The sequence below is a fragment of the Calliphora vicina genome, chromosome 1 (genome assembly GCF_958450345.1).
Source record: "Calliphora vicina chromosome 1, idCalVici1.1, whole genome shotgun sequence".
NCBI lineage: Eukaryota > Metazoa > Arthropoda > Insecta > Diptera > Calliphoridae > Calliphora > Calliphora vicina.
The window spans coordinates 98,340,356-98,404,952 of record NC_088780.1 but is presented as its reverse complement, the minus strand read 5'-3'; the positions used below and the strand labels follow the sequence as shown (position 1 = coordinate 98,404,952).

Genomic DNA, 64,597 nt, shown 5'->3' with positions numbered 1-64,597 from the left:
ATATTTAAGTTAGTAATAAGAATTTCAAAATTAAGTAGTTTGAAAAGGTTTCCCCTTTTTATCACTCCCTTTAATGCGTATTGTTTTTACAGACATTTTGTAAAATTTCTTGAAAAACTTTATTTAAGATTTTTATATTTATAGTTTGTAATTATTCTCGTAGTTCTTAGATTTTGCATTATTTCATTTCATATTTCCATATGGGCAATTCCATGTCATCGTACGTGACATTTGTATGCCTATAGAGTGGCTTTTGCAAAAACAACAGTAACTGAAAAATAATTTGGTCTTTATGTTCCATTCAGATGGTACAATATTTTAGAAAAACAAGTAAGAGAGCTATATTCGGCTGTGCCGAATCTTCACCAAATTATGCTTCAAAATACAAATTTTAAATATTTTTAGGTAAACAAAATTTATTTTATTTTCCAAAGACCCCAGAAGATATCTGGGGTCTTCAGAAAATTGATTTCAACAGACAGACGGACAGACAGACGGACATGGCTTAATCGACTCCGCTATCTATAAGGATCCAGAATATATATACTTTATAGGGTTGGAAAATGATATTGTGGAAATTACAAACGGAATGACAAACTTATATATACCCTTCTCAGGAAGTTGAAGGATATAACAAGTAAGAGAGGCTGTGTCGAATCTTATATACCCTTCACCAAATTATACTACAAAATAAAAATTTTAAATATTTTTAGATAAACAAAATTTTTTTTTTCCAAAGTTGTTTTTTAATTTTTTGGAAAAAAAAATTTCGAATTGTTTTTTAAAATTTGTTTTTTTTTCTTTAAATTTAAATTTTTTTTTTTGTTTTTTCATTTTTTTAATATTTAGCGAAAAAAAACTTTTGGTGAAAAAAAAATCGGGTTAAAAAATATTTTTTCCGATTTTAACCCATTGTAGGTCCAACTTACTATGGTCTTATATACGTCGTTGCAAAGGTCTTTGAAATATCTATCATTAGATATCCATATTGTCTATTTAATGACAATATTGTTGTCCAAAATATTGATCGAAATAAGGGTATATCGAACGTGACATAAAACGGAAGTGATTTGGAGTTACATGAGGAGCCGCAGAACAAAGTTTCTTTTTTGCTCATTTAACATTTTTGAAAAATTGAGTTTTATTTATTTCGCCCCTTAAAAAACTGCATGAACCTGAAAACGGTAACAAGTTTCTTACTTATCAATAGATACATCTAACTGCCATAAGTGACCTCATTAAATGTTAAGGATGTTTGATATAAAACCACTTTTATTTTGAAAAAATAATCTTTTGTTAAAAAATAAAGAAAAAACAGTACGTTTTGTTAAAAACAAAACCTACATTTTATTCTGCGGCTCCTCACATGTAGAAATATGCGAAAATTTGCAAATTAAAAAATTAAATATAGTCAGTTTAAACTATTATTTTTTCAGATAGTGTTTTCTCCTATGAAATCAGTGTGTTTTCTCCTCTTCAAATCATCTTGAGAAAAAAGTCTCAAGGATTTTTGTTTTCAGTCGTGGTTGTCATTCTCGTGGAATTGCCCATATATTAATTTCAAAGAATTGTAATAATTTTGGTTCATTTTAGTAATAAATATTAAATTGACTTGTGGTTAATATTGTAATTCAGTTTAAAGGAAATTTACAAAATTTTGTCAAACCTGTACTTTACATATCTTGTATTAGAATTGAGATTTAAAACTTTCAACATGACTCACTTTTCTCTACAAGTCCCAAAAATACCAATAATATATGAATTATAAACCCTCCCTTTAAACAAAATTTGGTTTAAACATGTTGCCACACTTCCACCAAAGAAACCATGAAAAATTTTTACTTCATATGAAATCTCCAACCTTTAGAATTCATATTCTTAATTCTGAGAAATTACGAGGTTTTTGGATAAAAACTTATTTTATTTTTCAACATAATCCTTCCAAAAAATAAAATTTGTCGAGGTTATTTCATTGTTAGAGTCAAATCTCTTTCGTCCGAGACATTTCTTCAGGTTTGGAAACAAGAAATAGTCATTAGGGAGTCATGAGGGAGCAATTCGTAGCCTAATTCATGGATTTTCGATGCACATGTGTGCTAGATTGCTTTTGTGCTCGATTGTGAGCAAACACTGGCGGCACCGATCATGCGGAAAGCTTTCTCATACTCAAGTGATCATTCTAAATGTTAACCACTGAGCCATGTGAGATACCTATTGCATTCACAATCTCTCGCACTTTCAATCTGCGATCGGCCAACACCACGCTTTTGCATTAAGTTATCTTTCCGGATCATATAAAAATTCTATATAGTGCCGATTACATTTTTTTTGTTCAAAAGAAAAATTATATGGGCTTTTTTCCAACTTTGGATGCGTATAACTTTTTATAGGGAAGAGATAACTGTTAGCAAGTTTTTTTATTTTATTTAGAATTTTATCGCCAAAATAGCTGGTATTTTAAAAACAACATCAGTAGGCCCGCCATATCTAAAAAAACATAAAAAGATCGAGCAAAATTAAAAAAAAATAAATCAATAAACCTGAATATCTCTTCAACTAATAGAGATAACCTACACTTGTAAGCGTATTTTTGTAGATCTTCTCAAGGACTATCATTCGGATTAAAAATGGATATTTGGCGATTTTTTTAAAAAAATTGAGACCCGAGGTGACCAACTTTAAGGGGCTACGTACTGGCCCCGATTAGCGCTAGGAAGCTGAACAAACGTAAATCAACTCGAAAAGACCTCAGCTCAAACCATGTGAAATTTCGTAATAATATCTCCAATAGCCCAAGATACCGAATTATTTCCAAAAAAAAATTTCTAAACCACTGTGCGATGCTTGTTAAAATTTTGACAGAAGTCAACTGATACCTGTTGACAGGAGCAGTATTGCTCTTTCAGTTAGGAGGCAAGAAATTCAAAAAGTCACGGACTTCTTAAACCTCTTTCGTACAAAATATTGCAATATCATGATTAGGTCTTAAATGAAAACATCTAAGCTTTCTTTTGAGCAAAAAAAAAAATTAAAAACGGGCCCATTTTGAAAAAAAAGGTCAAAAATTTTATGTCTTGAGTTAAAAAATATTTATTTTGATAGATATCCCACTCGAATTCTACTAAGCAACCAAAAGGGTCTTCAAGGAAAATTCTGAGCTTTCTTTTGAGCAAAAAAAAAAAAATAAAAAAAATGCATTTTGAAAAAAAGTCAAAAAAGTTGTTGATTTCGGAAAAATGTTTTTGAGTTTGCAAAATAAGTCAATAATTGTATGTTTTGAGTTACAAAACATTTATTTTGATAGATATCCAACTCGCACCCCAATAAGCGACCAAATAGGTCTTCAACGAAAATATCTAAGCTTTCTTTTGAGCACATTTTGAAAAAAAAAAGTCAAACAAGTTTTTAATTGCGGAAAAAAATTTCAAACATTTTTTTATTTTTAAATTTTTTTTTTTTTCGAAAGATTAAATAATTAGCTTTCTAAACTATTTGGGCCACATTTTGCTAAGAACAATAGGTAATAAATTACATGGATGAGAAAAAACACGTGCTTGGCCAAAATGTCAAATTTTTACCATCCATTTTACCAGTCCATTGCAACGAAGTATATAAGGTTATAGTAAGTAGGACCTACAAGAGATCAATCGGGAAAGTATTTTTTAACACGGATTTTTTTTCATTAAAAAATTTCTTTTGTCATATATTCTTTTTACAAAAAAAAATATTTTTTAAAAATTAAAAAAAAAACTGAAAAAAACTTTTTTAAAAAATATAAAAAAAAATTGGAAAAAAAATTAAATTTTGTTTACCTAAAAATATTTTTTTTAAAGTATAACTTGGTGAAGGTTATATAAGATTCGGCAGAGCCGAATCACATTTGCACATTTTTCATTAAAAGAAAATAAGCACGATAAATGTAAAACCTTTGACATTCAGTAGCTCAACTAGTTTTCATAATATTGAATATGCCTTATCGAGATCACTGTTATTTTTTCAGTTCACAAGCTTTAATTTCGATCATAAACCCTCTGTTGACTGTAACAATCAAAAGTTACAAAAAATTATTTAAAAATTCAAGTAATTTTGAACATTTATGCATATTTTGACTTCCTTATAAAAAAAATTAAAAACCTAATTGTGTTAAAAAGTTCATAAAGTTGACTAACCTGAAAATACAACATTTTATTTAAATCAATAATAAACCTCAGTTTACACAACTTTCTTTCTAACCCGTTTATACAATGTCCTTTACCTTGCTCACTTTCATACCCCGAAATGCACTACATCATGCATAAATTACGAAAATATTATGAGCAGTAAATGTTTTTACAAAATTTAAAAAGTTTTAGTGAATAAACAGTAAAGAATCTTTAATTGAAATGTAAAGCAAACAAACATGTGTTTTATTTCGAAAATAATTGATTTAATTAAATTTAATATGAAGGCCGAAAACACATTTATATGGGCAAAAACACACACATAATTCACTTTCAAATACCAGGCAGAATGTTAAGCGGATACTTTTAATATAAATAATATATGAATGAGCGTGTAATTAGAAACTTTGTTGTCATTTGTTTAAGATCACATTTGTGTTGCGAATTTAAATGGTGCAGCAATATAGTTAATCGTATTTGAATGCAAGCTGGAATTGTAGGCAATAACTTATTTTTGGTTATTCGTCATTGGAACTAATCATTGTCTTTGAAATTGCTGGGTATTGAATGAAAGATGTGTGAAAAATAATGACTTCCTTGTAAATAGTTTAGTACTTAGATCAAACAGAGAGAACAACTCCCACTAGAACCCGTTGTGGTTTTTCCATGATAATTCCTTGTTTAATATAAATAAAATATTTGTTTAAAACTTTACTTTTTATTTTATTTCTTGTGTTTAAGTATTAAAAGTTTTTATGCATAATTATCCAGTTTCTATGCATATTTTGAATTAATTTAAATCTTTTATTGTAGTTTTATATCAACTGCACATGTGACTTTGACAAAAACTTAAAGCTGGTTTTTCACAATACAAATGTGACGTTTAAATTTTGTAATTTAAATATTTAAAATTTCTTTTGTTAAGTAAAACATACACGTTTTTTAGGAAAAAACAAAAATATAGCACATATTGAGTTATTCTTTTATTTATATAATTCCCACATTATTATGAATTATTGGGGTTTTCTCATAATTTAGTAGAAAAATCTGATATTTTAAGTCAACTTCTTTAAATCTGGTACATTAAATTAAAGATGTTACACTTATTTGTTGCAAATCCAAACAATTTATTTTGGGATTTTCCAATATTCTAATTTAAACACTAAAATCAATATTACCACAGTATTTAATCAATATTACCACAATAATAATTTACAGTTTCCTATAAACAATTTGCTTAAGACTTGCGGTTTTTAGTTGGACCTTCAACATTCTGTTGACATTTTAAAATAAATTAAATGTTCATCTTAAAGGTTCAAGTGCAAACATTGATATTTGGTTCTAATTCCAGTATGATTTTAATAATCAGAGTTATTCTCACTGTTAAAATTCTAATTCAAACATTGATATTTGGTTTTAATTCTTTTGATTTTACAAATCAGGGTTATTCTAGTTCTTGCATATTATGTTGTTGTTCATTCTTAAATATTTGTTAGGGAAATTAGTAGAAATTATGGGGAATGTATTATGCGTTAGAGCTAGGGATGCCATATTCAGATTCGCAAATAGCTGGACATTTGGTTTTAAAAAGCTGGACAAATCAAAAAAAAAAACTGGACATTAAAAAAATTACTGCTAAAAAGTTAATTTTGGTTTTGTATGAATAATTTTTTTCAAATATATTTTTAACTATTGTAATCAAAATATTATGTATGTATTACACTGTGCGACAGTGAAAAAAAAACTTGGAAAACGACCTAGCGTAAGTATAGGTCTTGTTGAGAAACAATCTCTAATTCAGAAGTTTTTCGAAAAAACCGTTTTCAGTGATGTTCGTCAACATAACGAACAGTAACTCTTAATGGGTTTAGAAAAAAACTGATTACACTTTAAAATTAATTTTATGCATACATTTTATGAAAGTTTAATTCTTTGCTTTTCCGTAAGTGTTTAAAATGTGTTCCAAAATAACTTAAAATTTTGAGGGCGTTTAAAAATCTATGAAAACGGTATTTGTATGTTCTCACTTGTTCGCTTTTCAATTTTAAGGTTTTATTACCTACTAAAAAAAATTATTTTTTGGATATGTCGTAGTGGAAATTTTTTTTCCTCATGCCAAAAACTATCGAAAAATCGATGGCACAATATCGATTGCAAAATCGAAAAAATTAATAGTAATAAATTAAATACTAAAAACCTTGCCACTTTATTTCGTTTTTGAGCTTACGGATTTGGCCAATTCCAAACCTTTAGAGTAAACAATTTTGAAAATCTGTACAAGATTCCTCTAAATTTGCTCGTATTAATATTATGCATACATTTTATGAAAGTTTAATTCTTTGCTTTTCCGTAAGTGTTTAAAATGTGTTCCAAAATAACTTAAAATTTTGAGGGCGTTTAAAAATCTATGAAAACGGTATTTGTATGTTCTCACTTGTTCGCTTTTCAATTTTAAGGTTTTATTACCTACTAAAAAAAATTATTTTTTGGATATGTCGTAGTGGAAATTTTTTTTCCTCATGCCAAAAACTATCGAAAAATCGATGGCACAATATCGATTGCAAAATCGAAAAAATTAATAGTAATAAATTAAATACTAAAAACCTTGCCACTTTATTTCGTTTTTGAGCTTACGGATTTGGCCAATTCCAAACCTTTAGAGTAAACAATTTTGAAAATCTGTACAAGATTCCTCTAAATTTGCTCGTATTAATATTTCAGCTCAAACCAGGTCCAATAACATTCGGTTTCTTTCTTTAGTATACAGGTCTGTCACACATGTTCGGAATGGTTTCAATTCCGTAGTTTTTATTCCGATCGATTTCGTTTTTGGTTCTTCAGATTCCGTGTAATTTATTAATTTCAAAAATTTTTAATATTGTATATTTCTGATTTTAATTTCATAGTAAGCAAAAGTGAAATTTTTGGTACTGAAACTGATTAAAAATTTTATAAAAACAAATAATTACAAAGAAATATCAATTCCACTTTGAGAACTGAGAGTGGTTTCATTCCGAAAGAAATTTTCGTTTTACTTTTTCCGAAGAAGCAAAATACGGAATTAAATCCACTTTCGATCGGAATGGAATTCTGTGACAGGCCTGATAATAATTGTTTAAAATAGGTAAAACTCTTTCACAAAAAGCGTTGCTTACTGGTATTGAAAATACGAAACATCGATTTGTGATCAATTCATAACCCCAAAATTGGGGGCTTAATTCATTATGAATTAAAAGCCGTAAGTTCTAAATGAAATAAATCCCCAACAAAAGGAACTAAACCCCCAAACCAAAATGAAAAAACAAGTAAGAAAGTATGGTCGGTCAAGCCCGACCATATAATACCCTACACTAAGTAAAAGAGCAAAAAAAATGTTTTTTTTTTAAATTTCAATAATTTATATTTTTGAGTGATTTTTGGAAGTGGGCCTTATATGGGGGCTATGACCAATTATGGACCGATCACCATGAAATTAGGTCGTGTGATTTATGTCTATATTAAAGTTAACTATGTTGAATTTTGTGTGTTTACCAACATTTTTAAGCTATTTATACACGTTAAAGTGATTTTCGGAAGCGGGTCTATATGGGAGCTATGATTAATTATGGACCGATCGTAACAAAATTTGGTGACATGATTTTTGTGTATATAAAACTTATTTGGAGCGGAATTTGTGGAGATAAATTAAACATTTATGACCGATAAAGTCCAATTTCGGGAGGACATTTGTATGGGGGTTAGGTGAAATAATGGACCGATTTCAGCCAGTTTCAATAGGCTTGGTCCTTGAGCCGAAAAAGTAATATGTACCGAATTTCATCGAAATATCTTCAAAGTTGCGATCAGTACTCTGCGCACAAGGTTTACATGGACAGCCAGCCAGCCGACCAGACGGAAGGACGGACATCGCTTAATCGACTCAGAAAGTGATTCTAAGTCGATCGGTATACTTTAAGGTTGGTGTTAGACTAATATTTTTGGGTGTTACAAACATCTGCATAAACGCATAATAGCCTCCCCACTATGGTGGTGTAGGGTATAAAAACCGGCTTCGCATACTAAAAACTCTTTGCCAGTTCTGATACACCACAGAGGAGAAAACCTTTGCGCCCGGCCATAGGCCGGTAATGCAGAAAAAAGAACTTTGCCCGGCCGAAGGCCGTCAATGCAAAACAACATTTCTGAGTGAAGCCAGTTTTTCCCTAAATATCGTTGTTTGTTTTTTCTATATAAAATTTTGGGGCCTTAATTCATTTGCGGTTTGGGGACTTTATTCATAGCGCCGTCTTCAAGCAGTGCTCTTCGACGTTAGTTCGTCCATTAGCTAACATTTTCAGCATTTCGTACCGTTCCGGCGTATTTGAGAAAGTTGCTAATGTCATGCCAATTTCTAAAAAGGGAAAGGCTAATAACCCTGAAAATTACTGTCCAATAACAAATAGCAGTGTCGTTTTATTAACCGTTTTGGCGAAAGTAAAGTGGTGGCTCCAGATATTTTCAAAGATTCTCTCGATTTATTTCGAGCTTTCTCAGAGATCGCACAATACGAGTTGTTAAAGATGAGATTTCATCAAATGAGTTCAAGATAAAATCAGGGGTACCGCAAGGCTCCGTTCTTTCTCCTACTCTATTCCTTAGTTTTCTAAATGACCCCTACCTGTTCTTTTGCAGATGACAGCAACATTTGCCATTAATATTCATTCAATTACAGACCAAGTCTGTCGGAGATTGGGACAATGAGGCAAAACATGAATGATTCCCTTAATCGGGACCTTCTGGCAAATCTTTGAATGGGGTCGTGCGAATAGGGTCGTTTTCAACGCTCGCAAGACTCAGTGTTGGCACAAAAATGAACGACAGACCATGTCGCTTCTTCTGTATTTATGGGTGGAATCAGATGCTCTGGGCATGAGAACACAATATGATGTCCGCTTGCTTAAATACATTTTTCAAGTGTCGAAAGAACCATTCAAGTGTCTCGGATTTCTCAAATGGTGTAGGAATTACTTCACTCCATCTGATCGCCCCACTATTTACACCACCTATATCCGACCGAAAATGGAATAAATCTCACATGTATGGGCCGGAGCTTTAGAGTCTATTTTGGAGCATTTATTCCGCGTACAAGAGAAGGCGAAGGTGACAGTAGGGTATTCAACACTATTGATTCGCTGGAGCACCGTCGCAGTGTGGGCTGCGTTTCACTGTTCTATTGGTACTACAATGAAATGTGTTCTTATGAAATTTGGGAACTTGTTCCTGATACCTTTGTGATCGATTGGCCAGTGGACCGCACAACACTCTACAGGGAAAATTCGTTCTTTAGCCGTACTGTACGTATGTAGAACAAACTTCCCGCAGAAGTGTTTCCTGTCATTTTCTATGAAGGAATGTTCTCCCTGCCATAACCTATTTTCCTAGTTCCAACACAATGATAGGTTTCATATTGAAATAAATCACACAGCCTAATCTTATGGCGATCGGTCAATAATTGCTCATAGCTCCCATATATAAAATAAGTTATTGAAATTTTAAAATAAAAATGTTCTGGCTTGATCGACTATTCTTTCTTACTTGTTTTAAGAATGTGTTAATCTTTTCTGGAATAAAGCTGAATTCTGATAAGATGAAACTTTTTAATGAAGTTTATCTACATACTTTCACACGATTCAATTAAAAATTATGCCAGCAGATATTTGTGTTATTGCCATTAACTTGTCAATACCTTTTTATGTTGAGTATAAAAAATATGTCTCTTTGCTGCCAAGTTTCAATTGCTCTTAAGTAGGAGTTGGGTGTGCTAGTGAAACGTTTCTAAGCCAGACAATAGACTTAAATATAAACCTGAACACGTGTTGTAAAAGAAAGACTTAATGCAACTGTCTATATTCTATATTAAGACGAGTTCAACAATATTAAATAATAAATAAATAATTAAATAACAACTACTACCGCTAATCTGGTTCTTTAACATAGTTACAAATTACAAACATATTTGTATCTACACAACAAGAAATGTTGGCAAAATACAACTTATTGCTGGAATGTGTTAAGATAATGTTAAAAATTCATTTAGTAACAAATTGTAAACCATTGAATGATTAATATCAGAGAACAGAGAATAAAGGTATTATATAAATAATTATGATATTTATTATTGCATTTTTATACAGATTGATATTATTCCAGTATATAAGACATTAATTTTTTGTTTCCCATTCCTATATTATGCTATCATAGGTAGGGATGCTAATCGGGACTGATTTTGGAATATCCCGGGGTCCGGAATTTGGTAAAGAATGATAAAAGAAATCCCTACCCGGGGTTTCGGGATTCTCGGGAAATCTAAAATCCCGAAAATTATAAGAAAGAAACGTGCATAATTATGTCTTTACAATTTATTTATTAATTTATTTTTTTATTTAGCAATTAATTTTTATTAGACACTAAAAAGCATAAAATACTTGCATGAGTACATTATATAAGAAGAAATAACAATAAAGTATGTAAAAAATGTGTTTATTTTAAATAGCTTCTTAAGAATACTAGTGCATCTATGGTTTCATCTGCCATTCTGGAACGAATTTTGTTTCCGACATATGCTGCTGCCGAAAAACACCTTTCACATTGGCAAACCCGTTTGCAAATACTTATAACAAATCTGCAAATATTTTCCTCTTGTTCCTTCAGAAATAAAATGATCTTTTGCAAGTTGCAAATCTACATTATAATTTGGTTTCGTTATTGTTATTTGGGTTTTTTACATTTATTAATAATATCTTTTAGCTATTGAAATAGTTTCATTTTGTTCGAGCTCCCCATCTGAGATAAAATCAATTTCATTTGAAGAGGATTTAAATAAAGTTTTGTTAGATAACTTACAAAAAAAGGTGAAGAATGAATTTTCTAGAGCCCGACTCAAGGAAAACCAAAAATACCGTTTTTCTTTATTAACTATATTGTAGCAGGAGTTGAGCTTAACAACTTTGCTGAACATCACTTTGCTATATTCGGGCATGTAGAATGTCAAATTCCATGAAAAATGCACACAAAAATGATAATTTCTCCTATTTATTTATGAAAAACGGGATTTGGAAAATCTCAAAAACCCCGGGATTTAAAATTAAAAAATCCCGGGCTTCGGGATTTAGGAAATCCCGAAATCCCCGGGATTTTCGGGAACGGGATTCCCCGTTTGGCATCTCTAATCATAGGCAATGAAAGTAATTTCGTCTGAAGCCCATCTTTGGTGCAATAATTTGAGATTGTTGAGTCCAGTGTAACAAAAATGATGTATCAAAAATAACTGCATAACATTACTGGGTCCAATAGCAAAAAATGTGGTAATAAATCTGAATATTCTAGCCACTGGTCATATTGCAAAATATATGAACGAAGCTAGATTGGTTTAAGTTCATAGAACGAGCGGCTAAAAATAGAAGAAGTTGTCGAAGGACAATGAAACTTGGCACATAGGCATTTTTTATTTGAATCAAGAAAAAATGGAAAAATCAAAATGATCCGCCCACTTTTATGCCCACCTCCCATACAAAGTGAAAATTAAATTTTGACCTACGGCATTGTTTTTTGGCACATAGTATTTTTAAACAATCAGAATCATTTGTGTGAAATTTGAAAAATATCCGCCCACTTCCCATACAGCTTGTATTGAAAAAGTGGCATAACTCCCTTGATTTTTAATGCATCAACTCAATTTTGACAAAAAATAAATATTATAATTGTAGAATTGGTTCCTAAAAATATATATCTGATCTGCCCACTTTGACGCCCATCTCCCATAGAAAAAACATGAATAAGTAATTTAGGCACAGTCTTTTAAAAAAAATTTAATATCATTATCGTACTCCAATTTTATTGATTTGCAGCTTTGAGCGAAATCTATTTATAAATGGGTCTGAAGACAATAAAAATTCTTTAAAAATGACCTTAGCTTAGCGCCTAAACAGAAAAAAATGCATTGCACCGGTATTTCATTATCAGAGAAAGTATAAAATACTCTGCATCATTTAAGCTGTGAGCATATTTAAAGGACAAAATTCTTTTTATCATTAATATTTCATTAATTAGATTGGTATTTGTTATTTTTCTTCCTCAGCATTATAACAGGACATACATATATATATCATTACATCTTTATATATATAATTCTTCTGTACGTGTGTTAATAACTGAACTCCTTCTTAACGGCTGGGCCGATATCGATGAAATTTGTTGTGTGTGTTTCAGTGGGTCACTGGATAGTTTAGATTCACAATTGACCTATGTAGGAACAATGGGCATGGCACCTCCCATACAAAGTAAAAAATTATTATTGCATATCTGGGGTACTATTATAGTGGGAGTCTTCAAACTTTGTGTGAGCTATGGCAGAACAACGTTTGCCGGGACAGCTAGTTTTATATAAAATTTGTTTGATAAATTTAATGAACATTCGACTAATTTTCGATTTTCTAAAATAATTTTACCTGCATCGAATAGTCACTGTATGTAAAAAATAAAAATGAAATCATTGAATAAGGGCCTTTATATAGAGACACTCCTATTGGCAGAATAGCTTCTGCTATAATTTATTAATTTAATTTTAATTTAATTAAAATTTAAAAAAATTTTAAATTAATTTCGGCCACTCTTCAACCAATGTGTGGAGTATATTTTGAACACGGTTTTTGTTTTCAATAACTTATATGTCATTTTGAAGGGTACATATCTTTCATTTATTTTGACTTCATTATTGGACAATTTAGTTTAAAAAACAAAGTTTTTTTTTGCTTCGAAAATATCGAATTCTGTACCAACGAATTGTCATATGTGGGAAGTCTTGCTTTACTTCTTTAAAGCCGCTGAAGTATACCAAAGCTTATGATGAATGTTTTCCATCGGTTTCTGAAGTGGTGATTTTGATGCGGAAGACAAGGATTGTCCATCCAGCCAAAAAATTTTTAATACCAAGAATTGGGAGTAGGGTCAGTTATGGACAGATCCTTAAAAAGTTTTCAGAAAGATTTAGGTTCATATCCAATTTTATCACAATAAAAATTATTATTAATGTTCAAGTCATTTTCTGCATTGCATCTTGTATGGGGACTAGGGACAAATTTTGCTCGTCATACAATACAGTAATTTTGACTTACCTGCACAATCAACTTTGCACGATATTTTGTTCAGGTAAGTTAAAAATGCAGTTAACCTCAATGCACTTACCTGCTCATTGATGCTGGTAAGTGCATTTACAGTTTACTGCCCAAAAAATCAGCTAACGGCAAATAATTTACACGAAGCTTTGTGATTTTTCCGTCTAAAAATAACGTCAAATTGATATTTTAGCTACTTTTAAAATTATTAAGAAGTGTACAACATATTTTTTCATTCAATATCGTATTTTTCATATTTGTTTTGATTTAATTTTGTATTAGGCAGCTAAATTAAATTTTTTTCATGAAAACCAGTTATAGCTTCCAAAAGTATTATGCACTTATCTTAAATGTGCAGGTATGAACAATGCACTAAAATTAACGAATTTATATGGAGTTTGGTTAATAAATATGCAAAATGCTCTTAAATGAAAGGCAGGTAAGTCAAAACTACTGTACAATATAATTTCAGAGTTCTTAGAACTAAATTGTGCAACAGTTTATCAGGTCAAACAGTATTCTGGGGGAATAGGTGAAATCATAGACTGATATTGTCCATTATCAATACCAAATAAACCTTATCAACAGAGAGTATTTGTGGATATTCTGTTCCAAAGTGTCCAGAACGAGCTTTGTGAATCGCTAGAAACAAATAGTATTCGAACGGGGCAAAACTTCCCAACCACTTCTTCCTAAATAGTTTAGCAGATATTGCAACATGTGGCGGAGCGTTGTCGGTATGGAATATTACGGTTTCATGTCTAGCCACATATTCTGACAAAATGCTCGCTTCAAACGCATCATTTCGGACATGTAAAATCTTTCAAGGTCTCTTGGCTTTAATTCGTATGGTACCCAATTGTCCTGCAGCTTGCAATCCTTTTGAAATTGCTTCTGGAGTAGCTCCCAATGGTTTTACAAGCTCTTCAGTTTTAGAAGAACAACATTTCCTTCAAAATCATGGCTTGCTAATTTACGTGTTAATATTCAAAATTTTTAGGAAACTAAAAATAATTAAAAATACAAAATAGAATAGAATTTTTTTTATTTCATAAAATGTTTTATATAACTTGAAGTAAACAAAAAGTGTAATGATTAATTATTTTATATACATGAAATTGTTTTGTTAATACACATTTTTGAACTCTATTGAACTTGTTTACTTGGACATCTTTAACACATATTTACGGAAGTCAAAAATACATTAGGTACATGCAATTTTATAATTTTTTTTTTGATCAAGTTAGAATGGATTATTATGTCATGCATTTTTTTAAATTTTAACGTTAGACATTTCTGGATAAATGAAATACAAAAAAAATTTAGATATTTTTGTTCAACATTTAGGGTATTATTTTCTAAATCCCGGCTCCAAGTGTAGTTTTGTATGGAAAACAAAACCAAACTATAAAAAAATTTGATTGTGTTTTCATGAAAATTTTATTGTTTTTTAAAGGCAAATCAACTCATACAAAATGTGCAACCTTATCTTTTAAGGATTCTGAGAATCCAAATCCATATAAAAAAGCTACTAAATAAGTTTATCCAGCTGGATTTGAATTTGGAACCACAGTGGGGCTACTATATGCCTTATTCATTACTTAGCATCAGTTTAGTATTGGCAGGATTATAATCAGATGTATAAGTTCTTATTTGTAAGACATCTCCTTGACTATATATTTTATTCTCTACTTACAGATCCACCACCTACACTAAGTCACATTGCGAGTAATTTTTCTAATACATAGCACATTTTAATTAATAGAGAGTACTAGTCATTTTAAATTATTGGAAAATAAATTATTCTGTTTTAATTACTAATTTCAAAAAGATTATGCTGACTTGTGTTGATGAAAAATAAACTTCTTTTACTCATTATTCTTACAAACTGATTCAGATTTTTTTTCTCAGTACTTCTTTCAAAATATATTCAGCATATCATGCACAATTTAAACATTTTCTAAATATAAAACAATAATGAATCTTGAATTTAAATGTAAATCTAGTAGATGACCACCTGACCAATTAATGGGTGTGATTCTAATTATTAACCGCAAAGTTTAAAAAAAAATAAAACTGCAGTTTCGTGGGAAAATACAATGGATGCAACGCATTGTGTACATTTTAATATTACATTAAAGAGAGACATTACTCTATTGCGAGTCAAACTAATATTGAGAACGTACCCTGGGCTATATTACTTAAATTTAAATTTTAATTATATGAAACTTTTTATGGAATTTTTACAAGAGATATTGAACAACTGAAGACTACAAAATCGAACAAATTTTAGAGGCTTTTTAAACCATTACACAATATACATAGATGTATTGTGTAGAGTTATCAAATATTCGACATATACAAAAAACCGGTTTTCGAATAATTCGAAAAAGCGTAATTTTCAAAAACCGATTTTCGGTTTTTTCTATAAAAAATCGGTTCGAATAACCGGTTTTTAGCTTTTTTTGTCACTTTATGAATTGAGGTATAAATTATACTTAAATAATTTTTATACCCTACACCACCATAGTGGGGAGGGTATTATGCGTTTGTGCAGATGTTTGTAACGCCCAAAAATATTAGTCTAACACCCACCTTAAAGTATACCGATCGACTTAGAATCACTTTCTGAGTCGATTAAACGATGTCCGTCCGTCCGTCCGTCTGGTCGGCTGGCTGGCTGTCCATGTAAACATTGTGCGCAGAGTACAGGTACAGGCAATTTTGAAGATATTTCGATGAAATTTTAAACATATTATTTTTTCGGGTCAAGGACCAAGCCTATTGAAACTGGCTGAAATCGGTCCATTATTTCACTTAGCCCCCATACAAATGCCCTTCCGAAATTGGACTTTATCGGTCATAAATGTTTAATTTATAAATGTATCTCCATAAATTCCGCTCCATATAAGTTTTATATATACAAAATTCATGTCATCAAATTTTGTTACGATCGGTCCATAATTAGTCATAGCTCCCATATAGACCCGATTCCGAAAATCACTTTAAAGTGCATAAATTAACTAACTCTTTTTAAGTTATCAGTAATTATGTGGAGAAACGTCTAAAAAAAATTAAATTTTTACATAAAACTTTTTTTTTAAAAAAACCTTTTAATAAAATTTGAATCATATTTGTACTACTGTAACCACAATACTTCAAAATTGTGTAGTGGTTTAAAAAGTCTTTAAATTTTTTTCGAGTTTGTTGCCTTGTGTTATCAATAACTGAAATTGCGTATAATTTATTTCTTGCTTTTAAAAAATTCAAATGGTTTTCGATATTTTTAGTTTCTATTTTTTTCTAATTTTTTCAAATTCTTTCAAATTTATACAAAAAATTTTAAATTAAAATGTGTCTTCTTCGCACCCTTCACTCTTCACATATCAGTTAATATTGAAAAACATGTTACTTTTCGTATGATATCCTTCATCCGTATCGCCATGAGGTTTCTTATAATCCAATAATAACTGCAGCAATAACTGATTCTTATCCAGTTAATTTTGAAGTTGTTGTTCCTTTACCACTTCTTTCTGTAATTTTGTTTCGATTTCCTCTATGAAATGATACTGCTGATTAAGTTCACAGATTAAACCAAATTGTTTATGACATTCATGGTCATTCCATTGAATTTTATTAGACCAACCAGTTTGAAGACAGTATTCATTGTTGTTGTAAAAATCTGGCTCTCCTTCATACCAATTAGTGTAAGTCACCTTATTACCAGTTGAAATCCAAACATAAAGCCGATCATTGCCATTAGCAACTGCACCGACCCACAAAGGATTTACATTAACAAGTGTTTTCTTTAACAATGATGTTATATCATCCGACTTCTCCTTCGTATCAATAGTTGCCAAACTCATATTCATGCTAACACATTTCGTCAAGGCATCAAACCAAGAATACTAAAAAGTTTTGGAGCATTTTTTTTTTATTTTAGTTTTTTTTTTTTGAAATTATTCAAATGAAATCAATCACCTTTTGGTCATTATCAATATAGTAGACATTTCCCTGGTCCGATGTAAATAAATTGTTATTGGAATATATTGAGTGAATTTTTATACAAAAAATTAAAAGTATTACAAATAATTGTATCGATTTTGCCATTTTATATTTAGTAGTATTTTAGATATACTGACTTTAAGTTCATTCTTTGGGACTATTTATAGTGTAAACCAAATTATTTTTAATTGACTAGATAGTAAAGCACTCACACTCAATATTTACTTTTAATGGTTTATTTAATTTCGTTATTGTAACGGATATAAACAATCAAATCAATAGCCATTTAGTATTTTTAAATCATCCACTGTTTATCAACATTTGTCTATTATCAGTAATATTTCGAAGAATATTCTGAAGAATGTATTTCCTTAAATTTATATTAATTTATATATGAGACATACTTACATATAAGTGTAATAAATTTAACATCTCTAGCATTAGCTTGCACTGATAAGTATTTCTAATGACACTGTATCTTTTTTGAAAATTTTAGTAGTATTTGAAGTGATAACAGATATTTTGCATTCAAATCTCATTCATTTACACTACACATTGAGGGGGAACCGAAAAAACTTCTGAAGGAATATTCAAATTTTAACATAATCTTATCTTTTAAACTAGTTAAGTTATGGATTCCAAATCAACAACATAAAAGAAATTTGCTGAATCTTACCATTTTGTAATATATTTTTTGATACTGCATTGCCGACTACTGCATTACCTAACATCTCACGTTGGAGTAAAATGGGCGCTAATAATTTTTTTTCATATATTTCATAATCATTTTGTCATTAGTTAGTAAGAAAATTTGTTTTTATACACATAAATATTTTTTGTACACTACTACACCATCAGTCCGTATGTCTAAAAAATATGCTTAAATAATTTTTGTTCGAAATTCTAACATTCTAACTGAATATTACGATAAAAAGATGAAAATCTCTTAATTAAATATGAATTTCTTTTAAATTAATTCCAGTTAAGTTTTGTGTACCCAAACAAGTTCTTACAAATTATGGTGAGCATCGGTCCCCGTATTAGAGTCAGTAATATATACGTTTCGAGATAAAATTCGTCACAAATAATTCCGATATAATATTAGATCAGTTCGCTGAATACTGTAAGGATGCGTCCATAATTGATCCTAACCCCCATATAACGTATACTTAAATATGTAACAGGTAGGGTATTCAATCGATTAACCGTTAATCGGATAACCGATTAATTTTAGACGGTTAACTGTTCGAATAATTTGAAATTGCCGATTTTCAAATAACAAATAAACCGATTAATTTGTGTCGGTTAACCGAAAATCCTTTTTTTTGCACATAAAAAAATGCTTTTGTATTTCTTTATCCGTTTCAATTCAAATACAAATTTCAAATTAAAATTAGATATTTTTTGAACATCCTATAAACATGATTAGTGAGTTGTATAACAACTGACATATTTAATAGACGAAACTTTTTTTGAAATGAGTCTTATCATAAATAAACGAAGCTGTTAAATTAATCAAAATCTAAAACAATCCAAAAAGGAATATTCTTTATCATGCTTTTGAGAGTTTTTTTCCAAGAAAAGTTTTATTAAATCTAAAGAAAAAAATCGTTTAAATTATATTCTTTTTATAAAAGATTATTTCAGAAAATCTCAATAAAACCATAAAAAATTCTCACATCGCTAATTTGCTGCAACAACGTCATAATTCAAAAAAAAGTCGTTTCGAGAAAAACGTCTTTGAATATTTTATGACATTTTACTATTTCTTAAATAAATTTTCAACAAATCATGCGATTTCAGAAATATAAATAGTAGATGTCAATATCTTTCTAATCTATATTTAACCCAAATTTTTACTTATCAAATATACGAGAAAACATGAATTTTAATTTTGATGTTTACAACAAAACAACACTCTCACACAAAAAATAATTGACTTCTTTGAAAACTGATAAAACTATATGAAAGATTATAGAACAGCGCATATTTTGTATTACTCAGTTCAAAAAACACGGATTTTGAGTTATGACGTTGTTGCAGCAAGTAGGCGATATGTATACAAAAAAATTATCACAAAAATGATCTCAAATACCTTATTTGCTGTTTTTTTATGTTTTTGTACACAAAATTTGTTGTTGTATTTTCAATTTAAAATTAAAATAGAAATTATTCGGTTAATCGAATAATTTTAAATTAACCGATTATTAACCGAATAAATCTAAACCTCGATTAATTATTTGCTCGATTAACCGATTAAACCAGAAACCCGATTAATTGAATACCCTAGTAACAGGTATTGCATAATGTGGCCGAGCGTTGTCATGGTGAAATATTACGGTTTCATATCTAGACACATATTCTGCTTGCAAACGTTTTGAAATTGGTGCTTGAGTAGATCCCAATGATTTGGCAAGCACTTGTTGATTTCACAACAACAATTTTCATGGAGTAATGCCTCCAATTCATGGTCTTCAAACATATTTGGCTTGCCTGGACAATCTTTGTCTTCCGTGTCAAAATCACCTCTTCTGAACCGAACAAACCATCTCTCGCATGTTGAAACCGATGGAACATTCACCATAAGCTTTGTTGAGCAATCGGTGTGCTTCAGCAGCATTTTTTTTTCAAATTAAAGAAGTAAAGCAAAACTTCCCGCATATGACGCTTTGTTGGTAAAAAACTCTACATTTTTGAAGCAAAAGCAAGTAGCAAAAAAAACATTTTTCTTTTAAAATTTCAATAATTTATATTCGTGAATGATTTTTGGAAGGGGGCCTATATGGGAACTACGACCAAATTTGAACCGATCACGATCACATGAAATTTGGTCGAGTAATTTATGTCTATATTGGAGGTATTTATGTTGAATTTTATATGTATACCAACATTTTTAGGAGATTTATGCACGTTAAAGTTATTTTCGGAAGCGGGTCTTATATGGGAACTATGACTAATTATGGATTGATCATAATAACATTTGGTGACATGAATTCTGTAGAAATAAAACTTATTTGGAGAAAAATTTGTGTAGGTACCTACATAAATTAAACATTTATGACCGATAAAGTTCAATTTGGAGAAAACATTTGTATGGGGGCTAGGTGAAATAATGGACCGATGTCAGCCAGTTTCAATAGGTTTTGTCCTTGTGCCGAAATTACCATTATATGTACCAAATTTTATCGAAATATCTTCAATATTGCGACCTGTAGTTTGCGCACAAGGTTTACATGAACAGCCATCCAGACGGACGGACGGATGGACATCGTTTGATCGAATAGCTAAACGGTATAATAGATGATGGAAAACAATTTTAGTCCTTCGGAGCATTAGGGTTTTCATAAAGCTACGAAATCTCTCATAAATATAATTTTTTTTAGAAATATTTTAATATTTAAGATAGGTAATCTGTTCGATTTCACGTAAAGAATTATATCGAAATCCATATAAAGAATTCATCGCGAAATTATGATAGCAACATATTTATAATTTCAAATTTTCATTGGGAGCCTCTATTCCCCAAAGTGGAGTATCTAAATTTAAATTTTTAGATCAATTTCATTTGAAATATTTGAATATGTATGGAATCTACTAGAAGAGATCTACATACATATGGGACATTTCATGTCAAGTGAACCAACTTTTGAAATCGATGTCTTCCGATCGGGATGCACCAAGGTTAGTTCTATTGGATAGTAACTCAGACACAATTTTTCAACAAGATCGGTCGAGAACTCTCTGAGTTATAAGGGGATATCTATCAAAATAAATATTTTATAACTCAAGAGATACGATACGAGATACGAAAAAAATTTCGATTTTGCAAAAAAAAATCAAAAATTGTATTTCTTGAGTTAAAAAATATTTATTTTGATAGATATCCCACTCGCATCCCACTAAGCGACCAAAAGGGTCTTCAAGGATAATATCTAAGCTTTTGTTTAAGCTAAAAAAAATTAAAAAAGGGACCATTTTGAAAAAAAGTCAACAAAGTTTTTGATTTTGCAAAAAAAGTCAAAAATTGTATGTTTTGAGTTACAAAATATTTATTTTGATAGATATCCCACTCGCATCCCACTAAGCGACCAAATAGGTGTTCAAGGAAAATATCTAAGCTTTATTTTAAGAAAAAAAAAAGAGTTCTTGACCGATCTTGTTGAAAAATTGTGTCTGAGTTACTATCCAATAGAACTAACCTTGGTGCATCCCGATCGGAAGACATCGATTTCAAAAGTTGGTTCACTTGACATGAAATGCCCCATATATATTATAATTAATAGTTTACGAGATATTCGAATTTGAAAATTAAAATTTCTGAAAGTTAACTTTTTGGGAAATGTTATAAAGAAAAATAGTTTCCTTCCGAAGTTCAACTGTGATTTCGACTCTAGTCCCCAAACAAATAATTTCAGTAATATTGAGCAGTTTATTACCTAAGAAGATCTCGGATATCTTTCCTTTTAAACCGACCCAATGGATTATATTTTTAACGTTTCAAAAATCTCTTTGTCATATTAGTATTTAATAAGATTCTTAAATCTAAGTATCTGTTGTTAGAAACTAAACAAACCAAAAATACTTGTTTAACAACCAAATAGCATATTATGCTTTTAGAAATTGGATTACGTGACAAATTAAATACAAGTTGTTAAGTTAAATGAATGTCAAGTAATGTCCACAAATTTTTAATGTTTCCGATTATAAATAATACAATTTACTAGAACATTTAAATATTTCAACGTAACACCACTAACTAATATCTGTAACAAAGCATGAGAATATGTATTCCTGTAATTAACTCTGTCCTCAAAAACTGTCTCTTTGACACTATATAGGGTCTCCTTGATTTGTTCTAAGGCATCATATAATCGACCTTGTCTGATCTCTAACTACTTCTCTGCCATATGGTCTAAACAGACGTGCGTAGTCTTCAAGAAACCGGTTGACAGATAATTTACATGTTCAAATGAAACTGAAATTACTTGTATTTAAATATGGGTAAATGTGTAACTAGCTACTTATGTATGTACGAGTAGACAAATACCATAAATAAATTCTTATGAATTGAAATATTCAAGTTATTTATTTATTTATGCATGTTATTTTGTATTGTATTGTAAGTAATTAAAAAGTAACAATACAACTTATGAATTTACATGATAAAAGCAATAAGAATTTTATTATGTACCAACATTTTATTACTCGAGTATTTGTATCTATTTAACACTACTGTATAATAAGATAAATTAAAAGCCAATAAAATCTGTGCTGAGTATGTGAAACGGCCTTTTGTTTTTTTTCTTGCTGTGTGCTAAACGATTTATTCAAATTCCCTTTCAATACATTTAGATTATCAAAAAAAAACCAAAAAATTATGATTTAATGTTTTAGAATCTATTTAAACTAGTATGTCTAGCTAACTGACTACCAATTAAATTTATTGTGTAGCTGAGGAATGAATGTATTTGAAAAATATGTCATACTAATTCAGGGTCATTTTCGTACCAGTTTACACCAACCAACCGTTTTTTAACAATAAATTTTCCGTGTATGCGGTTTACGAAAGTTCAGCGAACTTTAAGGTTTCTATTGTTCAATCAAAACACAAGTTGATCGCACAAATCAATGACGTTTTAGGTTTCTTTTGAAATAATCTTCATACAAATTATGAAATTTGGAAAAAAAACCAAAATCAAATAATAAATTTGAAATTAGTAACTCTTTTATCAATATTTTTTTTATTATTTTTGGTTAATTTTTTCACAGAACAAAACTTTCCGCTTTAATGAGTTTTGCTGCTGTTCAAGTTTCGAATTTCATGCTAGATAGTATGTAGTAAACTTGGTCAGTCATCGTTCAGTTAATTGGGGAATACCTCGGCGCTTGAAGCATTTTGTTACACATGATGCTGCTGTCTCCGCGTAAACTTGAATCTTAGTCATACACCTGGGTTTTATGAGAAATTCATAAGAATTAAAGTAGAATTTATTTAAATATTTGTATTGTTGTTAAGAAAACAATATGTAGAAACCATAAATTCTTGTTTGCGCACACATTTCCTTAACTGGCATAATAATACATTGTTGCTTTATTTTATTATTGTATTAAAATTCTAATTTATTTCCAAAGCGGAGCTTTACTTTCTATTGTTTACAAATAGTTATCTAAATTTTAAAAATACGTCACCGCCAGCCACTCCACTGTAACTAAACGTATGTACCTTTCATCTTTACCCACATGCATGCTGGTTCATGTTTTGATTGTTATATTTTTGCGGATATTTATTATTAGAACAATAAATTGTTGTTACTATTTATTGATTTATGCATGAATTTCTATTATTATAATTTTATTTTTAATTTATTTCCATTTTATCATTTATTAGTTACGGACTTAATTGTATAATTGTTTTTCCCAAAAACTTATGATTAATTGCTTTTCAATTTAGAACTTTTTGAGCAGATTTCTAAGACAATGCCTTAGAAACAACATAATTAATTAGGTTTTCAAATTAGATCACTTATTCTATAAGGAAAGAATGCCAATTGAAATATTTGGTTTTTGTCACGCCTTCAAAATTTAGAATTACAAACTACAGAAATATAGAATTACCAATGGGAAATTCAGTTCATCTATTCCCAAATCTATCTAGTGGAATTAGGTTTGGGTGTATATTAGGGTATTCAATCGGTTAACCGTTAATCGGTTAACCGATTAATTTTGGTCGGTTAACTGTTCGAATAATTCAAAATTGCCGATTTTCAAATAACGAATAAACCGATTAATTGGTGTCGGTTAACCGATTAACCGAAATTTATTTTTTTGCACTTTAACATAATTTTTTTGTTTTTAATTTTCCATTTTAATTCAAATACAAATGTCAATGTAAAATTACATATTTTTTCGAACATTCAAGAAATATGTTTAGTAAATATTATAATAACTGATATATTTAATTTACATGTAATTGTCGGATGTGAACATAATAATAGACGAAACTGGAGACACTACTGAAACGAGTTTTTATCACAACTTATCGAAATTATTAAAAGTATTTAAAATCTAAAAAGAACTCCAATGGTATAATTGAGGATTTTATATGCTTAGAAAAAACTAAAAAAAATAACTGACAAATTCTTTATTTTGTCTTACTTCGATTTATCCAACATCTACAATCAGCGTGAGAGTTTTTTCCAAGTCGCTATTCCAAGTTATTAAAACTAAAGAAAATTATTGGTTGAATTGTTATGTTTTATTTATTTTTTATATTTTTGTTCTTTTTATTAATAAAATACTTCAATAAGTACACAAAATTCGTGATTTAGTTTCAGTTTAACATTTAAATATAAATTATTCGGTTAATCGAATAATTTAAAATTAACCGATTATTAACCGATTAAATCTATACCCCGATTAATTATTTGCTCGATTAACCGATTAAACCAGAAACCCGATTAATTGAATACCCTAGTGTATATCTACAGCATGCGAGAGTGTAAAACGAAGAGCCACTACAACTTCATTATAATTTCCACAAATGCCTCAGTTTTATTAGTCTCAATGATTCTAAAGGGAAACGAAAATGGACTAGTGCACAAAAAAAAACCCTAAAGCATTTTCTAAATTAGATTCGAATTTCATACGGGCACAAAATTGCATTTTATATAAAAGCTCGATTTGGTTAATTTTTATTCTATTTTACTAGAAAATGTCTGTTGTAAATTTTACATTGCTAGCTTAATGCATTTAAATGTTATCGGGAATTAAATATCTATAGTTGTAAGTGCGAACAAAGTTGTTCATATATTTTGATCCAAAACTTGTACGATTCAACCTGTAGACCTAAAAAGTGAATTTATTCTGGATCCGTGTAAAATACTAAGACAATATACCTATGTCGGTCCAACTGTCTGTTGACAGATAATGTTGGATCAAAATGTAAGATAACTAACATCCAAATGTTTTTAAATTTGTATACCCACCACCAAAAAGATGAGGGTATATTGATTTTGTCATTCAATTTGTAATACAGTGGTTGACAAAACAATGGAAACTTTTCCAAACATTTCATTCTGAAATAATTTTTTAAAAATGTTTAACAGTTTTGTAGTATTTTATTTGTATACTTTTATTAACAAAAAACAAAGGACATAATTAATTTAATTCTACAAATTAAAAAACAAAATTAAAAGATTTCTTTATTACGGCACTGACAAAACAATGGAAACTAGGTATTATTTAAACAAATATAGTCTAAACTTTGCAATAACTTAATATTTTGTTGGATATCCCTTATTTTTTATAACTGATACACATCGACGAAGCATCACGCAGAGAAAAAATATAGTTGGGCATGGTTACTGTAACCATTTCAATATTGTTACAAGTTTTTTTTAAATATATTATAGTCACAGTAACCATTTACATGATTGTGGTAACCATAATATGGTTAATTTACGATTCACATGATTGTATCAACCATATATATAGTTACATTAAACAAATATATGTTTGTGACAACCATTCATATGATGAAGGACTTATCATATTATGATGCTCTCAGCTTAAGGCTTATCATAATCTGAGAACAACATATTATGATAAAATTATTCATCATAAATATGGTTGCCACAAACATATATTTGTTTACTGTAACCATATATATGGTTGATACAATCATGTGAATCATATATTAACCATATTATGGTTACCACAATCATGTAAATGGTTACTGTGAATATAATATTGTTAAAAATCTTGTAACACTATTTAAATGGTTACAGTAACCATGCCCAATTACATTTTTTCTCAGCGTGATTGAACCAATTAAAGAGTCAATGGTCTCCTTTGAAATATTTTGCCATTCCCTTATAACCGCCTCCGATAAATCTTCCTTTCTGGTGTAATTTTGGGTCCTTACTTTACGATCTACAATTTTCCATAGATTTTCTATGGGATTGAGATCTGGCGATTGGGCAGGCCACTTCAAAACACTTACCTCGTTGGATTGTAACCACTCTGTTACAACCCTAGAGGTGTGTTTCGGGTCGTTGTCGTGTTGGAATCTCCAAACTAGGGGCATATTTTCCTCAGCGTATGGATACATAACATCGTTTAATATGGTTCTGTATCATATACCTGTCATGGTATCTTTTATAATATGAATTGGGCCCATACCTTGCCCTAAAAAACATCCCCATACCACAGTATTGCCACCGCCAAACTTTACAGTCTTATTTGTGTACTTTGGATCTAATCTTAATATTCTCCCATCACTGCCTCTTAAATTGTCTTTGGATTCGTCAGAAAAGAGGACAGTATTCCATTTCTGTATCGACCAGTTTAAATGATCCCTGGCAAATTGTAGACGAGCAGAACGGTTCTTTTTAGAAATGAGTGGTTTTTTCACAGGACGATAGCAACCAAGACCAGCCTCATTTGCCCTGCGACTAACTGTTCGGGTACTTATTTCTAATTTTAGGCTATTAACAACCTCTCGAGGAGTTATTTTTGGGAATTTCTTGAACTCTCTCGCTATTATATTATCTTGTCTAGGAGTAGTCTTACGAGGTCTTCCACCTAAATGTTGAGTTTTTACAGAACCGGTCTCACGAAATTTCTTTATAATTTTTGAAACTGCTGATTTATTTATTGAATATTTGTCACAGATACTTTTTGTTTTAAACCAGCTTTAAAATCGTTAATTATTTTATTTTTTAAGTCTTCACAAATCTTAACTTTAGCCATTTTCGTTAATTTTGAAAAAAATCAATTATGCGAAATTGTGAAAAATTACCAGAATTTAAAAATAAAATAAAATAAAATAAAATAAAATAAAATAACTGTAAACAGGATGCTTTTTACATCGTTCTTTTAAATATTATTTTCGTTTTACACTTCATTCTTGCAGAAGTTTAAAAGTTTCCATTGTTTTGTCAGTAGCGAAATAGTAAATATTTTTAATTTTGTTCCCTTTTTTCAGAATATAATTAATTATGTTGTTTGTTTTTTAGTTAATTTATATAAATAAAACTATACAAGTAAAATACTAAAAAAAAAATTTTATTTTAAAAAAATATTTGAAATTTTGGGCTACATATGGAATATTTGGAAAATTTTCCAATGTTTTGTCAAACACTGTATATCGAAGTATTGGTAAATCCGAAAAGTATATATATTCTGGGTCCTTATACAATTCTAAGACGATCTAGCTATGTAAGATCGAGGCCACGATAAGGCTTCGAGGGTAGGACGAAGGGGAATTAAATTCTCCAAAACAATCAAACCAAATATTTTTTGTTGATCAGAAATGTCAACAATCGGTCAAAATCGGTCTTGTAGTAACTGACACAGCAAAAACTTGGTAATGACTTGCAATTACTGAACAGCTTACTTTTCAATGAATACATCATAACACCTGCATTACATATAAGTAGTTTAGTAATGGCTGGCATAAAATCTAATACTACTGTTTATGAGCTGATTTATCAAATTCAGAATTATTTCATAATAAAACTCTTTTAACGTTTTATTGATTAAATTTTTTTCGTTTTGTTGGTGTCCATATCGACCTATAGGGCTCGTCGTTCACGGTGATAGCCTGGCAAAGAAATATGGAACGATGACGTCTCCAGCCCAAAATCCACACAAAACCATGACTTTTTCGGAATACACTGGACGCTTTTGGAGGAATTCTAGAAAACCAAAATTTTCCACAAACAGTTTAATCATGGAGATCATGCCAGTAGAATCAAAAGTAGCATGAAACTTATTATGCAGAATTTTGTATAGATACTGCTATTCAAAATTTCATGATTAAGTTGAAGTTTCAAAAATGTTTTTAATCTCCTTCTCAATTTTAAGGATTGCGATATAATCAACATATTTATGAATTATCAAACAGTAAACTGGGGGCATATTTGTATGGGGGCTAGGTGAGATCATCGTCAATACTAAACAAACCTTATCAATGAGAGTATTTGTGGAAATTTTAGACAGGCGGACATATCTAGATCATCTTAGAATCGTATGGGATCCACAACATATATATTTTGATGTGCTATAAACGGAATGACAAAATCAATATAACACCCCCCCCACTCCATTTTTTTTGATGGTGGTTATAAAAATTAATTAAATGATAGAAGTCAACAGTCGCATTAGGCGATAAAACCTGTTGAATGTATCTTTAGACAATAACTTATTAGCAAAATGCATATATTATTTAAATATATTTTAAATAATAAAACTCAATAATAAACGTGAATATTTTATGATCGAAATTTACACGCTAATAAAAGAAATTTGTTACACTGTTTGATAGAAAGAAAAAAAAACATGTTAGAGTACTATATTCGGTTGTGCCGAATCTTAAATATCCTGCACCTAAATATAATGAGAATTATGGAAACTACAGTAGAATATTCATATACAAACAGGCGGAAATCACAGGCTCAATCGACTAATAATCTTATAAGGATCAATAATATTTGATTCTCAATGTTACACACGAAATGACAATCTTATATATCCACCATTCACCACTTTTGTTGATGGAGGGTATAAAAACTAAATGCTTTTACAGGTACACTTTCGATCAGATGAATTGAACCACTGAAATTTCTGTTTTTTGTAGGCCATGACTTTTTAAATATTTTGTGGACAACTAAAATTTCACTACCATCGGAAAGGACACTTAAGATTACAAAAATAACAAAAACACAATTAAAGTTTAAGGCAACAGTAGTTTAAAAGACCTTTTCCAAAAAAATACAAAATAAACTTAAATTTTTTCCGTTCATATAATTAGAACCATTAAATTAATTTTAATTAAAAATGCACTATTTTATAATTTAATAATAAGAAACATTAATATTAAGTTTATCGATAATATTTTAGACATTTTAATAGTGGGTGCTACATCAATTGTTTAAAATAACTTCAAATAAACGGTTTTTTATTGAATCATAGAGTGACTTCAAAAAATTTGATTCCAGGAGTCTTTTATGGCTTGAATTAATGAGTCCTTATCGTCGAATTGTCTTCCTCCTTCATAAACTTTGCGCGAAAACCAACCCCAAACATTTTCAATTATGTTTAGGTCAGGAGAATATGGTGGACAATTAAGAAAATTAACATTTTGGTTTGAAATAAATTCTTTTACAACTCTGGCATTATGAATAAGTGCATTATTTTGTTGCAGAATCCATGGAATCGGTCCAAAAATACCTTTTTAATTTAGGGAAAGCTGATTGAAACAGAGTCTTGTAGGTTTCTCCAGTAATTTTTGTACTTTGAAATTCTAAATCAATTGTAACGTAATACGTTATAGCACCGCCGACTATAACCCCAGCCTCTCTGCTGTGATGACGATTTAAAAATATCTCCTATTTTCTCGTATCTTGAAAATAATAATTTTAGCCATATGGCTCATTAATAATAAATTTATTTTCGTCACTAAAAATCACAATCATTAACATGTTCTCTAATTTTAATGCCCCATGTCATATGCTCTCTAGCTAATTGTAGTCGATTTTCTTTGCGTACATTATTTAGCGGAGGTTTTTTCTTCAGTTTTTTTAATATCAGGTATTCGCAGCTTGCAATGCCTCTTTTTACCGTTGATATACTTGCCTGGCTACCGGCTTGAGACCTGATTTTTGGTGCTGAAAGAGACGAGTTTGATGCAATCCTCAAGATTTTTTTCTTTTCTGTTGGAGTTAAAGCGATTGGAATCCTCCCTTTGTAATTCTTTCCATAACTTTCAATATCTTTTAAGTATCCCATGGCCCGAAAGGAATATCCTTGCGAACGGCAAACATCGATTTTGGCCCTTTCCGCTTTGATCAGAATACTTTTCTTGCATATTTTTCACTAATGTTTATTAGAAAGTAATATTTTTCTTCTAAAAACAGTTAAATGCAAGAATCAATGAAGACTACTTGCAAAAAATTTAAAAGTTCAAAGTGGTTCTAATTATATGAAAGGCAAAAGAATTTTTAAATTACTGTTGCATAAAACTTTAATGATGTTTTTGTTATTTTTGTAATCTTAAGAAAGTGGCCTTGCTGATGGTAGCGAAATTTTAGTTGTCAAAACAATATTTAAAAAGATATGGCCTACTAAAAACAGAAATTCCAGTGGTTCTAATCATCTGATTGAGAGTGTATATGTGGAACCCTAAATGGGAATCGCTACCACGACTGAAAACACAAAAACCCTTTAATTTTTTAGGCTCCCAATTAGCTTGTAGTATGAAATGAATTTGACTCTGATTGTTATACCCTACACCACCATAGTGGGGAGGGTATAATGCGTTTGTGCAGATGTTTGTAACGCCCAAAAATATTAGTCTAACACCTTAAATTATACCGATCGACTTAGAATCACTTTCTGAGTCGATTAAACGATGTCCGTCCGTCCGTCTGGTCGGCTGGCTGGCTGTCCATGTAAACCTTGTGCGCAGAGTACAGGTCGCAATTTTGAAGATATTTCGATCAAATTTGGTACATATTATTTTTTCAGCCCAAGGATTGAAACTGGCTGAAATCGGTCCATTATTTCACCTAGCCCTCATACAAATGTCCTTCCGAAATTGGACTTTATCGGTCATAAATGTTTAATTTATAAATGTATCTCCACAAACTGCGCTCCAAATAAGTTTTATAATACAAAATTCATGTCACCAAATTTTGTTACGATCGGTCCATAATTAGTCATAGCTCCCATATAGACCCGATTTCGAAAATCACTTTAACGTGCATAAATCGCTTAAAAATGTTGGTATACTCACAAAATTCAACATAGTAAACTTTCATATAGACACAAATCACACGACCTAATTTCATGGTGATCGGTCCATAATTGGTCATAGCCCCCATATAAGGCCCACTTCCGAAAATCACTCAGAAATATAAATTATTGAAATTTTAAAAGAAAAATGTTTTTGCTCTTTTACTTAGTGTAGGGTATTATATGGTCGGGCTTGACCGACCATACTTTCTTACTTGTTTTTTTTTGCTATTGTCTAATTGTTTATTGAAACCGAATCTATATTTTCTATTAATTTTTTTAGTTAGAGAAATATTTCGTTTAGTGTAAGAAATTAAAAGAAAACATAAAGCCTATCGAATATTTTCGCATATTTCTACATGTAGCTCAAAATGAGTTCCGTTTTATGTCACGTACGATATACCCTTATTTCGCTTAATATTTTGGACAACAATATTTCGAAAGAACTTTTTATTATTTTAAAATATAGTACCCTCTGAAAGGAACATAAAGACCAAATTATTTTTCAGATACTCTTATTTTTGCAAAATCTATTCCACTCTATAGGAGTATAAATATCACTTACGATGATATGGAATTGCCCATATGTCAGAAAAAATATGTAATTTTACTTTGGCAATTTTATTTGAATTAAAATGGAAATATAAATATAAAACAAATATATTAAAGAGCAAAAAAAAAACACAAATTAATCGGTATATTTGTTATTTTAAAATTTGAAATTTTGAATTATTCGATTAACCGATTGAATACCCTAGTTGATACACTTATAAACATGATCAAATTCGACTTCTTTATAATATACATTAATATAAATATATTTCTTATTTGTAATACAATTAGACTCAGAAAGTGTAATTCACAATTAATTTCATCAAATTATTGAACCAATTAAATTTGATTTATGGTTTTTTGTCACAAAATCCTTTGACGTTTTACAGACGCATTTAAAATTAAATTAATGGAGTTTATTTGTTTAAATAATTATTTAAATACATAATAAACAACTAAATACTTGCTAAATACAAACGTCACCATTTTTAAACCGCAAACGTATTAGAAACTTTTTGCACAAAATTAAATTTATTTTAAATTTACATATACATAAATATAAATTAAACATATCACAGTAATTATATAGGTTAATAAAAACACTAACGTAGAAATAAAATTTATAAAAAAGGTAATAGATTATGGCTGAACATGGGCTTGTATCCATGAAATATAACTGCTAATGCGGGTATAAACTCCTGGTCGCTCTAAACCGCAACCTCGACCATACGATACAATACCCTCCACAACCCAGAAGTCACCGGCCAAACGTACCAAACCCCCACCTGAATCACCAGTGCAACTGTCTTTTTTATATTCACCACCGGCACACAGTTGTTCGGGTGCCACCTTAATGCTACATTCATTATTTTCCACATAGGGCAATTCCACTTTGCGCTTTTCGGCACTGTATCTGGCTAAAAGTAAAATAAAAATAAAATTTTAGTTTATGTAACTGAATTAAGAAAAATTAGTTATTTACTTGTTCCCGTATGACCCCAACCAGCCACTGATAGTTTCAAGCCGGTTCTTAATTGTGGCATTTGTGGTACAACATTTGGTAGACATATTGGTGCCACTGAATTTGAATATTCCATATTTCGATCAGCTCTTATTAGAGCAATATCATTGTAATTGTGATAACCATTGTAGGAACCATAATCAGAATGTACGATAATCTTTTCCACTCCCATGCGCTGAAAGGCATCTAAACATCCAAAATTATTGCAATCGACCGGAGTTTGTGAGTTGTGATCACCCACACGCAATGATACTCTGAAAATAAAAAATATTTATACAAAATTAGATTCCGAAAATTATTCACGAAAATAAATTACAGAAATTTTAAATGAGGGTATTATAATAAGAAGGATATTATAATAAGAAGGGTATTATAATTACAAAGTATAAATATTATAATACTTTCTTATTTGTTTTTCATAAAATTTGACCCCAATTTTTTCGATCGTTCTTTTCGATCTTCTAAGTCTTTAACGCATTTCTGAACTTTATATGACTTCAATCCAGCATTAGCTTTGGCTCTGCTCACAATAGAATCAGAACTTTACGAGCTGCTCTTCTGATAGAAGTGTTCGGTGCTCTTCGAAAGAGTATTTCGACTTCTTTTGCCTTTTCAATATCTATTAGACCTGTTTTTCTTCCTGATCCAGGTTTTCTTTCAATGTTCAAGTCTTATTTATATTGTTTAATGGCTTTTGAAATATTGTGGCGACAAACATATATTTTGATATTTTTTTGAAAAGTTTTAATTATTTTTTCACGTACTTTTTTTCAGTGACCATTTGGCATGTTTTGTTGCAAATATTTGAAAGTTTAAAATATTACACACAGGTCAATTACTAAATATTTAAATAACTTTAATAACACAGGGCAACAAAATCAAAAAATTTTAAGAGGGTTTTTAAACCACTACACAATTTTGATGTATTGTGGTTCCAGTAGTACAAATATGGTACAAATTTTAAATTCTATGGTGAAGTTTTTTTTTAAATTAGTTTTTTAAAATTGCGAATTTTTCTAGATGTTTCTTCACATAATTTATGATAACTCAAAAAGGGATAGTCCGATATTACTGAAATAAACTTGGACAGTTCAAATTTACATAATATCCAATCTGTTTATAGGCATATTGCGTTTTAATCGGCTCAGTAGTTTTGGAGTTATAACAAATTGAAGCAAAAAATATATTTTTTATGTGAAAATAGCAATTTTATTTTGTTCTAAAAAACTCATAAAAAATCGAAAACGGCAGAAATGGTTCAGGTTTATTACTTTATCACAAACCCACATATAATGGCAACAAAATGAGATATCAATGATCAAAATGAGATAAAATCGATTGATTCTTTCCGAATTTATTCACAATTAAGTGAATTCGCTCATTTTCACAAAATTTTATTTTTTTGTTTGTTATACATACAATTGATTAGTTAATAATCCTCCTTCCATATTATTTTTCCCATACTATGTACAAATTTTCACATATATATTTCGTTTTAATCGGCTGAGTAGTTTCGGAGTTATAATAACAAATTGTAGCAAAAAATATATTTTTAACGTGAAAATAGCAATTTTTTTGGTTTTAAAAATATCATGAAAAATCGAAAACGACAGAAATTGTTTAGGTTTATCACTTTATCACAAACCAAAATATAATAGCAATAAAACTAGATATCGATCATAAATTTATTTTAAATTTACATACTAAAATTTTAACAAAACACATGTAAATGTACACGCATGTACGCACGTTCAATTTTCTGAAAATAAGCGAATTCACTTAATTGTGAATTAATTCGAAAAGATCAATCGATTTTTATGATCGATATCTCATTTTTTTTCCTATTGCATGTAGCTTTTTCATAATGCTTGTGGTTTATTTATTTATTTTCTTAGAATAAAAATATTTGCAAAAAATGATATTATGATAATATCGTTTACAATAATAAAAAATTATATCATAATCGCTCCCATAAAGTAATATCGTTTTCGCTATCATATCGTTTTCTAGAAAACAAATTTATAAAACAAACAAAGAGTCGGCCTACTTGTTATACTTTGCGGTTTTGCGATTAAATTTACTTGAACAATTCATAAAGTTTATGACATTCCAGATATGACATTTTGTTTATAATGTCATCAATATGTGACAATAAACTATTTTTCTGATATAGGGGTTATATGGGGAGTAGGGTCAACTATGAACCGATCATCACAAGACTTGTCATCATGATATTAATTATTATAAGAGAACTAGCTGACCCAACAGACGTTGTCCTGTTCAAGTTAAAAAAATGCTTATGTTCGATTTGTGAGAAGCGATTTGAAAAGGGTAAAAATAGTTGCAAAGAAAAAAAACGTATTTTTATTCATATAGGACATAGAATAAAATATACATAGAAGCGCTACTGAGAGCCAAAGAACCTAAGTTTGTTGTGAAAAACCTAAGTCTTGCAACAACAGATTAGATGTAAATCAATGTACATATTTTGAGTTTTTATATAAGTAATCGAATTTTGGTCTGAAAAATTAGTAATCTAGCTCATTTTCTTGATTAAACGCTTATTGGCCAAGTTATTAGCGATTTTAGATATTGTGAGTTTTTATATAAAAAATCGATTTTTTTTTGTCAGAAATATAAGTGATCACAGATCAAGCTCCTTTTATTGATTAAACGCTTTTTGGCCAAGTTATTAGCGAATTTAGATATTTTGTGTTTTTATGTAAAAAATCGATTTTTGGTCAGAAATATGAGTGATCCCAGATCGAGCTCCTTGTCTTGATTAAACGCTTATTGGTCAAGTTATTAGCGATTTTAGATATTGTGAGTTTTTATATAAAAAATCGTTTTTTTTTGTCAGAAATATAAGTGATCACAGATCAAGCTCCTTTTATTGATTAAACGCTTATTGGCCAAGTTATTAGCGAATTTAGATATTTTGTGTTTTTATATAAAAAATCGATTTTTGGTCAGAAATATGAGTGATCACAGATGGAGCTCCTATTCTTGATTCAACGCCTATTGGCCAAATTATTAGCGAATTTAGATATTTTAAATTTTTATATAAAAAATTAAACGCTAATTGGAAAAGTTATTATCGAATGAAGCTATTGTGAGTTTTTATATAAGTAAGTAATCGAATTGTAATTGATTGATCACAGACCGATGTATTTTGCAGATGTATTTAGTAAGTGGGCGTATTAGTGGACGTGGACCATTTTTATTTATGTAAAAACTTTTGCGGACAATGTATTGGCGTGGTCAATTTTTCTTTCAGTAAAAACTTAAATTGGCTTACTATGATCATTTAAACAAAAAATTAGCCAAATCGATGTAGCCGTTTTCCGATTTTAGATAAATCGAAAAAAGTGGGCGTAAAAGTGAGCGTGGTCAATTTTTCATTCCGTCAAAACCTAAGATGGGCTATGAACAACATTTTAAAAAAATTTTGTCTAAATCGGTCTCTACTGAAGCAATTACCAACGAATAACATTTGATTTTTATTTATATTTATATAGATAGATAGATTAAAAATGTTCAAGTCATTTTCTGAGAGGGACCTTTTTAAGATAACTTAGAACTAATTTCCGGGGGAACATTTGAATGATTCTAGTTGAATTAACTGATATTGCCCATTTTCAATATCAAACAAACGTTATCAACAGGGAGTATTTGTGTACAATTTCAGCACGCTAGCACATTTCGTTTGGAGGGTCATAGCTAGATCGTCTTAGAATCTTATAAGGTTCCAAAATATATATGTATGTGTTACAAACTTAATGACAAACTCAATCTTGTTTGATGGTGGATATAAAAAGAGCATAGATAGACCTGAGTCTGTTGTCAAAAAATTAATTCAAGATAAATTATTCCTGCGTATTTTGTTATTGTATCACCCATATGTGTAAAAGAGAGTAATTTTGATTAATGACATTTCTCTCTCATCTTTCGTTCTATGTATTTATTCTATGAATAGCGGTATCAACAAACGTTGATACATCAATCCGAAATACTTACAATTTTCCAATTTTAACTTCAATTTCACCCTTGACACAGTGAGCTGCTGTTAGCAGATATCTTTGGTTTATTATATTGCCCGCACAGACGGATACCATGTCTCCATTGGCTGTAAGGAAAAATGCAAATAAGTAAATATATAATTAACCTTTATTAAGTTTATGTTAGAATGTTAGCTTAGTAGAAAAATATGTTTATCCAGTTGAAAACCCGATCACCTTTATTTATTGTCAGATAGTAATTCCGACTCTTTGACAGCAGTACCTAACTCTAAACATGTGCTAGTGAAAAAGTACCTAACTCTTAACATGTTTTATTAACAAAAATGTACATACATATGTTGGTACATTTTTAAATTTCAACATACACATACATATGTAGAGTTCTTTAAAAATTTTTAAATTTATATTTATTTTAATTTTATCCCATTCAATACCATAAAATAAAACTGACAAAAAACAAGTAAGAGAGCTATATTCGGCTGTGTCGAATCTTATATACCCTTCACCAAATTATACTTTAAAATTAATTTGTTTAAATATTTTTAGGTAAACAAAATTTAATTTTTTTTTAATTTTTTTTAAAAAAAGTTTTTTCCAAAATTTTTTGATGAAAAAAAATTCGGGTTAAAAAATATTTTTCCAGATTTTGACCCATTGTAGGTACAACTTACTATAACCTTATCTACATCGTTGCAATGGACTTTGAAATATCTATCATTAGATATCCATATTGTCTATATTAATTACTTAGTAATCCAGATATAGATCAAAAATAGGTCAAAATCGAGGTTGTCCCGGTTTTTTGGACCGATTTTGCTGATTTTAAATAGCAAACTTCTCGAAAGCATATCTGACAGAATTATTGAAGATTTGGATCCCGAAGATATCTGGGGTCTTCAGAAAATTGATTTCAACAGACAGACAGACGGACATGGCTTAATCGACTCCGCTATAAATAAGGATCCAGAATATATATACATTATAGGGTCGGAAATGAAAAATGTAGAAATTACCCTTCTCACGAAGGTGAAGGGTATAAAAAGATATTTTTTTAGTTCTTGCGAATTAGTGTTGAAAAAAATTATAAATTTGAGATGTTTTAATCTCTCACAATTATGCAGACGTACATGTTGAAACATGATTTCCAACTAAGCGCTCATGATCTTGGCTATATATAAATTTTAAACAATTACGATTTTGTTTATAGAACATCAATTGGATTTCCATATAGGAAATATAAATGTTATGCCGGTCAACAATTGATCTAATCCCTAAATTTTGCTACATTTAGCGTGTTTGAAGGGTACACTTTGCGGAAGATATAATTCATTCAAGGCTTGAATGCCGGTTTAAAATTAGTTTTCGATCTTCATTTCATGCCAGTCTAAAGGAAACTGAATATCACAAATAATTTTATTTTTAAATATTTATGGCGATTGGTCCATAATTAATCATAGCTCCCATATGAATTTTAAACGAAAACTGTTTATAATCATCTTCTCGGAGTAGGGTATCATATCGAGATTGACCGATTATACTTTCTTGCTTGTATTTTGTTTGTATATGTTTGTCTGAAGAGGAGCCTAGTATCTATCTCAAGCTATTTGTGCTGATATAAGTATATCAATTCGTCATTCGAATCCGGTATTATTTAATATGAATAAAATTTATGCGACTTATGGTGTTACTTTTTAACAGTTATTTTATTATTTTTTAAATAACTTTCATTCAAATCCTGTTTCACGCAAACTATTATTTATATTTGAGATTTATTAATTTTTTAAATTAAATTTAATTTACAATTCAATTGTTATTACAAAATGATTTATGTACTCCATAGTTTATTTTATTTTATTTAAATAAATATATTTGGGGTATTCACACGATCTACTATTTGGTCATATTGTCATAATGTCATAATATATGATGATAGTTTAAAAATATTGTTGTAGTGTTTCAAACAAAAGAGTTCTAAACTAATCAGACTATTTGAACTATTGGTCAATTCACAAAGTCATAATGTCCTAATATATCACGACTCGGCGGCTCAGCTTAACCGACTCGGCGCAGGTCTCTGCTAGTTGGTTACGATGACACAATAAACATAGCATACAGAGTAAGTAGTATTATTTTAGGACTTTTTTGCTTGAAAAGCAATCAAAACAATTGTGAAATATTAGGACATTATGACATAATAAAAGACCTTGTGAATTGGTTTATTGTTTTGTCATAAAATAATACATTTTTTTTGTTTAAAACACAACAACAACTATTATAATATATTAGGACATAATGACAATATGACTAATAGCAGACCATGTGAATACCCCAATTGTTATTAAATATATTGTTTTGTAATAATTATAAATTTTAACGATGTTTAAACGTTTTAATATCATCTATAAGCAAAACTGAGAATACAAAATGTTATGCCAGCTAAAGTTAAAGTAAATGGTTTTCATTTAAACATTGCACAGTGATTCTAAAGTGAATGAAAAACAATATGCAAGGGTTCTCATGTAGCAATTCTGGTTTGTTGCGGTCGATAGTTACAACTTCAAAACATCATAAATATGTTCATTAGAAACTAATTTTAAAATTGTTTCTTTTGTTTGATAAATATGAGTTTCATCTTTTAAACAGAAAATAATTTGTTAAAAATCGTTTAAAAATGGCTGAGTTAAGGTAGTTTAAATTCAGCTTTGTTTTTATAAAAATAAAGAACACGCAAACATTTTTATGAAAAAGCGGAAAAAATTGAAAAACATGCTATCATAAAAATTAGCATAATTCATTAATTTTTTAATCGATTTTTAATTACTTACATGATTTGGGAAGCTACTTTCGAAAGATTTCTCACCAAAATAAGATCAAAATATTTTACTGCTTCACGATCAATTTGTAGTGTGAAGAAAATGAAAATTTGTTAAAAAAAATATTCGTTTCTTGAAACTTATACAACTGTAACTCACCAATTTTAAAAACGATTTTCAAATAATTTTATAATCAATTTTGAAAACAACAAGTCTGAAATACTTTAACACATATTTCATTAATTAATTCTTAAAATTGTTTTTAATTTAATTGTTGAAATTATTAATTGATTCATCTTAACAAAAACCACATATTTTAAAGTATTTTTCTACATGTTATTAACACCCCAAGACATACTGTTTTTATTACACTGATTAACTGAATTCTTTATTTTGAAAGTGTCATAAGCTATGTTTTGGTTGTAGTTCACTTTAATCGATCATACCATTTTAATAAACAAATTCTAAGATACCACACGAAATTCTAAAAGCCAATGGTTGAATGAGGAAAATCAAGACAAGCTTAAAGACGAGTCTATTAATTATAAGTTTGTCAGTCCGTTTGTAATTTCCACAATATAATTTTCCGACCCTATAAAGTGTATATATTCTGGATCCTCATAGATAGCGGTGTCGATTAAGCGTCTGTCTGTCTATCTATCTGTTGAAATCAATTTTCTGAAGACCCCAGATATCTTCGGAATCTAAATCTTCAATAATTCTGTCAGACCTGCTTTCGAGAAGTTTCCTATTTAAAATCAGCAAAATCGGTCCACAAATGGCTGAGATATGAGGAAAAAATCAGGACAACCTTTGACCTATATCTGGATTATTGAGTCATTGATATATACAATATGAATATTTAATGATAGATATTTCAAAGACCTTTGCAACGACGTATATAAGACCATATCAAGTTGGACCTACAATGGGTCAAAATCGGAAAAAATATTTGTTAACCCGAATTTTTTTTTCACCAAAAAAAATTTAGAATCAACAATTCGAAAAAAAAAATTTTCCAAAAAATTAAAAAACAACTTTGGGAACAAAAAAGATAAATTTTGTTTACCTAAAAATATTTAAAATTTGTATTTTGAAGTATAATTTGGTGAAGGGTACATATTATTTTTTTGCTAAACAATAAATAAATATTTCTTTTTTTTGGAAAAAATGGATTTAAGTCACTTTGAAAATAAACCATTAAATTGCTATTTAAAATTAATTAGCTAAGGTAAATATAAATTTTATACACATTAAATTACACAGAAAGTTCATGCAATTATAAATTATTTAAACAAGTACCTCTTCTTCTCCCTCTTCATCAACCATACTTTTAATTTCAAGAAAACTTTACATTTCAATTGTGAGTAGTATCACTCTCTTAATAAACATATACTTACACTTTTTATACTCCAAATTTGCCAACCAGGGAAACTCTCCCAGTTCTGTTTCCTCACCGCCATAGATTTTGTTGCCAATTGTAATGGGACCACACTCGGGAGGTTTTGGGAACAAAGATGCACCGGGCTTTTGAATATTTTCCTTGTCTCTGGGTGATCTCGCTGTAGTCACCACAGTACTTGATGTTTGATCATCTTCATAGTCGGCATCTTTAGGGAAAATAATACGGTGACCGTTTAAATTGGTGCGTGTGGTAAAACCGGTGTCAGAAGTGCAACAAACGTACGGTCGGCGACCTTGACCATTTGGCGGGCACTCAGATTTACGGGCAAAAGCGAAAGCAGCTTGTTCATGAGTTTGTAAAGCATTTAAAAGTGATTGACACTCGTAGATGGAGACACACAGACCGCTACGACCATTTGGATTATAGCAACTTGAAGGAGCTATAATTAGAAAATGTATTATAAAACTTTAAAATTATGTGAACAAAAAAAAAAAACACAACTAGTCATCATTATTTTAAAATTGCTTGTTAGAATTTAACGAAATATTGTTTATTTATTTAAATTATTCTTAAATCACATATCACACTCTTTTTCTCTCTTTCTCACACACACCTTCGTAAGCAAAAGCTTTAGTGTTGATCACAAAAACACTAAAGATGAGTGCAAATTGAATTAATTTAAATTTTTGTTTTGCCATTATTGTTGTCGCAGTATATTCGTACATGAGTGTATTTTCAAAATAAAACAAATTTGGGAGTGTAGCTTTTGTTGTTAATTATTTAACCGGGATTTCAATTAACGTTTTTTTTTTTTGTTAGATGTTTCTAGTAGCGCGTTTAGAGTTAAACTAAGTTAAGATTTGTTTCAAGCATTCAGTTTTATCAAATTCTCAAACATTATGATGTTTCTCTTTTTCAATCTACTAAAAACAACAAACTCAATATAACTTATTTTGCAATGTTCTTATGACAACATTATTAGGTTTATTTGTATTCAAATATTAACACAAAATTCTTCTCAATTCTCAAACAAAACAACTAACTCTCCTACTTGAACCCTCATTAAAACGTTTTAAGGTGTCAAATTGTAAGAAAAAAAAACTAGAAACAGTTTTTGTCTATATTTATGGTTTATTTATTTACTTAAGATTTTATCTAAGCGTATTTATCTACATGTGTTTAAACTTTAGTTTTTAGCTACATGTGTTGTATTTTTTTTTTAATTTTTCATAATTTGTACTTCCGTTTTTAAAATTTAAAAGTTGCTGTTTCTTTCTACCCTTCTAAATACAAATTATTTGTTTCAGAGTTAGCAACAACTTTCAAATAATTTTGTTTTAACTTAAAATTACAACATTTTTAAGTAATTTGGAAATATTTTAAGAATTTCTGAAAAATAAAACCGTAACTGCCATAATTTATTTTTTTACTAAAAATAATCTTAAATTATAGAAAAAAAATATTAAAATCGAGTATGTATTGGATATTTCAGTAAAAAGGTAGGATCACACGATTGCCGCAATGCACCAGTTATTGGTCTATTTTATACGTCAATCGTGTGATTTCACAACTTATTGTCTCATATGTCAAACCACAGCAATATTGTGCTTATTTGGCCCAATCAAATGCAACCCTGGTGCGGCAATCATGTGAATGCTTGATAGGCAACATGCACCAATAAAAAAGTTAAAAATACACCAATATTTATTGTGTTCTAGTGCGGCAATTAAAGAAGACAATTAGCACCAATATTCATTTTTGTAAATGAAATATTCTTTTTGTGAGCCACTCTCTGACCCACATACATCTTTTAACATTTCTTTATTAATTTTTTATACGATAATTAAGGCCGACGCAATTTTTTTTTTTATTTAACAAATAATATGTTCACAAATAGATTTTTTTTACATTTATGTAAACAAAACAAAATTTAACATCTAGCACAACAACTGTTTCTCTGAGTTGCCGTAAACTAGAACAATCGTGTGACTGGAATGTGACAATTATTGCCATCAAATCAAATTTATATAAAATGAGGCAATCATGTGACTGCAGAGAATTTGATTGGAACAATTTCTTTATTGGGCCCCAATTCAGCACAATACAAATTTTATTAAATTGTTGCATTGCGGCAATCATGTGATCCTACCTAAAGTTCCTATATGATTGGTTCTTTGGTTTTGGTTTTAATATGGCTTTCTTTAATATGGCGTTGCCCTAGGGAATAGAAATTGGCGCCATTTAAAGCAGAATTTCTGTGAATATATGAGAATACCAAAGACTCAGTTAGGTTCTGGACAGATCTTTGTAAAGATCGGAATCTTCAGGGGCATCTCCGGATATTCTTTCTTCTATTTTTATGACTCTACGAATCAATGAAAATAAAATATCACAATGGTTTAAATAACATATAAACCATTGAATCATGCTTATATTTTTAGAGTACATCTTATCCTGCCTCTGCGAAATATATCCTCCTTAGTCCCAAGGAAAAACAAATCGTCGGAAGTCGTCAATATTTTGTTATGCTTCTGAATGAAACAATAGAATAAAAAATTTGTTCGAGGACATAAAGGTCGAAAGGATTCTGAGATATTGTACGTACAGCCAGCTGGATATTCGTAACCAAATGAAATAAAACAACTTATTTATTTAGAAATTTTAAATTGAAGAAAATAATTATACTCCTGGATGAACATTTATTGATTTGGAGTGGAACTCCATGAAGCACTACCGATCATTTGCAATGCGTGGAAACATGGAAGGTCATTTTAGCCCCTTCACTTGAGCTTGAGGCAAAACTTCGGTGGTGGTGACTCTTCCATTAATTCTTCTGGTATTTCCTCTTCAAAAGTCAAACAGTTTTGTTCCATCATCTGCAATATCTTCAGTATCGCCTAACAATAAATTTAATGAACATTTGATTATTGAATTGTTAACAATAAAATTATATACTTCTTTAAGTTTATGTATATACTTCACAACTTTAAAAAAAGTAATTGAAATTGTTAAGTGCTCAAGAAAACGTGGTCTACGAACAACTGATCACAAAATTAATTCAAAATTTATTAGTGTGGCCTGCTAGTTGAAATCAGGTCTGCAGGCGTTTGACAAATGTCCAGTAGGCTGCACGCCAGTACCGAAAAGGATATAAACTCTGTCTCTCTACGTTTCGTTTGTTTGAAGAAGATTAGATGTTATGGCAGTAGAAGTCAAGAGACTTCCAACTATAGTTTTTCTTTTCCCGCACATTTTCATTTCCCGGGAAATCGGGATTAATTTTGAAATTTCACGGGATCCCCGGAATTCCCGCCTAGAACAAATTATTTAATTTTATGAATGTAGACTTCGTTAAAAAACAAAAAAATGTCTATGGTTTTAAAATGTAATTGGATACAAATAAAAAAATCCAATAAAAATTTAATATAAAGAGATAAACTGACTCGATTTCTAATTTTGGTTATATACAAACCTGTCACCATTTGTCATTTGTATTGGAATGGCTTCAATATCAATTAGATTTTGTTCTTCCTTCGTTATATTCCAAATAATTCTGTTAATTCGCAAAAAATAAATAATTCTTAAGGCAAATAATTCTCAGGAATTCTCGCACAATTTTCCGGGATTTCGGTATTGAAAATTTTGCGGAATTCCCGGGATTTCGCGTCCCGAAATCCTATAACATTTCCTTTTGAAAACCGAAGACTACCTAAGCAGTCATTTAACGAAAACAGCTCTGTTTGAGGTTGTAATTAACATTGAGAGATCACTTGATTTCAAAAAATATACAATGACAGCTTTCCTATATATAGAAAGGGTCTTTAAAAAGATACAAGATGTTCAGTAGAAAATGGCTGTTTAATTAGATGTATAACTTAATAATAGCTTCAATACAGATTAATGGATTTCTTGTTTGGTGGACTGCAACGAAAGGAAAATACGACGTGGACCATCTATGTGGCCGTCTATCTGATATTACCCTAGTTTTGGCTCCCTGTGTATGTATGTAGACTATTACAGTGCCGTATCTGCCGCTATACCGATTTTAACTTTAAAAGAAACAATTTTCAAACACCATTTTCAGAAGGCTGGTGCAAAAAGAAAACATAAAAGACAACTAGAGAATTTTGATATTTGGAATGAATCTGTTATATGGAAGCTCTAAATAATAGACACCACTTCTTTCGAGCGGTTCTACAAAAAATAAAATTTTTTTTGCCAAAAAAAATAAGTTTTAGCAAAATTTCGAAATTTTTGTTTTTTAAAACGGCATGAAAAAATGGAAAATAAAGCTACGAAGCACAGTGGCATAGAAAAACAAGTAAGAGAGCTATATTCGGCTGTGCCAAATCTTATATACACTTCACCAAATTATACTTTAAAATAAATTTTATTAAATATTTTTAGGTAAACAAAATTTATTTTTTTTTAATTTGTGTTTTGGAAATTGTTTTTTAAAAAAAGTTTTTTCCAAATTTTTTTTAAAATTTTTTTGAAAAAAAATGTATGACAAAAACAAATTTTTTGATTAAAAAAAAATTCGGGTTAAAAAATATTTTTCCCGATTTTGACCCATTGTAGGTCCAACTTACTATAGCCTTATCTACATCGTTGCAATGGACTTTGAAATATCTATCATTAGATATCCATATTGTCTATATTAATGACTTAGTAATCCAGATATAGATCAAAAATAGGTGAAAAATCGAGGTTGTCCCGGTTTTTTGCTCATATCTCCGTTATTTATGGACCGATTTTGCTGATTTTAAATAGCAAAATTCTCGAAATATGTAACTTCTAAACCGTAAGTCCGATTTGAATGAAATTTCACATGCACAAAGAGGAAGTATTGTCGAGTTTTAGTTTTGAACTTGGGCCTACGAGGAGTGCGACCAAGGATCCTCAAAATAGGACACCTCGGATATGTTTCATTTTAAAAAGATCCTATTTCTTCGTTTGTGTTCCTTTTTCAAAAAAATTACACATAGAATCTCCTCATCGCTATCCTATAATCATACCTCACCCTATTATCTATTATAGCTTAGGAGCTACTCCCATTTGAAAATTAAATTTTCAACATTTTTACCCACCCTACTCCAGTTGTTTGATAACAGAGGATCCAAATATTTCCCTATTTTTTCCTTTATTGGAGTAACAACACATGTATGTATCTAATAGAAAAAGAATTGTTTAAAAATAATGACTAAGTCCACAGTTATATTCATTCAAATTTAAAAAAAAATTCACAGAGGTTAACTTCTAGACGAATAGAAAACAAAGTTTCAAACAAAACAATCTGTAAATGATTAAAATCCTCCATAACTTTTGATTTTATAAACAAAAGATAAAGCAAAAAATTATATATACGCATACATATACGCATTTTCCAATTTTTAATGCCGTTTTAAATAACAAAAAATTTCGAAATTTTTCTAAAAAATTATTTTTTTTTTGCCAAACAAATTTATATTTCTAATACGACTGCGGAGATTAAAAACGTATTATTCATTAAAAAACCCGTTTTTTATTTACGCTAATATGTATATGTTGAGCAACCTCCTCCATTTTCGAAATAACGGTATATCTCGAAAATACGAGCTAGCCTCACTGAATTCAGCGTACCCGAATTAGTTTAACCCACCGGATGCCCCGCTTGGCAGTTTTTTCAACTAGCACAATGTTATCAATTGCAATTACATCTAAAGTAATTTAATGGAAAATGTAATTGGCATCCCCCAAAAACTACTGAATTGTGTACAATGGTAATGAATTTTCCATCTCTGATCCAAAACGCACTCGATCGGAAACTAGTTCTCATTTTAAGAATATTAATTTCCAATTTAGTTGCGTTTTAACATTTCTTACCACACTCAAGCAGAGTGCAATAAAAAAATGTTTAACAAAGCAAACATTTAACCCCTATTGTTATAAATTTATACATATCTATATGTATGAATTTTTGAACATATTATTGGAATGATTGTTCAATAAATAGAATTTCCGGACTTGTGAGATTTTCTGCAATAGAATCATAATTAGCGCCTAATAACTCTCACTTTTTATACACTCATGTTATGATTATAAATATAACGCTTATAAGTTTATTGGTTTCTCGTTGTAGAGACTTGTTGTATCGTTAAAACTTTAAAGTGACAAGCATCATAAGCATTGATGACTGGCATATGTCAATCTATCGCTCTATGTATAAATATTTACCAATTTAATATTTGCTTTAATAATAAACAAGTTCTTAACTAATAAAGAGAATTTGCATAAACGTTTCTTAATAGGTTTTTTGGAGGTTTAGAATTTTTAGCGACTGTAGGGCATTTATTTAATCAGGCTTGACCACTTGTTATCATTGTTTACTTTGTATCTAGTCATGATTCATTTCATATTACTTACATAAATATATCATTCCTGAGCATGTCGTCGTCAGTTGATTCATTAGACATTATTGACAAGGAATTTACATAATAACTATTATACTTTCCCTAATTTTTCTAAATAAACAACAAACTAAAAATAGCTGTGAGTATCTCGACTATTTTTATATTTATTTGAATACACGTCCATAATTTCTCCGAAATCGAATTACGGAATGTTGCCTGTAATTTCTCTGTGAAATCAATTGATTTAAAGTGAGATAAATAATAATAAATTCTTAAGGAGTCCATTTAAAAGTAAATATTTATGATTCCGATTCTTTTAGATTCAATGTCAATGCTCTTGACTAACTCCTAACTATATGTGTTGAATATATTCAACTGATATGATATGTGCTCCAAAACACCTCTGTTCTATGAGAATTTCAGATACTAGACATCTTGCGATCACTATTGCGATGAGCTCTACTCTTCAAGCCAATTTGGACACGATGCTGAACTTAATTTTACTTGATATTTTCATCAGAAAATTATCTGCTAATTCGGCTGTAAGACTCAAAGAGTTACGCAGACTAAAGCATTGCCATAGTGGACGTTGGACCATCTTACAAAGCATGGGCAGGCCAATATGGGTAGGAAGTCAGATTATATGGTCCATACCCAATTTTGACAGAACTTTTAAGACGTGAATACCGACCAGTGAAACCTGCATCGCAACCTTTATCTCAATTGATATGATTTTTTAAAGACTACGTCTTATACTAAAGACTACGTCTTATACTAAAGACTATGTCTTATACTAAAGACTACGTCTTATACTAAAGACTATGTCTTATACTAAAGACTATGTCTTATACTAAAGACTATGTCTTATACTAAAGACTATGTCTTATACTAAAGACTATGTCTTATACTAAAGACTATGTCTTATACTAAAGACTACGTCTTATACTAAAGACTACGTCTTATACTAAAGACTACGTCTTATACTAAAGACTACGTCTTATACTAAAGACTACGTCTTATACTAAAGACTACGTCTTATACTAAAGACTACGTCTTATACAAAATACTACGTCCTATACTAAAGACTACGTCTTATACTAAAGACTACGTCTTATACTAAAGACTACGTCTTATACTAAAGACTACGTCTTATACTAAAGACTACGTCTTATACTACAGACTACGTCTTATACTAAAGACTACGTCTTATACTAAAGACTACGTCTTATACTAAAGACTACGTCTTATACTAAAGACTACGTCTTATACTAAAGACTACGTCTTATACTAAAGACTACGTCTTATACTAAAGACTATGTCTTATACTAAAGACTACGTCTTATACTAAAGACTACGTCTTATACTAAAGACTACGTCTTATACTAAAGACTACGTCTTATACTAAAGACTACGTCTTATACTAAAGACTACGTCTTATACTAAAGACTACGTCTTATACTAAAGACTACGTCTTATACTAAAGACTACGTCTTATACTAAAGACTACGTCTTATACTAAAGACTACGTCTTATACTAAAGACTATGTCTTATACTAAAGACTACGTCTTATACTAAAGACTACGTCTTATACTAAAGACTACGTCTTATACTAAAGACTACGTCTTATACTAAAGACTACGTCTTATACTAAAGACTACGTCTTATACTAAAGACTACGTCTTATACTAAAGACTACGTCTTATACTAAAGACTACGTCTTATACTAAAGACTACGTCTTATACTAAAGACTACGTCTTATACTAAAGACTACGTCTTATACTAAAGACTATGTCTTATACTAAAGACTACGTCTTATACTAAAGACTACGTCTTATACTAAAGACTACGTCTTATACTAAAGACTACGTCTTATACTAAAGACTACGTCTTATACTAAAGACTACGTCTTATACTAAAGACTACGTCTTATACTAAAGACTACGTCTTATACTAAAGACTACGTTTTATACTAAAGACTACGTCTTATACTAAATACTAGGTCTTATACTAAAGACTATGTCTTATACTAAAGACTATGTCTTATACTAAAGACTATGTCTTATACTAAAGACTATGTCTTATACTAAAGACTACGTCTTATACTAAAGACTACGTCTTATACTAAAGACTACGTCTTATACTAAAGACTACGTTTTATACTAAAGACTACGTTTTATACTAAAGACTACGTCTTATACTAAAGACTATGTCTTATACTAAAGACTATGTCTTATACTAAAGACTATGTCTTATACTAAAGACTACGTCTTATACTAAAGACTACGTCTTATACTAAAGACTACGTCTTATACTAAAGACTACGTCTTATACTAAAGACTACGTCTTATACTAAAGACTACGTCTTATACTAAAGACTACGTCTTATACAAAATACTACGTCCTATACTAAAGACTACGTCTTATACTAAAGACTACGTCTTATACTAAAGACTACGTCTTATACTAAAGACTACGTCTTATACTAAAGACTACGTCTTATACTAAAGACTACGTCTTATACTAAAGACTACGTCTTATACTAAAGACTACGTCTTATACAAAATACTACGTCCTATACTAAAGACTACGTCTTATACTAAAGACTATGTCTTATACTAAAGACTATGTCTTATACTAAAGACTACGTCTTATACTAAAGACTATGTCTTATACTAAAGACTATGTCTTATACTAAAGACTATGTCTTATACTAAAGACTATGTCTTATACTAAAGACTATGTCTTATACTAAAGACTACGTCTTATACTAAAGACTACGTCTTATACTAAAGACTACGTCTTATACTAAAGACTACGTCTTATACTAAAGACTACGTTTTATACTAAAGACTACGTCTTATACTAAAGACTATGTCTTATACTAAAGACTATGTCTTATACTAAAGACTATGTCTTATACTAAAGACTATGTCTTATACTAAAGACTATGTCTTATACTAAAGACTACGTCTTATACTAAAGACTATGTCTTATACTAAAGACTATGTCTTATACTAAAGACTACGTTTTATACTAAAGACTACGTCTTATACTAAAGACTATGTCTTATACTAAAGACTATGTCTTATACTAAAGACTATGTCTTATACTAAAGACTACGTTTTATACTAAAGACTACGTCTTATACTAAAGACTATGTCTTATACTAAAGACTATGTCTTATACTAAAGACTATGTCTTATACTAAAGACTACGTCTTATACTAAAGACTATGTCTTATACTAAAGACTATGTCTTATACTAAAGACTACGTTTTATACTAAAGACTACGTCTTATACTAAAGACTATGTCTTATACTAAAGACTATGTCTTATACTAAAGACTATGTCTTATACTAAAGACTACGTCTTATACTAAAGACTACGTCTTATACTAAAGACTACGTCTTATACTAAAGACTACGTCTTATACTAAAGACTATGTCTTATACTAAAGACTATGTCTTATACTAAAGACTATGTCTTATACTAAAGACTACGTTTTATACTAAAGACTACGTCTTATACTAAAGACTATGTCTTATACTAAAGACTACGTCTTATACTAAAGACTATGTCTTATACTAAAGACTATGTCTTATACTAAAGACTATGTCTTATACTAAAGACTACGTCTTATACTAAAGACTATGTCTTATACTAAAGACTATGTCTTATACTAAAGACTACGTTTTATACTAAAGACTACGTCTTATACTAAAGACTATGTCTTATACTAAAGACTATGTCTTATACTAAAGACTATGTCTTATACTAAAGACTACGTCTTATACTAAAGACTACGTCTTATACTAAAGACTACGTCTTATACTAAAGACTACGTCTTATACTAAAGACTATGTCTTATACTAAAGACTATGTCTTATACTAAAGACTATGTCTTATACTAAAGACTACGTCTTATACTAAAGACTATGTCTTATACTAAAGACTATGTCTTATACTAAAGACTACGTTTTATACTAAAGACTACGTCTTATACTAAAGACTATGTCTTATACTAAAGACTATGTCTTATACTAAAGACTATGTCTTATACTAAAGACTACGTCTTATACTAAAGACTACGTCTTATACTAAAGACTACGTCTTATACTAAAGACTACGTCTTATACTAAAGACTATGTCTTATACTAAAGACTATGTCTTATACTAAAGACTATGTCTTATACTAAAGACTACGTTTTATACTAAAGACTACGTCTTATACTAAAGACTATGTCTTATACTAAAGACTATGTCTTATACTAAAGACTATGTCTTATACTAAAGACTACGTCTTATACTAAAGACTACGTCTTATACTAAAGACTACGTCTTATACTAAAGACTACGTCTTATACTAAAGACTACGTCTTATACTAAAGACTACGTCTTATACTAAAGACTACGTCTTATACTAAAGACTACGTCTTATACAAAATACTACGTCCTATACTAAAGACTACGTCTTATACTAAAGACTACGTCTTATACTAAAGACTACGTCTTATACTAAAGACTACGTCTTATACTAAAGACTACGTCTTATACTAAAGACTACGTCTTATACTAAAGACTACGTCTTATACTAAAGACTACGTCTTATACTAAAGACTACGTCTTATACAAAATACTACGTCCTATACTAAAGACTACGTCTTATACTAAAGACTACGTCTTATACTAAAGACTACGTCTTATACTAAAGACTACGTCTTATACTAAAGACTACGTCTTATACTAAAGACTACGTCTTATACTAAAGACTACGTCTTATACTAAAGACTACGTCTTATACTAAAGACTACGTCTTATACTAAACACTACGTCTTATACTAAAGACTACGTCTTATACTAAAGACTACGTCTTATACTAAAGACTACGTCTTATACTAAAGACTACGTCTTATACTAAAGACTACGTCTTATACAAAATACTACGTCCTATACTAAAGACTACGTCTTATACTAAAGACTACGTCTTATACTAAAGACTACGTCTTATACTAAAGACTACGTCTTATACTAAAGACTACGTCTTATACTAAAGACTACGTCTTATACTAAAGACTACGTCTTATACTAAAGACTACGTCTTATACTAAAGACTACGTCTTATACTAAAGACTACGTCTTATACTAAAGACTACGTCTTATACTAAAGACTACGTCTTATACTAAAGACTATGTCTTATACTAAAGACTACGTCTTATACTAAAGACTACGTCTTATACTAAAGACTACGTCTTATACTAAAGACTACGTCTTATACTAAAGACTACGTCTTATACTAAAGACTACGTCTTATACTAAAGACTACGTCTTATACTAAAGACTACGTCTTATACTAAAGACTACGTCTTATACTAAAGACTACGTTTTATACTAAAGACTACGTCTTATACTAAATACTAGGTCTTATACTATAGACTAGGTCTTATACTAAAGACTATGTCTTATACTAAAGACTACGGCTTATACTAAAGACTACGGCTTATACTAAATACTACGTCTTATATTTAAATTGTCCCACTCTCTTTTAAATGTAACTACTACATTAATTTCACTATCTGTTGCTGACATTTCAACTTTAACCCTTCTTCACATTACTTAACTTTTAAGTATTTTATTACACACACAAAAAACCATTTAATAATAATGTTTGACGAATAAAATCTAACAAACCACCAAAAACGGAAACATGTTGTTGATATCTTTTTCAAGCTCGAAAATGTCTAAGAAAACAAACACCCCATGGTGATAATTGTTGATTTGATAACAAGATTAAAGACCATGAGGCCTCACAGGCACACTATTTTCTAAACGAAGGAAAGCAACAATCAAAAGGAAATGAGTTCAACATTTAACTTTTCAGAAATATAACATTACAAATGTAATAATTAACCGCGTTTTCGTGGTTTTTCTTGAACAAAAAACTAGCCCTTGGTAACAAGAACAAAGACAATGAAAAATGTGGAAACCTTTCCTAAGGCGATAATAAACCCTTATGGTCCTTAAAATATCAAATGTTTTTAAAAAGTCTTCACAGTAAAACTTAAAAGCGTAGTTTTGTTGGCAAAAAGATTCATTACAAAAGAACAGAAGAAACAAAAAATTATTTTCTTAGAAATCATTAAAATTATTTCGAAGAATAATTTTCATTTCAATGCCATTTCCAAACAAATATGTAATACAAACATGTTTTGTTAAGTGTCCCTTGGATTTTAAAAATAAAAACTTGTTGGCAAAGTTGAAAGGGAATAAAAGAAATTATTTGAATTGGGATCATTAAATTTTATTTATTAAGGAAAAAGTATCAAGTTTCACTAATAATAAGATGTATTTTTCAAATATACATTCTACAATAAAACATATAACTGGTTTATAAAACAATTTTGTTGCTGGGCAAAAGTAACTAGGTTGTTAAAACTAATTGCAGGAAAATTCTAAAAAAGGGTTGAATTTGTTTTCTCTATTAACAATTGCAAAAAAAATAATAAAAATAAACAAAAAGTTGTGACAGCGGTGGGATTCGAACCCACGCCCTTTCGGACTGGTGCCTAAAACCAGCGCCTTAGACCACTCGGCCACGCTGCCTGTGCTCGTTGTTGACATAAATTCTAATTAAAGCAAAATTCTTTTTGTTTTTTACGATCTTCTTGTATGCTTAGATCACGAATTCGAGTTATTAGCCATTGAACAGAGAACATGTGCTTTATTTTTCGCCAGCCAAAAACAAGATAACACAAACAGTAAGTGTACTTTGAAATGAGTACACGAACATATTTAGAATATTAAATAAAATTAGCATTATTTATTTATTTACTGTGTGTTTGTTTATAAATATAAACTTTTAAATTAAGAACAACCACTTTATTAAATTCGCAAGAAATTCTTTACATCTGTGCCAATATTTAGCAAAATTAGTTATTTTAGTTTGTTTAAAAATTACTTGTTAAATTTCACTAACAATACAATTAGTTTCCATTAACAAACACTTATTAAATTGAGAATTAATTAATAATTGCAGCGTTCAATTCACAATTTATTTATTTACATTTCAATAAACTGAATTAGAGAGAATTAAAACTAAAGAACAAACAAGTAAGAGAGCTATATTCGGCTGAGCCGAATTTTATATACCCTTCACCAAAATATACTTTAAAATTTGTAATATTTAGGTAAAAAAAATTTAATTTTTTTTCCAGTTGTTTTTTTAATTTTTTTTTTAAATTTAAAAATTTTTTTATTTTTAAATTTTTTAATATTTAGTGAAAAAAAATGGTGAAAAAAAAAATTCGTATATAAGACTATGGTCTTATATACGTCGTTGCACAGGTCTTTGAAATATCTATCATTAGATATCCATATTGTCTATATTAATGATTTAGGAATCCAGATATGGGTCAAAAATCGAGGTTGTCCTGGTTTTTTCCTTATATCTCAGACATTTGTGGACCGATTTTCTCGATTTTAAATAGCAATCGAGCCGGAAGAATTTCGGAGATATTGATCATTCGTGTATGTAAGTTATTTGGAGGCTTCAGAAAGTTGATTTCAACACACAGACGGACATGGCTATATCGACTCCGCTATCTATAACGATTCAGAATATATATACTTTGTTGGGTCGCAAATGAAAAATGTAGAAATTACAAACGGAATGACAAACTTATATACATATACCCTTGCCACTCATGGTGAAGGGTATAAAAAGACAGTCGTAGGTGGCTTTTTGTTCATAGCTCAACTAAAATATCAATTATGAACCGATTCGCTCGATCTGATATATTGATAAGATGCACAAAATATCAGAACGCTTCAATATTTTTAGACATAAATCGTTAAATTGACTGACACTCTCTCCTATAAGTTAATTAGTAGTGTGAAAATAGAATTAAATTTTAGTCATACCTAATAGGTTGGTTATAAATATAGGTATTATACTAAATGCGGTTGGTATATTAACCTTTTAAGATAGGGGATTGATTCATCATATGAGCAATTCCACGAGAATTACAACCACAATTGAAAAAAACAAAAACCCTTGAAACATTTTTTTAAAATGAATTGCATAGAAGAGAACGCTGAATAAAATATTAATATGTGAAAGTATTTAGAGCTTATTACAACATTTTAAGCGCAGAAATAATAGATTGAGCTACCTATATTTAATATTTTAATTTAACTGGTATTTTTGGCTAAGATTGCGGCGAGAACTAAACTACCATTTAGTATGAAATGAATTTGACCCCGATTGTTTTTTTGCTATTACCAAATTGTTTATTGAAACCGAATATATATTTTCTATTTACTTTTTTAGTTTCAGTATACATATATTTACAGAATTCTTTTACTATAAGAGAAAAATCTGTCACGTACGGTATGTCACGTACGATATTAAATTTTATTTATTATAAAATCATCGAAAGAAAGTTTTTATTTAAATATTTTATTAAATATTTAGTGCAAATTTTCGCACATTCCTTCATGTACCTCAAAATTACTTCCGTTTTATGTCACGTACGATATATGTATATTCTTATTTCGCTCGATATTTTGGTCAACAATGTTTCGAAAGAACTTATTATTCTTTTTTAAATATAGTACCCTCTGAATGGAACATAAAGAACAAATTATTTTTCAGATACTCTTATTTTTGCAAAAGCTATACCACTCTATAGGCGTACAAATGTCACGTACGATGACATGGAATTGCCCATATGCCAGATGATCGAATGAAATTCGGTGAATGTTACGAATACGTAGTTGTTGAAAAACATTTATTTACATACCCCACTATTTTTAAGACTGTATCTGTTTTTAGCCTTTACTGTATTCATAATAAAAATTAACAATACAATATTTTTTGTTTTTTCTACGAGAATCTTTCAATATGTTTTGTTTTGATAATTTTGTAAAATTCCGTTTTATTTACACAAAGAAGACAAGCAACATTATAATACGTTCTATACATATAATACAGTGTTATCTAATATATATAACACAGGGCACCAAATCGAAAAAATTGGCTTTTTAGTAGTACAAATATGGCCCAAATTTTAAATTCTATGGATACATATTTCAATTTGTATACCCTTTACCTTCGTGAGAAGAGTATATATAAGTTTTTCATTCCGTTTGTAATTTTCACAATATAATTTTCCGACCCCATAAAGTATATATATTCTGGATCCTTATAGATAGCGGAGTCGATTAAGCCATTTCCGTCTGTCTGTCTATTGAAATCAATTTTCTAAAGACCCCTGATATCTTCGGGATCCAAATCTTCAATAATTCTGTCAGGCATGCTTTCGAGAAGTTTCCTATCAGCAAAATCGGTCCACAAATGGCTGAGATATGAGGAAAAACCAGGTCAAACTCGTTTTTTTACCTATTTTTGACCCGTATCTGGATTACTAAGTCATTAATATAGACAATATGGATATCTAATGATAGATATTTCAAAGACCTTTGCAACGACCTATATAAGACCATAGTAAGGTGAATTTTTTTTTGTGAAAAAAAAAATTTAAAAAACAAAAAATTCTAAAAAAAAGTTTTTCCAAAAAATGAAAAAAACAACTTTGAAAAAAAATTTTTGTTTATCTAAAAATATTTAAAACACAAAAATTTGCTATTTTCACGGAAAAATATATGTTTTGCTTCAATTTGTTATTATAAGTCCGAAACTACTACGAAACCTTTTTGTGGAGAAACGTCTAAAAAATTCACAATTTAAAAAAAAACTTCTTCATGGAATTTAAAATTTGGACAATATTTGTATTACTGGAACCACAATACATCAAAATTGTGTAGTGGTTTAAAAAGCCTGTAAAATTGTTCGATTTTGTTGCCCTGTGTTATTCATTAATAGAAGACTGTATGTGAAATTATTTTTGCTTCTCATAAATATTAAAAAAAAATACTCTGTTTAAATTTAAATTCATATATTATTAACATTCATTCATTAAAGCATTATAATTTTGAGTTACATATGTAATTTTCATTGGTTTCTTAGTTAGTACTTAAAACGTATTGAATGTATTCCTCTGAGAACACATTCTTTAAAACTTAATACCGTATTCAATCATTAAATTGTACTACAAAAAATTTATTTCGCCGATAAAACGCGGTAAAGATTGGAGATAATTATTTTATTTATCCAAAAAACGCAAATAGTTTTTTTTTATAAATATATCAACCTGGTTCGAATCCATATTTAAAATCTGCGGTAACGGGAAAAAACTCACTGTTTAATATTAAAAAATAAAAAAGGTTATAAAAATTTGAGAAAATTTTTACTTTAAAAAATCTTTTTTGTGTGTGAGGCTTTTATTCCAAAATGACCCGAAACAAGTAAGAGTGATATATTCGGCAGTGCCGAATCTTATATTATACAAATTTTAAATATTTTTAGGTAAAAAAATTTATTTTTTTTTCCAAAGTTGTTTTTTAATTTTTTGGAAATTTTTTTTTTAAATTTAATTTTTTTATATGTATATTTTTTTTATATTTTTTTTTTTTGGTGAAAAAAAAATCGGGTTAAAAAATATTTTTTCTGATTTTGATTCATTGTAGGTCCAACTTACTATTACATAAGTCTTTACAAAAAAACTTTGAAATATCTATCCATATTGTCTATATTAATGACTTAGTAATCCAGATACAGGTGGAAAATATGTAAAAAAAATTTAGTTTGTACTGGTTTTTTCCTCATATCTCAGCCATTTGTAGACCGATTTTGCTGATTTTAAATAGGAAACTTCTCGAAAGCATGTCTGACAGAATTATTGAAGATTTAAATCCCGAAGATATCTGTGGTCTTCAGAAAATTGATTTCAACAGACAGACGGACATGGCTTAATCGACTACGCTATCTATAGGGATCCAGAATATATGTATATACCTTATAGGGTCGGAAAATTATATTGTGGAAATTACAAACGGAATGACAAACTTATATATACCCTTGCCACTCATGGTGAAGGGTATAAAAATATTATCGTAAATAACACAACATTGGCCTTCGCGTGGTGCTAGGGCCAAAATTTGGTTATAGTCCTAATGTACACTAGGGATATAACTATTGAAATTTTTTGCAAATATGCATAGCATATTGGAATATAGAGTTAAAAAATATGAAAATCCACGGTATTATTTTTTCGCGGTTGTTAAAAAAGTTCACGCATCAAACACAATAAAGTTCATTCAATATTTTCAATTATTTTGAAATCCAAAATATTTTATTTTAATAATAACTGCGGACATACTTCAGAAGACAATTTTTAAATTAGGGATGTATCTCTCACACTTGCAAAAAAAATATGAAATTATTTATATAATTTTTAATACAACATTGGCCATCATGTAGTGGTATGCCAAAAATTTCGCCAAAATTACTTATATCCCTAATGTACACAAACCGGCAAGTAATAAATAATAGTCACGATTTCTATCAACAATTTGATTTTCACTCCGGCTCAAAACACAAATAAAATTAATAATTAATTATTACTCATAGCAAAAGAATTAATAAAAAAAAACAAAAAATAAATAAAAATTAAAAAAAAATCTATTGACAGCGGTGGGATTCGAACCCACGCCCTTTCGGACTGGTGCCTAAAACCAGCGCCTTAGACCGCTCGGCCACGCTGCCTGTTGGCGTTCTGCAGCCAATTGTATGTTTTGTTATTAGACTCACTCACAATTTGAACTTTGCTCACTATTGTAGAGCGAACGAAAAAGCTTACGTGTAAATTTGTGTAGTATAGGCAAAAGCTTTAGCATTGAATGTTTTATTAATACAAGTTGAAAAGTACAGCATATATTAAGGGTATGAAAAAATTAGAACAACTAAAGTGAAATAAAATGAATAAATTCATAAATAAAATAAATGATATTAAAATAAAACAAAAATTAGTTAGTTTTTGAAAAACCAACACATAAATTTTATGATTTTTCTTATCAATACATTCACACATTTAAATATTTTAAAATATATTTACGTTTTTATTTGAATTTTATAGAAGCAAAATCTGCAATATCTATTTATTTCGTTAACTTTTTTATCTAAATGTCATCTAATTAAATTTGATGAATGCTTGTGTTTAGTCTATTGGTATACAATTTAACCAATAGTCAAAAACTACTAACCCTCAGTAACACGAAGTCTGGTTATGTGTTAACTAATAGTTACACTGACAGTTTTCATACGAAAATAATTTTAAATGACACTATAACTATTAGTTAGCACCTAACTAGACTTCGTGTTAATGGGGGTAATTAAAGCAAGTACTGCAATGTCTATTGGGGATAGTAGCTTTTGCTTTGCTTTCATTATGAGCTGGTCATTCCTTCAACAATGCTACCATATTTTTCAAAATATTTAAACCTTTTCCAAACACTTTTTGCCAATTATTTATTATTCAGTATGTATTTTGAAAAAAGGAAAAAGTGTTAAAAATCGCCCACTTTTTTTAAATCCTCGGGTAATGTACACGTTTAACTAACTGTCCACGCAAAATACGGTAAGAAAAATAAAAGTCTGGCCGACATGAGCTTGATGATGTCGAAAGTAGGCATGACAGCTCCAAATCGTCCGATGCACGACGCATTTTATCAAGAGTAGCAATGCTGATCAGTTCGAACGAACGTTCCACTGTTGAATCGACAACAAAAATATGCGTACGACACTCTTATGAAAGTTGTGAGAGGGATGTTTTTTGGACGGTCCCGTTGGAACTTTTTTGATCACATTGAATTTGGCATCGATGCGCTCGCAGAATGATATTACACTTTCTTTATCAGGAATAGCAGCTACATTGCTGGAAGGCGATCGAACTGCTCATTTAGCACTCATGTTATCATTGAATATGCAAATCAATGAAAATCCAACATGCTACATTTCCAAGAACAGTGCGATAACCAAAGTTTTGCAGCAAAGCAAACTGATCGCTTGGGATGAGTGTACAATGGCGCATAAAGAGACTTTGCAGGCATTAGACAAAACGATGCAAGATTTAGGAAACAATGGACTGAATGAAGAAGAATAGTTTAATTAAATTTATATTACATTTGAATTAACAATAATGTATTCAAATGAATTATGTTAAGAATTAATTTCTTTATGATTTAATTCAATGATTAATGAATTCTATTTAAATAAATACCTTTGAATATTGAGTAGATAATTTTTGTAAAATAAACTTATAGTCCAGCTGGTCTGAACTTTTTTTACAGTGGGTCAAAGTTTTAATTTTTTGATCGAAGGTAGCATTATACTAAGTGAAAAAAATGTTGTAAGTTAATATCTGAGAGAATTCTTATTGTCAGAGTTATATTGTGGAATTTTATGGGGATCATTTTTGTGCAAGATCTTAACCCCCTATCTCCTCTCTTTAGGGGTCAATTTGACTCTTTTTTTGAGAAAATCGAAAAAAGTCCTTTCAAAAAGGACATTTGAGGACTAAATTGTTTGCCGTAAAATTTCATTGGGGGTTACCAAAGGCACAAAAGTTGTAAATAGAGCCCTTTACGCTTAATTAGCAAAACTAGACGCCATATCGGGTTTCACATTTTTTAAAAATATCTCCAAAAATCCAAGTATGATCCGAATGAGCTGAAATTTAAAATGTAAATAGTCCATAAGTTCAAGCTGCAGCTGGACTATACGTTTATTCTACAAAAATTATCTACTCAACATGTCCCTTCCAGAATTATAGGGTCGCTGTTCTGTTCCAATCAAAAAGTCTCAATATGTTGGACAGTGTAATTAGAAGTTGTGAATTAATGGATGCAATTTTTTAATTCCAAATTAAGATATTAGTGAATTAAGCTCATATTGAATTAATTAATTAATTCGAAGCTCTTTTTTTACGATTTAAAAAATACATCATAAATAAAAAACTAAAAAATCAGGCAACAATTCAAAAAAAATACTGTTTTACACAATATTTTCTATAGAAAATACTGTATTATTATTTTGGAACAGGATTGCTTGCTCATGTTGCAGTATTTAGGAACACTATTGCAAACAATCTATATTACAACTTGAGGTTCGTTCCTTCATATTATTCAGTAGCACAAAATATTTCCTAGAATCGCAAAAAAAATCTCAAGTAATAAAAATTGTTAAAACAAAATTATGTATTGTTAAGGAGTGAGATCGAAAAATTCTTAACACACGTTTTTCATTACATTTTTTAACCCAAGTATTATTTGAATTTTTTTTTGATCAAGTTACCTTTGAAAAACATGTCAGTTATTATGTGTAATGTCAATTATATTAATTTTTTTGTTAATCTGATTAAAATGAGTGACCAGAAAAAAGTGCGTACTGAAATTATTAAATATTTTCAACAAAACCCAACTTGGTCTTACAAAAAGTTGGCCAAGCATACAAAGGTCTGCCGTCAAACTGTTTCCAATGTTATTAAACAGTACCGGGAGAACTTGTCAGTTGATAGAAAACCTGGTTCAGGTAGAAGGAATGGTCCACATGATGTTTCTAAAGCCAAAAAAATAGAACGCATTTTCAAAAGAGCTCCCAACACATCCGGTAGGAAAGCAGCCCGGTTAGCTCAGTGCTCGGACTATTTGGTACGAAAAGTTAAAGCTAATGCAGGTTTAAAAACATACAAGGCTCAAAAAGTTCCTGACAGGAACGCTACTAAAAATTTAGAGGCCAAAAACAGAGCACGGAAATTGAAGTCAAGTTTTATAAAAAAATATTCTTGCTGCATAATGGATGACGAAACGTATGTTCTGGCAGATTTTTCGCAACTTCCAGGTCAAAAATTTTATGTTGCTGATGCTCGAGGGAATGTTGAAGAAAAGTTTAGGACCCAAAAGCAGACAAAATTTCCCAGAAAGTTCTTGGTATGGCAAGCAATATGCAGTTGCGGCAAAAGAAGCCACTCATTTGTTACAACGGGCTCTATAAATACCGAAATTTACATCAAGGAATGTTTACAAAAAAGGCTGCTTCCATTCATAAGACTTCATAATGTGTCCACTTATTTTTGGCCTGACTTGGCATCCTGTCACTATGGCAAACAAGCCCTTGAGTGGTACAAGAACAATAATGTGGTATTTGTACCAAGAGAGGCAAATCCTCCAAACTGCCCGGAGCTAAGGCCAGTGGAGAGATATTGGGCTCTTGTTAAAAGAGAATTGAAGAGTACAAAAAAGGTGTCCAAAAGTGTGGTAGATTTTAAACGGAGATGGACTACATGTTCGAGCAAAGTGACAGAAAGCACTATAAAAACGTTAATGGAAGGGTTTCCGAAAAAGGTTCAAAATTTCATCACTAGTGATTAAAACTATAAAAATAATTTTTTTTGTAAATTGTAATAATAATTTCAATCAAATAAAAAAAAAATTAAAGCTGTAAGTTTAGTGGTTTCTTTTTTATAAACATATATGTATGTTAAGAATTTTTCGATCTCACTCCTTATTACATGATGTTTTTTCTGTAATAATCATAATAATAAAAAACAAACGATTATTTATTGTAATTCCTTAATGCTGAAAATGCAAGTGATTTTCATTTAACAAACAAACATTTCATTCAGTTTATTACAATTTGATGCCTTTATCGACAACATCACCATCGTCATCATCATTTAGGGGGTTGGTTGGTATAAATAACATTATTCATCATCTATCCATCCATCAGAGTTGTAACATTTAAATATTTACTTTTGTAAAAAAAAACCTAAATTTTTTATGACTTTTTTTATTTTATTTTTTTATTTGACAGAGAGTTCATTGTTGTTTGCTCACAGCGTAACTTTGTGGGGTCATGTCACTTACAAAAGGTTTGAGTCTCAGCATTTGACACTTTCGTTTTAACTAAATGTTTCCTTTACTTATTTTGTTTGTTTTTTTTTATTTTATTATTATTATTTCTACTACTGGATTCATTTTTTATAACCTTTATAGCAGATTTTACTACTTCGTATTTTTATGACCCTGTTTTTTTTGGATTTGACGTGTTAGAAGTTCGATTTTAAGTACACTAGATTTGGCACTACAAGCTGCTATAATATAAAACGCAACAAACTATACAGCTTCATAATAGATAGCAAGAAAACTAATGGCACCAACTATTTTGCATATTCATATTACTTTCTTTGATACCAAATACAAATGTATATAAATAGACATATTTCAATCTTATCATATAAATTTTCTTTGAAAAGTTGCGGTAATTTTTTGAAAAAACTGTCATTAACAAATTAATTAAAGTTTAAATCATTAAATAAAAATTAAAAACAAAAAAAATATCTGCTGACAGCGGTGGGATTCGAACCCACGCCCTTTCGGACTGGTGCCTAAAACCAGCGCCTTAGACCGCTCGGCCACGCTGCCTGTTGGCCACATTTTGTTAATAGTTTATGTTGAATGCTTTCTATAAATAGTAGATAAACAATGGAAAGAATAACTACATGTAAGCAGTAAATAATCAATAAAAATGCTATAAATAGCAAATATGTAGTTGTATAATATTATATTTACTTGTAAGAAAATTTAGTATTATTTTAACAAATATAGCAAAATGTTCTATACATATTTAAGTAAACCATGAATTATCTGAAAATATTTTGAAAAATAATAAAATTCAAATAATTAACTATAAATTAAATATGGCAAGATCGATAGTTAAATTTTGAATATTTTTCGAAAAATAACTTTTAAAAATTTCCATTTTTGGAAAATGTTCTATCAAGATTTTAATTTCAAAAATTACATAAATAAGAATTAAATGTCGAACAATTTATTTATGAGTTAAATTTCGCTTTAAAGTTCGTTAATTTATTATTAAGAGTTAAATTTGGAACATTTTATTATCCAGAATTAAATTTCAAAAAAATTACTGCCAATTGTTAAATTTTCAAAAATTTACAAGAGTTAAAATTCGATTTTAGCACTAAATTCTCAGAGAATTTACTATAAAGAAATAATTTATTAGAAAATATTGTATAGAGAGCTAAGTTTGTGAAAAATAGTTTATGAAGAGTTAGAGGTTAGGTTCTGTGGGCAGCTCACTTGGTTCCAGTCAAAACTCATCGAATTGGATATTCAAGGGATAAACAGCAGGTCCCTTAAATTACCTATTTGTTTCTATAACAAACCAACCAGATTCTCTGATGAAAGATGTATCTAAGATTCATACTTAACACCTCCACCATGCTCAAAAGAAAGGGGATGCCACATAAACGATCTCCGTGGCAAAAAGGCAAACTCTAAAAAGTGTGTTTGGGAGGCTTGTAGT

General features: G+C 29.7%; 2 protein-coding genes and 3 non-coding genes across 5 annotated transcripts; all 5 read right to left on the bottom strand.

Moving 5' to 3' along the window:
* Nucleotides 1–16,809: 16,809 nt before the first annotated feature.
* On the bottom strand, nt 16,810–17,178 carry LOC135951764 (lectin subunit alpha-like). Its single transcript, XM_065501485.1, has one exon. It carries the CDS (start codon nt 17,176–17,178, stop codon nt 16,810–16,812), a length of 369 nt encoding a protein of 122 aa, XP_065357557.1.
* A 15,068-nt stretch (nt 17,179–32,246) lies between these two features.
* On the bottom strand, nt 32,247–41,741 carry LOC135956480 (serine protease 7-like). Its single transcript, XM_065507034.1, has 5 exons — nt 41,535–41,741; nt 40,917–41,360; nt 36,702–36,810; nt 32,646–32,938; nt 32,247–32,580 (listed from the first exon to the last, which is right to left on the bottom strand). The coding sequence occupies exons 1-5, from the start codon at nt 41,644–41,646 to the stop codon at nt 32,303–32,305; spliced, it is 1,236 nt and encodes a 411-aa protein (XP_065363106.1). The 5' UTR covers nt 41,647–41,741; the 3' UTR covers nt 32,247–32,302.
* A 12,095-nt stretch (nt 41,742–53,836) lies between these two features.
* On the bottom strand, nt 53,837–53,916 carry TRNAL-UAG (transfer RNA leucine (anticodon UAG)). The gene has a single exon. It is a non-coding gene; the product is annotated as a tRNA-Leu (tRNA).
* A 4,982-nt stretch (nt 53,917–58,898) lies between these two features.
* Nucleotides 58,899–58,978, bottom strand: TRNAL-UAG (transfer RNA leucine (anticodon UAG)). The gene has a single exon. It is a non-coding gene; the product is annotated as a tRNA-Leu (tRNA).
* A 4,635-nt stretch (nt 58,979–63,613) lies between these two features.
* On the bottom strand, nt 63,614–63,693 carry TRNAL-UAG (transfer RNA leucine (anticodon UAG)). The gene has a single exon. It is a non-coding gene; the product is annotated as a tRNA-Leu (tRNA).
* Between the last annotated feature and the right edge of the window lie 904 nt (nt 63,694–64,597).

Coding starts and splice junctions, on each gene's coding strand:
- LOC135951764 (XM_065501485.1), bottom strand. CDS start 17,178: ATGAGTTTGGCAACTATTGATACGAAGGAGAAGTCGGATGATATAACA.
- LOC135956480 (XM_065507034.1), bottom strand. CDS start 41,646: ATGTACGAATATACTGCGACAACAATAATGGCAAAACAAAAATTTAAA. Junction 41,361..41,534: donor TAAAGCTTTTGCTTACGAAG/GTGTGTGTGAGA, acceptor TTCTAATTATAG/CTCCTTCAAGTTGCTATAAT. Junction 32,939..36,701: donor GAAGTTAAAATTGGAAAATT/GTAAGTATTTCG, acceptor TTTTATTTTCAG/AGTATCATTGCGTGTGGGTG.